Raw genomic sequence first — 71,249 nt, 5'->3', positions numbered from 1 at the left:
GGAGAAAAGGTGAGAGGAAATAACAGAAAGCAGCAGGAACTGCAGGGAGAGAGAGGAGGAGGAGCCTCTTATGTACCTCTCGAGCACCCCCAGGAGCCTGGACTGATTCACACCAGCTTCTCAGGGAGCTTCCTGTTTCCTGCTGCTTCCCAAACCCACTTGAGGAGAACAGGCAGTCAGCTGAAGCAGTAGGAGTCAGCTAGGCCCTTAAGACGCTGATATCTTCCCTCACTCAGGCCCTGCTACCAGCCTGCTTATTTGTCCCCTTCAATTGAGTGTTGAGAGCCACTATAGCTGGCATGAAACAGCAGCCATGAGTGAAAGAAGAAAATGCCCCTCTGGGGAAGCATTCAGAAAAAGAAAGAAAGCAAAGGAAGCTTTTCTATCTAAGCAGGAAGGAGCTCTCCTGAGATACATAGACACAAATGTTCACGGTGAACCTTCCGGCCCCAGTGAGGATGTGAGTGGTGAGGAGATGCCTGATCTTCCAGTTAGTCAGAGTGCAGGTGACCTGGCAGCTACTGCAACATCCATATCTCCATCTCAAATGGATGTAACCATGCACATTCCTGAAGAAAAGTGTAGATCAGAGAAGACTGTGGTGGAGGGACAAGAAACAGCTGCTGTTGAGTTTAGTTCCTTAAGTCGAGATGATCCAGGACTGTGGACCCACTTGAGCAGTAGCCTGAGGGACGTCTTTGAACTGCATGAGCCACAGCAAGTGAAAAACATCATGTTCCCCAAAGACAATGAAAATAGAAGTTTCCATCCAACACATTACTGGCGTGAAATCTCCAATGGTGGCAAAGTGGAGAGGCTATGACTTACGTACTCAAAAACCCAGAATGCTGCATACCGTTTTTGTTGCAAACTCTTCCAGTCTAATGTTCCAGCCACATTGGGTTCTACAGGAACAAAGGACTGGAAAAATCTGGCTAGAAATCTGGCATGCCATGAGAAGGCAGCAAATCACCAGAGAGCATTCCATAGGTGGAAAGAGCTTGAGATGAGACTAAGATTAAAGGCCACCATAGATGATCAGCATCAAGAGAAGATTGCATCAGAGTCTCTTTACTGGCAAAATGTTCTGAAAAGGCTCATTGCCATTGTGAGAATGCTTGCTACCCAAAACCTAGCACTGTGTGGCACTTCAGATCAGCTGTATGTGCCAAACAATGGAACGTCCTTAAAATTGTGGAGCTGATGGCTGAGTTTGAGTCACCACTCAAGAAATGGACACACACCACTACATTGGAAAAACAATTCAAAATGAGATCATGCAGTTACTGGCAACAAAAGTCAAACAGAAGTTTGTGGAAATCAGAAGTCAGCAAGATATTACTCTGTTATTCTGGACTGCACACCTGACACCAGCCATTCGGAACAAATGTCTTTAATGGTGTGTTTTGTAACAACAACAGAACCTAGTGAAACTGTCCCTGCAATGGTGACTGTCCGAGAGCATTTTCTAGAATTTATTGACATTGATGATACTACAGGAGCTGGTATGACAAATGTGCTTCTTAAAAAGCTGGAAGATACGGGAATTGCGATAGCTGACATGAGAGGTCAGGGCTACGATAATGGTGCCAACATGAGAGGAAAGAACAGAGGAGTGCAGACACAGATCCGAGAGTTAAACCCTCGAGCTTTTTTTGTCCCATGCAGTTCTCATTGATTGAACTTGGTGGTCAGTGATGCAGCATCAGCTTCTAGCGAGGCTGCTGAATTTTTTAATGTAATTCAAAGCATCTATGTATTTTTCTCTGCATCAACTCATCAATGGCAAATTTTGAAGCAACATCTGGGAACATCCTCTCTGACACTGAAACCACTGAATGCCACACGAAGGGAAAGTCGAGTGGAGGCGATAAAGCCTATCAAACACTAAATTAGGAAGATAGATGATGCCATAGTTGCCATTATGGAGGATAATGCTATGACAAGAACTGTTCGTGGCAGAGGTAAATGGAATCACCAGAAACATACATAACTTCAAATTTCTGTGTGGCTTAGTGTTGTGGCATGACATACTGTTTGAAATAAATGTTGTAAGCAAGAGACTCCAAGGTGTTGACCTTGACATATCTGGAGCAATGGAACAACTGGACAAAGCAAAGTCACACCTACAGTCTTACCGGTCAGATGAGGGATTTCAAAATGTTCTGAAGAGTGCACAGAAATTGGCAGAGGAACTTCACACTTGTTATATCCTTGCGGGTAGCCGGTTTAGGAAGAAATCACTTGAGGCCTGTAGCGGGCCGGTGTGGCTCCCCTCCTCCCCGGAGAGGGTTGAGCCCCGGACACAGGAAGAGGCGGGGTTACAGAGTGGTAAGCCCACCCCTCAAAGGGTCAGGCGGCGACCCGGAAGGATAAAAGCCAGCCCATCCAGCTCAGTCAGGCCCCAGCCACCACGGGGAGCAGACCTGCCTGAGGGAGCTTCTGATGGGGAAGCCGCTGGAGCTCAGAGCCCTTGCCCGGACTGGCCGGAGATACCCCTGACCCGCTACTGGGAAGACCTACCAGAGCTTCCCCGCGCCACCTATGACGAGGAGCCGCTAGGAACCTCCCCACCACCGTGCTGCTACCCTGAGGAACCCCCGGAGCAGAGTTGGCCGGACTTCCCCGAGGACCTACCAGATCTACCCCCCAGTCCGGGGGTGGAGGAACCCAGGCAGTGGGACTTCCCGGGACCAGACGCCGTGGACCAGGTAGGACCAGAGGGGGATATTGGAAGTGGCCCGGGGGCAGCCGACCTCAGTCAGGCTGCTGACCAGATAGAGCCCATGTCAGTGTGTTGCGGTCAGGATCCCCACTGACCGTCAGCGGCAACGACCGCTGCCTAGGGCCCCGGGCCGGGACACAGTGGAGTGGGTGGGCCTGTGTCCCCCCTGCCACCCCACTCACGGGTGGCAGTTATCCCCCTCACCAGCCTGCTCAGCCTGCTACAAGAGGCCTGAGCTCCCTTATTGTTTGCTGCTCAGCCTGCTACAAGAGGCCTGAGCTCCTGTACTGTTTACTGCTCAGCCTGCTACTTGAGGCCTGAGCTCTCCTTGTACTGCTTGCTGCCCCGCCCCTGCACCAGAGGGCCTGGGCCTTTCCTAGACTGTTGGCAGCCCAGCCCCTGCACCAGAGGGCCTGGGCCTTTCCTAGACTGTTGGCAGCCCAGCCCCTGCACCAGAGGGCCTGGGCCTTTCCTAGACTGTTGGCAGCCCAGCCCCTGCACCAGAGGGCCTGGGCCTTCCCTAGACTGTTTGCCGCCCAGCCCCCGCACCAGAGGGCCTGGGCCTTTCCTAGACTGTTTGCTGCCCAGCCCCCGCACCAGAGGGCCTGGGCCTTTCCTAGACTGTTTGTACTATTTGCCGCTCAGCCTTGCAGCAAAAGGCCTGAGCCCCAACTGACTCTGTCTTTGTTGCCTAGCCTTAAAGGGACAGGACATAGGCCCCTGTGAGACTAGCGGGCCGGTGTGGCTCCCCTCCTCCCCTCAGAGGGTTGAGCCCCGGACCCACCTGTTACAAGGCCAGACAGCAGACAGCTAACAAAACTACCATTTTATTTACAGACACAGAGCTCACCCAACTGGCCGAAACTGGCTGGGCTATCCCCTAATAATCTAACTCAGTTGCCATAGGAACAAAAACCATGACAACCAAATACACAACAACACTGAAGCTATTTTCCCACCCATTCAAGAATACAAGAGTCACTGAAGAAGAAGACATTTTGATTAGGAGGCACAGGATAATCCCATAAGAAACCCCAAACAACAATTCAAAGTTGAATTCTTTAACCAGGTGCTAGATTGTGCAATACAGTCAGTTGATAGAACATTTCATGCAGCTCAAGGAACACAGCAGTATATTTGGGATGTTGTATGATATTCCAAAACTCCTCACTATACCTGAAGAAGACCTACACCAGCAATGCAGAGCACTAGAGACAGTGTTGACAGGCACGATATTGAGGCAAGTGATTTAGGTGATGAACTGAAAGCCCTTTCAAGATACATTTCAGCAGGATATATACCTATCCTCATCGAGCTGGAAGGGACCCCAAAGGGCATCAAGTCCAGCCCCTGCCTTCACTAGTAGGACCACATACTAATTTTACCTCAGATCTCTAAATGGCCCCCTCAAGGATTGAAGTCATAACCCTGGGTTTAGCAAATCAATACGCAAACCACTGAACTATCCCTCAACTCCAAAGGCTGCTTTGGAATATATGTGCACAGATAAGATGACCACCCTCTTTCCAAATGCTTTTGTTGCTCTACACATACTTCTAACACTTTCTGTAACCATTGCCAGTGGAGAACGCCGCGTCTCCAAGCTGAAGTTAATAAAAACACATCTACGCTCCACAGTGATGCAAGAGAGGCTGGTTGGCCTTGCAACCATCTCACTAGATCATGAGCTGGCCCAGACTGTGGACCTTCAGCAGGAAGCAGTTCAAATCTTTGCAACCAAGAAGGCACGGAAAGCACCACTTTGATTATTCAAACAGATAAAAATGCCAGTGTTACTATGCAGACAAGAAAAGTTACATTTGCTGTTCAGGCGTTTGAAAGTTACGTGTTACTTAAAATTTTTGAACAAGGCATTTTAAGTTTTTAGTTCTCCTTTACTGGGGTAGGTAGCAGAGCAGTGCCATGAGAGGAGTAGAATAGGAAGAAGGCAGAATTGAGACCTTTCAAAGTTTCGGCCCAAGCGAGGGGGCATGGGGGCATTATTTGGTGCCAATATGTTGTGGGCCGGCCCTGGAGCTGTGCTGGAAAAGGAGCCAAAGCACCGCGGGACAGAAGGGGCGGAGAGCGCTCCAGAGCGCCCTCTGCTGGAGGCAGGGAGAGGCCCTGGCAGAATGAAATGCCCTGCTGGCGAAATGGAGTCAGTGTTGTCAACTCTCATGATTTTCTTGCGAGTCTCAAGATATTTAGTGTTTCTCTTATTGCTCTAGTTCCCGTAAGCAAGTGATGATACAAGAATCTCAGCTCTCATTTTAAAAAATTAAATAAAAGTAAGTTTCCAGTCCTTGTGGTTGCAGAGCAAAGCCTGCAAATGTGGCCCAACAGTAACACTAATGGCTCAGAAACCAGAAGGCACTTCTTATTATTTAGAAATCTCATGATTTTTAAGTGAATATCGTTGTAGCAGGGTGGTCACCCTGCTCCTGCCCTACAGGGCTTAAAACAGTCCTGGGAGAGGGCTGTGCCAGGGGATAGGCTGGGCTGATTGGGGAAGGCAGCCACAGCTGGGGCCATACCCCAATCAGGCCACTGCTGGCTCTATAAAAGCCAGGGAAGCCAGGAGCAGAGACACTCTCCCTCTGCCTTTAGAGGAGAAGGGCCTGGCTGCTGGGGAGTGTACCTGGGTAGCTAAGGTGGAGCAGGGCTGGGGGAAGGCTAGAGGAGCTGGGGAGCTCTGGCTTGGAAACTCCCCAGGCTGTGGCCTACTGGAAGGCCAACTGGGTACAGGGGTTGCAGGGGGCAGCCCACGGGAAGGCAGAGGCAGCAGGTCCAAACCCCCCTTGCCTGTGATGAGTGGCTGACACTGCAGTCTGCCCCAGGGAGTGGGGCCTAGTTGGTGACTGGCAATAGCCTATGACTGAGGTGGGGATAAGGGATGGGGGTTCCCCAGGGAGGGGACCCTGAGAGTGAGGGGTTACTGCTGGGGGCAGCACCCCGGATAATGGGGCACTGTTGTCCAGGGAGGGATGCGGGGGCCCAGCAGCAGTGGGACACCGGCCTGCAGGGGGTGCTCTGGAGGCTGGATGAGCTAATTCCTGAGACGACCAGTGGGAGGCACTGCAGCAGTGAGTCTGACATCTGTTACAATTGTGATTTGGGGGGAATCTTGGGGTGAATACTACAAACTGGCTGGTGAGGGAAGGATCCTGGGATTCGCACTTACATTTAGGGCTAAGGAGGGAGGGCAGGAGAGCTGTCTCCTGTGTGCGCTGCAGTGGTGGAGGAAGGCCACACAGAACAATTTTAAAATCAAACTGGGAGGTTTGTTTAAAAGCTTTGTGCTAGGAATTGCATTGGGGCAGGTCTCTGGCCTGTGCTCTACAGGAGGGCAGACTAGAGGATCACAGGGCTTTCTTCTGGCCCTGAAATCTATGGCTTTATAAAGCGGGAGGCTGCATACTGCTCAGAAGAAGTGCAGCAGTAGTGCCTGAGCCAAAAAGATCCAGGGGCATGGAGAGGGCAATGGATCTGGGTTGTACACATGCTCCCCCTGGGCTCTAGGAGCCTGCACAGATTGTGGAGAGTCACCAGAAAGATGCTTCTCTTTTGCCTTCTTGTTTCTTCCCTTTTTTCCTTTCCTTTAGGACCTCCCGTCTTCTCTTCCTGTCCCAGCATGGCATGTGGAGAGGGAAGACAGGCTGGGAGCACAGGGCTGAGAGGAGTCCCTGCTTTCAGGAGAAAGAGGCAAGGACACTGTACTGCAGGGTGTGACATGGCAGCCAGCACCCTAGTGAGTCACCGCAGCTTTGTTTCTTTGCCTCCTGGCAAGTGCTGCTGTCTGGGCTGGTTGTGCTGGGATGGGAGAAGAGGAGGAGGAGGTTAGTCGTTATCCTAAACTAACCTCTTTCGTGTTACTTCTGCACTCGGAGAGTGTGTCGGTGTGTAGAGTGGGGCTACAGGACTAGAGTTTGGGGTTTAATGCCTTAAAGAAACAAGAGTGTAATCTAAAGAGGGGATAGTTGGAACAGGAAATAGCAGAATTAGGGAAACAATGCGCGGTAGTCAGGGAGTTGCTGATTAAGCCAGCTCTACACAGTAAGTAGTCTGAGCTGGGGGTTATAATACCCTGAGGTGGAGAAATTATTAGGCAGAGCTCAAGTAAAATGATCTGAAGACACTGATAAGGTGGGTAAGATGCTGGTCTGCTTAATCCACAAAGAAGAGAAAAAGAAAAGAATTTCCACTCTGAGCTGGTTCAGTTTCCAGTGACAACCAAAGAGTTAAAGTGATATGAAGGGAGTTATGAGTGTTTATCTAAAAGCAAAGGGGCAGGTGAAAGGGATAAAATAACACAGATCCTAAAGCAATGCAATATGTTAGAATTATCCAAGGATCAGAAATGGAATTTGGAAGGTAATATTGGAAAGCAAGAAAGGTTAGATGCAAGACAGAAAGACACCAGCTTTAGATGACTTTCCTACTGAGTGTCATAAAAATGGTTGGAATTAGGAACTTTACTGAGTTTGTTCAATGAAGGGGATTTGTGCCACTGCTTTAAGGGAGGGCTTTTTATTGTACTTTTAAAACTGACCCAAGACCTTGTGGTATGTCAGGCGTACAGTACAGGCCTGTATCCCTCAGCCACATTTGGATGCAAAAATGTTGGCACAGATTGTTGCCTCTTCTAATAATATCTCTGAAACAGGCTTTGTGCTCGGCCAGCCTATAAAATATAACAGGGCCCGATCCTGCTAGGTGCTGAGCTTCTTTGACTACCCTTTAGCTCAGTGAGAGCCAAGGGTGCTCAGCACCTTGCAAAATTTGCCTTTTAGACTTCAGAGAGTGGTTCCAGCTCATATTTACGCTAAGCTTTCAGACAGTGACAAAGTGGGTGTCTCTTTAGATAACAGGCAGGAACCATCTATCCCTATTGTGCGAAGTTTTCTTTATTTTCAGTTTGACTTATCTTGATGTTGGGGACAAACATGCAGGTGGGATTGTAGGGATAGCCTCTGAGCAGAGTCTTGAGTTGCTGACACACTGATGCTAGGAACCTGGGTTACAACGAGAGGAACTGGAACTGCTCATTCATGAGCATAAATTCAGTCTAGTTGGTCCTACTGAAACCTGGTTGGATGATTCACATGACTGGAAAGTTACAATCACTGGTTGGTTATAACCTATGTAGGAAGGATTGAGCGGGCAAAAGAGGAGGAGGAGGGGCACTCCACATCAAAAATGGCATCACCTGTTTCCAAGTCACTGATAACTTGGAAGAAAATGATCTTGAATGCTTATGGCTCAATGTCCTGACAGATAAAGCAGAATATGGGGTATTAGTTGGTGTCTGGTACGGACCATCAAAACACACTAGGGAACAGGATGACCAGCTGCTTATGCCGCTATCTATACATGTAGGAAAAAGAGCTGTATGATTACAGGGGACTTCAATCTGAGTGACATATACTGGAGGTCTCATGCTGCAAGTACCCAAACATCCATGGAATCTCTAACCATTATAGGTGACAATTTCCTAACTAAAAAACTGTTGCAGCCAACATGAGGGAATTCTTTATTAGACCTTGTCCTAACAGGTAAAAGGAACTGATCACAGAACTAAAAATTAATGGTAGCTTAGCTACAAGTGATCATGACTTGATTACATTTATAATGTACAAGCAGAATAAAGTCCATACCAGTAATATACATACTCGGTGCTTGGGCCAATTCCACAAAGCTGAAAACAATTAGAAGCCAAATCAACTGAGAGGAAGAACTTAATCAGAAAAATGATTCACAATTATCATTTATATTTAAGAACACCTTACTAGATGCCCCAAAAGTCACAATCCCACAATCAAGGAGGAAGGGTATGTTGGTTAAAAAACTGACCTGGTTTAGAAGGGAAGTGAAGGCAGCTGTAAAAAATAATGTTATATATAAAACAAATGGAAAAGGGGGAGTTGACAGTAATGAATATAAACCAGAAGTTAGGAATTGTAGAAAATTGATAAGGGAAGCAAAGGGACACAAGGAGAACTCTATGGCCAGAAGAGTTAAGGACAATAAGGAGTTTTATAAGTATAATAGGAACAAAAGAATCCTGTCAATGGTATTAGTCCATTACTAGATGGAAATTGTAGAATTATCAATAATACAGAAAAGGGAGAAGTGTTCAATAAATATTTGTTCTGTAGCTGAGGAAAAAACAGGTATAGTCCCATCACATGGTGGTGGTGATGATACTCTTTCCATTCCGCTAATAGCTCTGGAGGATGTTAAACAGAAGCTAGTAAAGTTAAATATTTTAAAATTGGCAGGTCCAGATAACTTGGATCCAAGAGTTTTAAAATTGCTGACTGAAGAGCTTGCTGGAGTGTTAATGTTGATTTTTCGATAAGTCTTGGCACACTGGGGAAGTTCCTGAGGCTGGAAGAAAGCTAATGTTGGGCCAATTTTTTAAAAAGGGTAAACAGGATGACCCAGGTAATTATAGGCCTGTCAGTCTGACATCAATCCCAGGCAAGATAATGGATCAGCTGACATGGGACTTGATTGATTAAGAATTAAAGAAGGGTGATGTAATTAATGCAAATCAACATGGGTCTATGGAAAATAGATCCTGTGAAATTAACTTGTAATCTTTTTTTGATGAGATTACAAGTTTGACTGATAAAGGTAATAGTGTTGACTTAGACTTCTGCAAGGCATTTGACTTGGTACTGCATGACATTTTGTTTAAAAAACTAGAATGATACAAAATTAACATGGCCCACATTACATACTGGCTAACAGATGTAATTATAAATGGGGAATCGTTGTTGAGTGAGTGTTTCCAGTGGGGTCCCTCAGGAATCGGTTCTTGGCCCTGCCCTATTTAACATTTTAATCAGTATCCTGGAAGAAAACATAAAATCATCACTGATAAAGTTTGCAGATGACACAATAACCAGGGGAGTGGTAAATAATGAAGAGGACAGGTCACTGATTCAGAGCAATCCGGATCGCTTGGTAAACTGGGTGCAAGCAAACAATATTCATTTTACTACAGCTAAATGTAAATGTCTACATCTAGGAACAAAGAACGTAGGTCAGACTCACAGGATGGGGAACTGTGTCCTGGGAGGCAGTGACTCTGAAAAAGATTTGGGGGTCGTGGTGGGTAATCAGCTCCCAATGGTGCTGTGGCCAAAAGCGCTGATGAGATCCTGCAATGTGTAAATGTGAATCTCTACTAGGAGCAGAGAGGTTATTTTACCTCTGGATTTGTCACTTGTGCAACCGCTGCTGGAATCCTGTGTCCAGTTCTTGTGCCACAAATCAAGAAGGATGTTGATAAATTGGAGCGGGCTCAGAGAAGAGCCAAAAGAATGATTAAAGGATTGGAAAACCTGCCTGACAGTGACAGACTCAAAGAATTCCATCTATTTAACTTAGCAAAGAGAAGGTTATGGGGTGACTTGATTACAGTCTACAAGTATCTACAAAGGGAACAAATTTCATAATGGGCTCTTCAGTCTAGCCGACAAAGCTATAACATGATCCAATGGCTGGAAGTTGAAGCTAGGCAAATTCAGACTGGAAATAAGGCACACATTTTTAACAGTGAGAGTAATTAACCACTGGAACAATTTACCAAGGATTGTGGTAGATTCTCCAGCACTGACAATACTTAAATCAAGATTGAATGTTTATCTCAAAGATATGCTCTAGCAATAACTTTGTTATACCGGAGTTCAGACTACATGATCACAATGTTCCCGTCTGGCCTTGGAATCGATGAATCTATGAACTCCAAACCACAGTGAACAAGAGAGGACTCAAAGAGGACAAAAATATTTTGTTGATATCTCTCCTACCCACCCCCGCACCATGAAGAGGGAATGTGCAAGTGAATTCCTCCCATCAGGTGAGCTGGCGGCTCAGAGAAGAGGGAACTGGAATAAAAATCCCTTACAGGAGAAACTGTGTCTGTCTGCTGCTTAGATTCTTGAGGGCAAGATTTCTAGGCATAAGCAAGGGATTCCCAGCTGCTTAACCTGGGTTAGCCCTAAGGGACATATAGCGCTTGCTTATTATACAAGCTTCTATTATCTCTTGAAACTTAAGACTGTAACTTGTGTGTCTGTGTGTGTGTTTACCTGCTTTAACCTTGTAAATAACTTCCTTATTTCCTTTTCCTAGTTAATAAATCTTTAGCTTATTATAGGATTGGCTACAAGCATTGTCTCTGGTGTGAGATCTAAGGTGCAATTGACTTGGGATAAGTGACAGGTCCTTTGGGACTGGGAGTAACCTGAATATGGTCATGATTATTGGTGTTAGGAACCATCTGTCACAACAGCAAGGTTGCCTAGGTGACCAGCTAGATCCAAGTACCCAAGGGGACTGTCTGTGACTCCATGTTTAGGTTGTTGTGCCTGAGGCATTTACACTTGATCGGTAAAATCTAAGTATAGAACTCACCGCCAATTTGGGTTGTGTGCCCTGCTTCTTAACCGTCTGCCCTGAGGTTGCTACTCACCCTCTTGAGCCCCTGCAAAACAGCTTCACAGGCACCCCAGACATAAACTGGCTGGCTGTAAAGGCAAAGCGCAGTCTGTGCTCCATGCAAGACAATTTTTATAGAGCTGGCAGACATTGCCCTCAACCCCACTGTCCTCACTCTCTTAGACTCATAGACTCATAGACTTTAAGGTCAGAAGGGACCATTATGATCATCTATTCTGACCTCCTGCACAATGCAGGCCACACAATCTCACCCATCCACTTCTATAACAAACCCCTAACCTATGTCTGAGTTATTGAAGTCCTCAAATTGTGGTTTGAAGACCTCAAGCTGCAGAGAATCCTCCAGCAAGTGACCCGTGCCCCATGCTGCAGAGGAAGGCGAAAAACCTCCAGGGCCTCTGCCAATCTGCCTTGGAGGAAAATTCCTTCCCGACCCCAAATATGGCGATCAGTTAAACCCTGAGCATGTGGGCAAGACTCACCAGCCAGCACCCAGGAAAGAATTCTTTGTAGTAACTCAGATCCCATCCCATCTAACATCCCATCACAGACCACTGGGCATACTTACCTGCTGATAATCAAAGATCAATTGCCAAATTAATTGCCAAAATTAGGCTATCCCAATCATACCATCCCCTCCATAAACTTATCAAGCTTAGTCTTAAAGCCAGATATGTCTTTTGCCCCCACTACTCCCCTTGGAAGGCTGTTCCAGAACTTCACTCCTCTAATGGTTAGAAACCTTCGTCTAATTTCAAGTCTAAACTTCCTAGTATCAAGTTTATATCCATTTGTTCTTCTTCGAGTGATTGCTCCTATGCATTCCATGTAGGTGTGTGCGCGCCGCTCGTGCATGGCTCTTCGGAACATTTTTACCCTAGCAACTCCGGCGGGCCGGCTGGGCGCCCCCTGGAGTGGTGCCGCTATGGCGCTGGATATATACCCCAGCCGGCCCGTCCGCTCCTCAGTTCCTTCTTACCGCCCGTGACGGCCAGTTGGAACAGTGGAGTGCTCCTTTACCTCCACAGCCCTAGCGTTTCTCTGTTTGCTGCGTGTATATAGTTGGTTAAGTTAGTTAAGTAGTTAAGTTAGTTGAATAGTTTAGTTAGATATAGTATAGTAAGGGAATTAGGGGGGTTTACCCCTCTTCTTCCACAACCGGTGCAGGCTCATGCCCAAGGCACCGGGGTTTAAGCCCTGTGCGGCTTGCCAGTGGCACATGCCGGTCGGGGACCCGCACGACTCCTGCCTGCGCTGCCTCGGGGAGACCCATCGGCCAGATAAGTGTCCGATCTGCACGGCGTTTAAGCCGCGAACTAGGAAGGAGCGGGACTCTCGCCTAAAGCAGCTCCTTATGGAGGCGACACTTCAACCTCCCGCGCCGACCCCAGCGGCACCGAAGTCGTCATCGGTGCGCAGCGCACCAGCGGCCCCGAGCCGCTCCGGTACCGAGACTGCTCGAGCTCCGCAGCCGGCACCGGCGTCCCGGCACTGTTCCCTCTCTCCCGCGAGGAAACGGAAGACGGCGCAGACGGCCTCTAAGCTCCGGGACTGCTTGCCCAGCCATCACCAGCACCTCCGGCACCGGCTGCGGCAGTGCACAAGCCGTGCACGGTACCGTCGACTCTGGCGCCGCAAGAGCCGTTGAGTCCGGTACCGCCCTGCTCCCCGGTGCCAACGGCGGTCGAGCTACATCTCCCGTCCACGCCCGAGACCTCATCGAGCTCACAGAGGCACCGAGCCTCCGGCCCCCGGCACCGCCGGTGCGGGCTGTTCAGTCAGCGGGCAAGCCGGCGATGATGCGGCCACCTTCCCCTGACGGACGGGTTAGACAACGGTCCCGCTCCCGGTCCCGCTCCCGGTCCCGCAGACAGTCACCGCCACGCCGATCCAGGTCCCGGCACCGTTCACCATCGCGGTACCGCTCCCCGTCTCGGCACTGGTCGCAGTCCCGGTACCGTTCAACATCGCGGTCCCGGTCGCACTCCCGGAGACGTTCCCGGTCCCGGTCACCCGACCGCCGGTACCGAAGGAGGTCCGGATCCCGGTACCGTTCCCGGCACCGCGACTCCCGCAGCCGCTCCCGACACCGTCGGTCGAGTTCGCGGTCGAGCTCCCGGCACCGAAGCAGTCGATGGTCCCGCTCTCCATCCCGGCACCGCGACGACCGGCACCGATCCTCGGCACCGTCCAGGGACATACTGCCGGCATCCACGGCGCAATCTATTAGCGCCTCTGCCCCGCCATGGCCTTCTCGTCAGCCCTCAGTCGCCTCTCAGGCGGGCAGCGGGAGAGATCTCCGTGTCGACCCCCAAGGCCAGGACCGCGGACCGCAGCAGTGGGGTTTTTGGGTCCCCTGGGCCTACCACGAGCCTCAAGGGCTCCCCTTCCCCCTGCGGCACGCAGGCGCCGAACATAGGGTGCCGGAAGCCACGGTGAGCAGGCCTCCCCCGTCACCACTGGGTGAGGCCCCGTCGCCACCTGGTCCCACAGAGCATCCGGGGTCCGAGGCGGCTTCACACCCCCTGGAAGAACCACCTCCAGAAGCGGTGGTCCAGGGTCCGTCCTCATCATCCTCGCCGGATGAGGCGGTGGCGGGGGCTTCTACGGCAGACCCCCCTCCTATTGACTTGCGGGCCCACCAAGACCTTCTTCGCTGGGTGGCAAAGGCTATCGACCTCCCCGTGGCGGAGGTCCCGGAGGATGACGACCCGGTGACCAACGTGATTGGAACTGAGACCCCGCTGCGGGTGGCCCTTCCATTCATCCGCACTATTCAAAAGAATGCCACTACCATCTGGCAGTCACCGGCGTCCGTCCCTCCCACCACACGTGGAGTCAAACGAAAGTACTCGGTTCCTCCCACCGGCTACGAGTACTTATACACCCACCCCACTCCGGACTCCCTCGTGGTGCAGTCCGTCAATGACCGAGAAAGACATGGACAGCCAGCCCCGGCGCCAAAGTCTAAAGACGCTAGGCGCATGGATCTGTTGGGCCGGAAGGTCTACTCGGCAGGGGGTCTCCAGCTCCGGATTGCCAACCAGATGGCTCTCCTCGCTCGCTACACCTTTGACATCTTGGTGTCCCTATCAAAATTTTCGGAGCTAATCCCAGCAGCCTCACGTCAGGAGTTCTCGGCCCTTCTCGAGGAGGGCAGAAAAGCCTCCCGGTCCTCCATCCAGGCCGCTCTGGACTCGGCGGACTCAGGAGCCAGAACCCTGGCCTCAGGTGTGACCATGAGGCGCATCTCCTGGCTGCAGTCCTCCACCTTGCCGCCTGAGGTACAGTACACCCTACAAGACCTCCCATTCGACACTCAGGGTCTCTTCTCGGAGAAGACGGACTCCAGGATTCAGACCCTCAAAGATGGTCGAATCGCCATTCGCACCTTGGGTATGCACACACCGGCTACCCAGCGGAGGTCATTCCGGCAGCAGCCCTACCGGCCCTTCACTCAGGCCAGGTCGTGGCCGTATAATAGTCGGCGAGGTAGCCTGAACCGCCGTAGACCATCGGGCAACAGGCGCAACCAGGCCCAGGCGCCTTCCAAGGCCCCTCAAGGGCCCAAACAGGCCTTTTGATGGGACGCCCGAGGACAGCCCATCAGACTCTTTCCCGGATCCTACCCCATTATTTTGCAACCGCCTTTCCCACTTCCTCCCGGCGTGGTCCCAAATAACATCGGACAACTGGGTACTTTGTACTATCCAGTGTGGTTACCGCCTTCAGTTTGTTTCGCCCCCTCCCTCCCACCCACCTTCCCCGTCCCTCTTCAGGGACCCCTCTCACGAGCAATTCCTCCTACAAGAGGTCGAGACTCTGTTGAGCTTGGGTGCCATAGAGGAGGTGCCACACGACATGCGGGGCAGGGGATTTTATTCCTGATATTTTCTCATCCCCAAGGCGAAAGGAGGTCTCCGACCTATACTAGACCTCCGGGAGCTCAACAGGTACCTGCTCAAGCTCAAGTTTCGCATGGTCACCCTGGGGACCATCATTCCCTCCCTGGATCCGGGAGACTGGTTTGCCGCCCTCGATATGAAGGACGCGTACTTCCATATCGCGATTTACCCTCCCCATCGACGCTACCTGTGCTTCGTGGTCAACAACGCGCACTACCAGTTTGCGGTGCTACCCTTCGGCCTGTCCACCGCGCCAAGGGTCTTTACCAAGTGCATGGCAGTTGTTGCCGCAGCCCTCCGCCGTCGTCGCATACACGTCTACCCGTATCTCGACGACTGGCTGGTTTGCGGGACATCCCGACAGCTGGTAGTGGATCAAATGACCGAAATACTATCCCTATTTCGGTTCCTGGGCCTTCTCATCAATGCCGAGAAGTCCACTTTAACTCCATCACAACGAGTGGAGTTCATCGGAGCGGTCCTCGACTCCAGTTTGGCCAGGGCCTGCCTCCCTCGACCTCGGCACCAGACAATGGTCTCCATCATCCGGGACCTACACACCTTTCCCACGACAACGGTTCGGTCCTGCCTACGCCTCCTGGGCCACATGGCGTCCTGCACATTCGTGATCACGCACGCCAGGCTGCGCCTTCGCCCATTTCAATCTTGGCTAGCGTCGGTGTACCGCCCGCATCGCGACCCCATAGATATGGTGGTCACGGTCACGAAACCAACCCTCGATTCGCTCAGCTGGTGGCTGGACCCAGAGGTCGTGTGTGCAGGAGTCCTGTTTCGCCCTCCTCGCCCATCCGTCACCCTGACCACGGATGCCTCGGCGTTGGGATGGGGGGCTCACCTGGGCGACCTTCACACCCAGGGTCTCTGGTCGCCCCAAGAGCTCTCCCTCCACATCAACGTCCGGGAGCTGCGAGCGATCCGCTTGGTGTGTCTCGCCTTCCGCGCCCGTCTGCAAGGCCGCTGCATGGCGGTGTTCACGGACAACACGACGGCGATGTTCTATGTGAACAAGCAGGGCGGAGCCCGCTCCTCCCTGCTCTGCAAGGAAGCGATGCTCCTGTGGGACTTCTGCGTGACCCACTCGATTCGCCTGGAAGCGTCCTTTCTTCCAGGAGTGCAGAACACGCTGGCCGACCATCTCAGCAGGTCGTTCCTCTCCCACGAGTGGTCTCTTCGTCCAGATGTGGTGCACACAATTTTCCGGAGGTGGGGGTTTCCCCAGATAGACCTGTTTGCCTCCAAGGAGAACAGGAAGTGCCACCTGTTTTGTTTGTACCAGGGTTGCTCTCCAGGCTCCCTGTTGGACGCATTCCTCTGCTCCTGGACGGATCACCTCCTCTACGCCTTCCCTCCGTTCCCGCTCATACACCGGGTGGTACTCAAGCTTTGGAGGGACAGGGCCCACCTAATACTCGTCGCTCCGGCCTGGCCGAGGCAGCACCGGTACACCCTGCTGCTCGAGCTCTCCATTCGGGATCCCATTCCCCTTCGTTATGGCCGGACCTCATCACGCAGGACTTCGGCAGACTCCGCCACCCGAACCTACAGTCCCTCCATCTTACAGCTTGGTACCTGCGTGGTTGACCCACGCAGAGAGGGACTGTTTGGCGACAGTACAGCAAGTCCTACTTGAAAGCAGGAAGCCTTCCACTCGCTCCACCTACTTCGCGAAATGGAAGCGTTTCGCGCTCTGGTGCGATCAGCGCGGCCTTAATCCCTTCCTAGTCCCTATCCCTACAATCCTGGACTACCTCTGGTACCTTAAAGAACAAGGACTCGCGGTCTCCTCCTTGAAGGTGCACCTGGCAGCCGTGTCCGCCTTTCGTCCATCCATGGGAGGTCGGTCCATCTTCTCCAACCAGATCGTTTCCCGCTTCCTTAAGGGCCTGGACCGCTTGTACCCGCCGATACGACGTCCTACCCCGACCTGGGATTTAAACCTCGTTCTGGCCAAGCTTATGGGAGCGCCCTTCGAGCCCCTGGCCACGTGCTCCCTACTCTATCTCTCCTGGAAGACGGCCTTCCTCGTCGCAATTACGTCGGCAAGACGAGTTTCCGAGCTCCGTGCCCTAACGGTTAGTCCACCATACACCGTCTTCCACGGAGACAAGGTGCAGCTTTGACCACACCCAGCCTTCCTCCCTAAGGTGGTGTCGGCCTTTCACCTCAATCAGGAGATCTTCCTTCCGGTCTTCTTCCCGAAGCCGCACGCCTCACCTCGTGAGCAACAGCTTCACACCCTGGACGTCTGCAGGGCCCTCGCTTTTTATATCGAGCGGACGAAGCCCTTCCGGCGTTCGCCACAGCTGTTTGTAGCGCTTGCTGATCGCATGAAAGGCGAGCCGGTCTCCTCCCAGCGGATTTCCTCCTGGGTGACGGCATGTATCCGGACATGCTACGAGCTTGCTCATGTGCCACCATGCCGCCTCACCGCTCACTCGACGAGAGCGCAAGCCTCGTCGGCCGCCTTCCTGGCCCATGTTCCCATCCAGGACATCTGTAGAGCAGCCACCTGGTCTTCTGTCCACACCTTCGCTTCCCACTACGCGTTGGTGCAGCAATCCAGAGACGATGCAGCCTTCGGCTCCGCAGTCTTACACTCTGCCACGTCTCACTCCGACCTCACCGCCTAGGTAAGGCTTGGGAATCACCTACATGGAATGCATAGGAGCAATCACTCGAAGAAGAAAAGACGGTTACTCACCGTTGTAACTGTTGTTCTTCGAGATGTGTTGCTCCTATCCATTCCAGACCCGCCCTCCTTCCCCACTGTCGGAGTAGCCGGAAAGAAGGAACTGAGGAGCGGACGGGCCGGCTGTGGTATATATCCAGTGCCATAGCGGCGCCACTCCAGGGGGCGCCCAGCCGGCCCGCTGGAGTTGCTAGGGTAAAAATGTTCCGAAGAGCCGTGCACGCATGGCGCGCACACACCTACATGGAATGGATAGGAGCAACACATCTCGAAGAACAACAGTTACAACGGTGAGTAACCGTCTTTTCTTGTGTCCACATTGGTACTAAGCTTAAATAATTCCTCTCCCTCCCTAATATTAATTCCTCTGATATATTTATAAAGAGCAATCATATCCCCCCTCAACCTTCTTTTGGTTAGGCTAAACAAGCTCTTTGAGTCTCCTTTCATGAGTCTCCTTTCATAAGACAGGTTTTCCATTCCTCGGATCATCCTAGTAGCACGTCTCTGAACCTGTTCCAGTTTGAATTGATCCTTCTTAAACATGGGAGACCAGAACTGCACACAGTATTCCAGATGAGGTCTCACCAGTGCCTTGTATAACGGTACTAATACCTCCTTATCTTTGCTGGAAATACCTCGCCTGATGCATCAAAAAAGCTAATGCAGTTTTAGAACGGCCATATCACATTGGCGGCTCATAGTCATCCTGTGATCAACCAATACTCCGAGGTCCTTCTCCTCCTCTGTTACTTCCAACTGATGTGTCCCCAGTTTATAACTAAAATTCTTGTTATTAATCCCTAAATGCATGACCTTGCACTTTTCATTATTAAATTTCATCCTATTACTATTACTCTAGTTTACAAGGTCATCCAGATCTTCCTGCATGATATCCCGGTCCTTTTCTGTGTTAGCAATACCTCCCAGCTTTGTGTCATCCGCAAACTTTATTAGCACATTCCCGCTTTTTGTGCCAAGGTCAGTAATAAAAAGGTTAAATAAGATTGGCCCCAAAACCAATCCCTGAGGAACTCCACTAGTAACCTCCTTCCAGCCTGACAGTTCACCTTTCAGTACAGCTCGTTGTAGTCTCCCCTTTAACCAGTTCCTTATCCATCTTTCAATTTTCATATTGATCCCCATCTTTTCCAATTTAACTAATAATTCCCCATGTGGAACAGTGTCAAATGCCTTACTGAAATCGAGGTAAATTAGATCCACTGCATTTCCTTTGTCTAAAAAATCCGTTACCTTCTCAAAGAAGGAGATCAGGTTGGTTTGGCACAATCTACCTTTTGTAAAACCATGTTGTATTTTGTCCCAGTTACCATTGACCTCAATGTCCTTAACTACTTTCTCATTCAAAATTTTTTCCAAGACCTTACATACTACAGATGTCAAACTAACAAGCCTATAGTTACTCGGATCACTTTTTTTCCCTTTCTTAAAAATAGGAACTATGTTAGCAATTCTCCAGTCGTACGACAATCCCTGAGTTTATTGATTCATTAAAAATTCTTGCTAATGGGCTTGCAACTTCATGTGCCAGTTCCTTTAATATTCTCACTCTCTTTATGAGCTATCTGTTATGAACCAAGATTCATCTGCTTTCTGGCCCGTAGTCCTTGCTACTCTAGTTCAGAATCACATTACAGGGTCAGAGAACGCTAGCACTTAATTCTCTTGGGGTCTTCCCTTGTCTGTCTGTGGGCTTTGCCTTGATTTCAGTCACTGGCAACAAGCAGCTGGAGTAGCTGTCCTGGTGCTAACCCCTAATGCAGACAAGGACAGCCTTACTTTGCAGTGGTGAAACTCCCCCATGCTTGAAAGCTTAATGGCCACTGATTACTGAAATTGGGACTAATTCTCACAATAGGTGAGACTCCTGACTTCCTCACCAATCCTCCTGTAATAAAGTTCTGTAAAACTATCCTGGCAGATGCCCTCTAGACATTGCAAAAGCTGTCAAGCCCATGCACAACAGATTTCTACCTTCCGTTATCCTGAGCTCCACCCGCCCACTTCCTGGTTGCCAATAGGATCACCCTGGCCCATTGCAGCCAAGTGCAGCAGAATTCAAGACATAGTGAATTGTGCAATCTGATCCAGATTCAAGTGAACCTTGGAGAGGACCTGGGCAGGGATCCTCCTCCTCTGTCCTACAGTCTCCTTCACAAACATGCCTTTGGATCTCCCCTCTACCCAGTAGTACTTCCTTCCTCCCCAAAAGCTTATAAGAACGGCCAGACTGGGTCAGCCCAAATGTCCATCTAGCCCAGTATCTTGTCTTCTGAGAGCTGTCAATGCCAGATGCTTCAAAGGGAATGAACAGAACAGGGCAATTTTTGAGTGATCCATCCCCTCTTGTCCCCCTCATCATTTTTGTTGCCCTTCTCTGTACCTTTTCCACTTCAAATATATCTTTTTTTGAGGTGGGGCAACCAGAACTGCATGCAGAATTCAGTGTGTGGGTGTACCATGGATTAACATCATATGACATTTTCTGTTTTATTATCTATCACTTTCCTAATGGTTCCTAACATTCAGTTCACTTTTTTGACCGCGGCTGAACAATGAGTGGATGTTTTCAGAGACCTATCCACAATGACTCCAAGATCTTTTTCTTGAGTGGTAACAGCTAATTTAGACCCCATCATTTTGTATGTCTATGTAAGTAGAGTCTGAATGAGCTCTCCCCTGACATCTAGTGATGTGTTGGGGGAGAAGTCTATGCAAACAAGGTCAGTTCCTGAAGTCATGCCCACTCTGCCTAGGTGTGCAGCATGATGGAGCTGCTTTGCCCAATTGATCACTTTTGGCTGGTGTTGGATCACAAGTCACTTTGTTATTGGGAGGCAGGGGTAATAAAGTGTTACCCTTGTTGTGTGACTAAAGGGCAGAATTGTTCTTGGCAAACCTTGTTGAGGGACTCACCCTCAACTTAACAGCACTTGCTAGGCAGAGGGCAGGGGTGCCAAAGCCCAGAGAAGATGAGAGAGGGTTGGGGTAGATGTGTGTGTATATCTAGTGGTGTGGGCTATACCTAAGGTTTCTAGATCTCTTCTTTTCCACTCTCTATTGATAGAGCTGATTAAGACTAAACTGAGAGTCTTGTTGCAGATCAATAGAGCTGAAGTCACTGATAACCAGGTCTAAGCATTAAATCTGCTTTGGGGCAGTGTCTCTGATGCAAGAGACTGCCTAGTCTGCATTAGCAGTGAGGGTCCCCTGCTAACAGCTGAAATCACAGAGAGCTGTGTTAAGTGGTGGGACTTCAAGATATCCCAGATATTGTAGTGGAGTGAGCAGCTCGTGGTGCTAATGACTGGCTGGTGGAGTGAGCAAGGTGCCTTCCCCCCATGAGTGGGAGGTGAACTCATGAGAATGCATCTCTGAACTCTGAATCTTTGCTGCCAAGGACAACTACTGTGAGTGGGGTATGGTGGAGGCAGAGGGGCATGTTAAAAGAACATTTGTTTGTTGGACTTTCTCACTGCAAAGTGAGAACCTGAGGCAGAAGGACACTGTCCAACCTACTCCGGGGTGGGTGTCTTGCTCGTGGTCTTGTGCTTATGAATTTTGCTTGTGGTTTCACAAGTGAATTCTGGGTTACTTTCCCCTTTTCATTAAAAGTTTCTGGTCTATACACAGACCAGTGCTTGCAAGAGGGGAAGTATTATTAGAGGTACCCAGGGGTTACTGGGCAGGGGATCAAGACAGTTCTGTGTTGTGTTATAAAGGAACCTCATGATATTGCACCCACCCCTTGTTGCTGCCAACTTTACCAGGCGGAAGGGTTACATATAATTGGGATTATGTTTTCCAATGTGCATTACTTTGCATTTATCAGCATTGAATTTCATCTACAATTTTGTCACCCAGTTTAGCAAGATCCCTTTAACTTTTCCACTGTCACCTTTGAACTTAATTATCTTGAGTAATTTAGAATCATCTGCAAACTTTGTCACTTCACTCTTTATTCCCTGGTTCAGGGAAATATGAATATATTGAACAGTGCAGGTCCAAGTAGAGATCCCTGTGGGACCTCACTATTTACCTTTTTCCTTTGTGAAAACTGATCATTTATTCCTACCCCTTGTTTTGAGTCTTTTAACCAGTTACTGATCCATGAGAGGAACTTCCCTCTTATCCCATGATGGCTTTCTTTGCTTGAGAGCCTTTGGTGTGGGAACTTGTCAAAGGCAAGTACACTATATCAACTGTATCACCCTTGTCCACATGGTTTATTGACACCCTCAGAGAATTCTCATAGACTGGCGAGGCATGATTTCCCTTCACAAAAACCATGTTGACTCTTCCCCAACATATCGTGTTCATCTATGTGTCTGATAAGTCTGTTCTTTACAACAGTTTCAACCAAATTGCCTTGTACTGAAGTTAGGCTTACTGGCTTGTAATTGCCAAGATCGCTACTGCAGCCTTTTTAAAAAACCAGTGTTACCCAGCTATTCTCCAGTCATCTGGTGCAGATGGTGATTTAAGTGATAAGTTGCATATCACAGTTCTGCAATTTCACATTTTGAATTCCTTCAGAACTCTTGGGTGAATACCATCTGGGCCTGGTGACTTATTACTGTTTAGTTTATCAATTTGTTCTAAATCTCTTCTAATGACATCTCAATCTGGGACAGTTCCTCAGATCTGTCACCTAAAAAGAATGGCTCAGGTGTGGGAATCTCCCTCACATCCTCTGCTGTGAAGACCAATGCAAATAACTCATTTAGCTTCTCCACAATGGCCTTGTCTTCCTTGAGTGCTCCTGTAGTACCTGGATTGTCCAGGGGCCCCACTGAATGTTTGTCAGGCTTCCTGCTTCTGATGTACTTTATATATATATATATATTTTTTTTTTGCTGTTAGTTGTTGTGACTTTTGCTAGTTGCTTTTCAAATTTTTTTGGGGCTGCCTAATTATACTCTTACACTTGACTTGCCAGAGTTTATGCTCCTTTCTATTTTCCTCAGTAGGATTTGACTTCCAGTTTTTAAAGGATGCCTTTTTGTCCCAACTGCTCTTTTCCCTCTGCTGTTTAGCCATGACATTTTTTGGTCCTCTTAGTGTATTTTTTTTATTTGGGGTACACATTTACTTTGTGCCTCTAGTATGGCGTTTTAAAATAGTTTTTGCAGCTTCCAGGCATTTCACGCTTCTGAATCTTCCATTTTCTTCTACCATTCCCCCCATTTAACATTTAGATATCTCTGGTAGGCATGATGGCAGCCAACCTTTCTTTCCCTTTTGAAGTCTTTAGTAGTTCCCAGCTCCTCCCCATCTCCCAGGACTCTGGATGGTTCCTCTGCCAGTGCAGGATTGCTCCATCTTGTCAAGGACCAATATATTCTGGGATTCTATGACTGCAGCACTGGCCAGGCAATCCACTCCTTGCCACAGGATTGTGTTTCAAAATCCAAGTGTTATTGCTTTAAAAAATGTTTCCATCCTTTTTGGCTACTAAGAAAACTTCAGAAACAAGACATGAGTGTAATTGATGCTAGGCAGGCCTGAGTCTGCAGGCAGCCTGAAACAGGAGTTATCTCAGTGTGACTGTTTTACTATTTCACTGCTGATCTTTCTAGTAGACACATCCAGCTAAGGTGTTTATCCCACAATCCCAAACTTCCAAACCCTGCAGCTTCTCTCCTTTGACAAATTCTACCAGGCAGTTCTGCCCTATCAGTGCAAAAATCTACAGCACGTTCAAAATTGGAATTGTGGGATAGTGTGAAACTGAATTGAACATAAAAAATAACACAAGGTGGTGCTGGCTGATTGTAGTTTTCATTTTCATGTTTGGTTCAGACCCCGAAGACCTGTCACCTCCCATTGTTAATGGAAATCAAACTGTTGCAGAATTTCCAGCCTATCACAAAGCTTGAGGGCTTCCCTACAGAACTGAGTTCCATCGTATTGTGGAGTCTTGGCTCCTGCACATTGTACAGAACTAGCCAGGCTAGTATTAGATGTCTAGGCAATGTAGTTTCCACCACTTCCACTGTTCTACAGCCAAACACTTTGCACTGTCAGGAAACTCTTCCTGATATTCAACCTAAATCTCACCTTTCATAATTGCATCCTATGCTTCCTATTATTATGCCAAATAACAATCCCTCTTGGGGTTTGCAACCCCAATATTCAGAGGTGGTGCTCATGTTTCTTCCAGCACTTAGACAGTCATTTGGCCAAGCTAGACACACGTTTTGTAGGTCAAGCCCTTCCAGCCATTTATGTGCTCTTTTTTTTTTTTAAATCCTCCGTTTGTCAGGATCTTTCTGGTACAAAGTTGCCCAGAAAGGAGCACAGTATTCTAGGCATGGTGGCCCTATAGTCATAGATTCCAGCAGGAAGGGACTATCGTATAGAGCTTCTCCCAAATAATTCCTAGAGCAGATCTTTTAGAAACACATTCAATCCTGGTTTGAAAATGGTCAGTGGTGGAGAAGCCACCACGAGCACCCACCCTATCCCTTGACATACTGTGTATGTAAAGCGAATGCCTCTGTACAGGCCTTGCTCTTAATCTTCATGGTGGTGGATTGTCTCCCTTCATCAGACACAAGTTCCAATAGACCACATCCAGGTCTCTCACGCTCTCTGCATTCCCTGAGCCCTCTAGATTTTGGGTCCTTTCCTTCCATCTGCTCTACTCTTCTGCTGGAGTTGAAAAACCTCAGCAGCAATGCAGAACTTTCCTTGTGCACAGAACACAGCCCCGTTGCTGTGCATGCCCATTCTTTCCTATTTATTCCCCACTTGTCTACGTTACTGTAGAGCTATTCAGACGTGAAAACACAATGTTACTACTTGGAACAGAACTACATGTTCAGCAGCAAGATAAAGTAAGCCAGTCAGCTAGCATGTAAGCCTGGCTCATTGTTAATGAAGCAATGTTCCTAGTACATGAGATCACCTGTTTGTGACCTTCCATCAAAAGCATTGTGCTCTGAAAGGAAAATATAAGTAGACCCTTCTGTCAAACCTTTTATACACAGGCTGTTTGACCAGGAAGAGTGACTTCCATTGAAATGACAACTACGTCATTCTTCCTTATCTGAACCAGTGATCTCTCCCCAGTCTGGGGGCGTGAGAGAAGCAGCTCCCCCAAGAGCAGCACACAATCAGACACTGGAATGAAATGGTGGCTGCCTGTGGAGACCAGACCAGGTGTCTGACTGACAAGCAGGTCACCCATTGCAGGTCCCAGAAACTGCCTGCATATGGTGGGGGACACCCGCCTCAGACACTCGGTTTGGGAGGAGGCGTTACTGGGCCAGAACCTGATTGACATGCCTGGGTGACCCACTGCAAGGGCTGCATAGCCTACATCTGGTTGGGACCTTCCCAGGATTCATGCTGAGCCTGGCTGTGCTTGTGGAGAGAGCCGGCACCAGGGCTCTGGGTTCCAGCAGCCGGAGGGGAGGCAGCCCTGGAGATGGTCCCTGCAGCAGATGAGGAGGTGCCATTTTGTCTCTCTCAGACTGACCCGGTGCTCCCAGCTCCACAACAAAGAGCCTGAGCCCAAGGGCTCCACTGCACCTGTGAGGACTGACGGCCTGCTGGGCCCAGTAGGACCCCCTGCACTGAAAGCCAGGGGCCGGCCAGGACTTGTGGAGTCCATGGACCCATTCCCTCGCAAAGGGAGAAGTGTCGGCTTCCCAGCAAGGGACTCAGCCCGTTTCATTGAGCTCCACCTCCACCAGCCAGCTACACCTGTGGGGACCCTCGGGTGATGGGGCATTCCCATTCCTTTTACTTGCGGGGCCTTTGACGGTGGTTGAGTTTAATTGTTGCCGTGCAGTTGGTTAGCCACTCATTTACATGTTACCCTGACTCCCTGGCTTTTTCCTCTGGTCCCTGCTTCCTGCCCTTCCCCTCTATTTACCCCTAGCTTTCCTCTTTGTCTGCAGACCCTTGCCTTCCCGTATTTATAAACTGCAATGGCCATAGGGACTGCTAGCTCACACACCCAGCCATTAGCTGGAGGAACTCAGTACAAAGAAGAGTCTTCTGGCCCAAATGTGCGTCACCAAGCCCCCGAGGCTGGAGGAATTAGGGGCTATGCCACACTTTGGGAGATGGGGTGCCCTAGACAGTATGTGATAAGCAGGGATTATCTCTTTACATTCTTATTAACAAAATCAATGTACAAGCTGAGGAGACAGGACTGCACTGCCTGTCGTTCTGTGCCACAGAGTTCTGCAGTCCCTCCGTGCAATGAGTGAGCGAGATGCCCATAGCTCAGGCTGGAGCCCAAGGTATCCAAGAACCTTGGTAACAGGGAAAGGTTTCCCATCTCTGTCGCCACCTGGGATGTCTCAAGTCCTACGGCTTTTGGGAGAGGTAATAGCAGAGCAGGTGGAGCTCTTTCTGGTCCTGTTGAATGGTCGAACAAGAAAGCAGACACTCCCCTGAAGAGCTAGAGTGAATCGGGGCAGCCAGTGTGCTCCAAGATGGGAGAAGCAGGTCAGCTGGCCTCTCTGAAGGTGCTGGAAGGGGCTTAGGACTTTGTCAGGAGATATCTGAAGGAAAATGTTGGGGTCCAGAGCCCATTGGGTAAAAGGAGAGTGTGACAGTCTGTCCCCTTATGGTCACTCTTTTTGCAAGACTATGGTCAATATTGTACAGTGTGCCTTGTGAGGTATCATTTGAAAACTCATAATTTGCTGGTCATTACTGTCCTGGTAAAATGTGTGGCAACATCGCAAGTAAAGTTATACAATTCTACTGTGTGACTTTATTGAGACATGCTCCAAGTGTAGAAAAGCAGCACAAACCAGTTCCTCAGAGATAAAAGGCAAACTGATGTCTCAGCCAGGTGTCAGCAAAATCAAATGGGCCATCACCTGGTTAAGCAGCCATTCTTTAGCAGGAAGAAGCATTTGAGTGAGAAATTTACATCTTGGCAATGGAACAACTGGAGGTTCCCATGTAAACAGACGCCTCTGCTCTCATCTCTACTCATGGCATCGACAATGTTTGAAAGACAAAGAACGCATCACTGAACTGGAGGAGGAGTCCTGGCAGACAGGCACCCACCCAGCCAGTAAGACTGCAAAAGAGCATGTGGAGAGAGAGACACACACACACTCTTCTGAGTTGAATTCACTTAGCTTGATAAGTTAGGTATTAGTTTGTTTTACCTTTTATTTCTTTGTAACCAATTCTGACTTATATGTCCTGTTACTTGTAATCACTTTAAAAATCTATCTGTAGTTAATAAAACTATAAAACATGTTTATCTAAACCAGCGCATGTTTTGGATTGAAGTGTTTGGAAACTTCATTTGAGATAACAAGATGTGTGCCTATCATTTTCTATTAATGACATGACAGACTTTACATGAGCTTGTGTCACCCAGGAGGCATGGGCAGTACAAGATGCACATTTCTGGGGGAAAGTCTGGGACTGGGAATTTGCTGGTGTCAATGTAATTCAAGGGTGGCTGGCTGAATCACTCTTGCAGTATGGCTGGGAGTAATTTAATCACACAGGGCTGAAAACTCCCCAGAGTCTTACTAATCTCACCTCACGTGGAAGCTGTTCCATACCTCTAATCATTTTTGTTGCCCTTTTCTGAACCTTTCCCAAATCTAATATATCTTTTTTGAGATGGGGCGATCACAATAGTTGCCTCAATAGTTTTCAACAAGACAATGGGATAGTGGCTCCTGGGGGAAGACCAGCCAGTGGACACAGCTGCATGCTGACCTGGTTACTAAGGAGACCCCACAGCACAATTGAAATTTTTGAGGGTGTTTTTAAAAATATATTTAAGTTTCATAAAATAAAAGCCCACTGCCTCAGCTGATGCAGTTCCCTGCTCTCCAATGGGTTTCCTGTGTGGCCAGGGGCAAGTCACTTCGTGTCAGGTTCACAAAAGTACTTAGGTGCCTAAGTCCCAGTTTTAAGCTCCACTGAGATGCACAGAACTCCCACTGTGCCCTGTAGGCCCTAAACTCACTTGGCACCTACATTTTTTTCAGTAAAATTTCCCTTGGCACGTATGTTTCTGCCTGCGGTCACGCACACGGCTGCCTCCCTCTAGGCATCTAGACGCCTGCCTAAGCCCCAGAGCAATTCGCGAACCAGGGAAAATAGGTGTTCAGCTGCCTCAGTCACATGCAGGGCCAGAGCCAGGAGATGCCCTCTGAGCACACCTACCTGTTCAGGCCCCTCAGGCGAGTTCACACAAAGCAGCCAGCAGGGGAGGGGCCCTCCCACATAATTTTTAGCCCAGTACTCACCTGGGATGTGGGTGAGCCCCAGTTCAACGCCCCTCTCTGCCCTAACCACTGAGCTATGGGATATTCTGAGGGCAACATTCCTCAGTCTTTCCTATTGATTGCACACTGCATAAATAATTAAAGACTCATTGGAGCAGGAGGCCGGACCCTGGGCTCCCTTATCTTGGATGAGCGCGCTAACCACCAGGCTATAGCATTACTATCCCATGTGTGCTCTTTCTCGGGCCCAAATGACTATCATTATTCATCCAGTGTAACCGTTTGAACAGGAGAGACTGAGGGAGGCCCACAGCGACAATCCCAGAGCCCAGTGGTCAGAGCACATTCCAAAACGGTAGGATACACCTGTTCAAAGCCCATCTCCCCCTCAGGTGGAGGGGGACTTTGAACTGGGGCGGGGTCGCCTAGAGCGTAGGTGAGCACCCTGACCGCTAGGCTACAAGAGCCTCTGCCTTCCCAGCAAAACCTGCACAGGCCCCTAGCAGCAGAGTTCCCAGCTGTGACTCACTAGCAGAGACAGGTGCATAGCCCTCTAGGAGGGGCGGGGCTTAGCACACTCCCCTCTCATCAGCCTCTCTGATTGGCTAACTTCGATGGCTCCCTCCCCAGCGTGCTGCATGGTGGGTCACAATCCACAGCGCCTCTCTCCCCACTAGTGGGCTAGGGAGCCTGGGCCCCACACTCTGGCTGTGTGAATTGCAGGGATTTCCCAGGTGTCTGACTCCGTTTGTGCAGCCCGGCCTTTGCCTCTCTGGACCTTAGTTCTCCTTCTGTGCAAAAGGGAGAGTAGGATTTCCCGGGGGTAGGAGAAATGCACTAATCAGCTGCTCTGGTAACAGGGGCGGGCTTGGTGAACCAGCTCACCAGAGTGTTATTAGTACTATCCAAATGCCAGATCTTACCACAGGCTGCTGACCATTCTCCAAGTACATTCCCAGCTCTTGCACCTCTTCCCCTCACCATGGACCGACGGTGTCAGAATCCAGCCTCCGCTAATGCGGGGGGCACGGTTTATTTTTCTACACTTAAAGCAGGGGTTTGGCGGAGGCCTTTCTGAGGAGCTCAGGCTGAGCTCCCTGTTGCTGTCATGAGACCTCATTACTCTCAAAGGCTCTGCGCCGACCAATAGCCCTGCTCATGGCATTTCTGCTGCCCTCCTGCGTGCTGCTGTTGGGCCTGCTGGAGAAACTCTGGTGATGAGAAAAGTGCAAGGTGGGATCTTCAGGAACCAATACATTTAACATTGAGTCAAATTCAGCTCTGGTGTAGGTCCATTGACTTCAGCAGAGTTACAGCAGGGATGAATCTGGTCCATTAATGCCAAATCAGATAACATGGAAGGGCCAGAGAACAAGCTTTTACCAACCATCTTCTGTGTAAGGCCCTGAAGATGTAGGTCAGAGCCAATAAAACCAACACGATCCCTCTGGAACAGGCTCCTGGCCTGCAATGACACTGCACGAATCCGCCCTTCATCACACGCCTTCCTAGGGTCCCCACTGCCTGCTGGATTCCAACTCCTGAGTCCTCTACTACTGAGTGATAAATAAGTACGTAGATGCCCCATTAAATTCCAGGTGGCTGAATGCCAATTTGGAGAACATTAATTACATAGGGGAGCAGAGTTCAGGCATTACTCTGTCAAAATGCTGGAGCACAGCCCTTATTACCATTACTCATCCTCTGCCGATAGCACCATGGGTGTACGTGGGACTGGACACAGCAAGTAAGGACACAGTCTGAGCCCCCAAAGGCCCTACGTCATTTTGTGCTATTGTGGATCCCGCAATACTAGGCTTCTACCGCAATTTTGATTTTAATTAGCTCACTTTGCACAGGCCACGATTTTGCATATATTTTGAAGTTTGCAACACACTTTTTTCCCCTTTAGTACAGTAGAACCCCATTTATCTGAGCTGACAGCAGCTGGGGCTTGGGCTATGCTGTCAGCCCTATGCATTAATAACTGTAATATTGTTGCAGCAAAATTCCTGGTTATCAAAAAAAATTAGCAGACATAATACTTGAGTGTTTATATTGGGCCAGCAATTTTTTCTTAAACAAATAGGCCTTCTCTGGCTTTTCCCAATTACCGCACTTAATAAAGGTCTATTAGTACTTTTTCATGATTTTCCATGTCTTGTCTGCAACTCAGCTGCAATTATTTGACAATCATCCTGCGATTCACATAGGGCCTTACTTATAATCAAATTGGTAACAACAAGGGAGCAGGGAACATGCACAAGTTATGGAGCTGCGTGTTTGCCACAATCAGAGCTTGCTCTTTCCGAGTAACTAAGAGCATTTGCTTTATTTTATTGTTTAAAGGGAAGACAGGGTTGGAGTAGTAATTAAATCGCTAATCAAAACTACCATTTATTTATTTGGCCTGGTCTACACTAGGGGGGGGGTGTCGAACTAAGGTACGCGACTTCAGCTACGCGAATAGAGTAGCTGAAGTCGAACTACCTTAGTTCGAACTGCCTATCTGTCCAGACGCCGTGGGATCGAAGTCTGCGGCTCCCCCGTCGACTCCGCCACCGCCGTTTGCGGTGGTGGAGTTCCGGAGTCGACGGGAGCGCGTTCGGAGTTCGAACTATCGCGTCTAGATTAGATGCGATAGTTCGAACTCCGAGAAGTCAAACTCTCTGCGTCGACCCGGCGGGTAAGTATAGACCTACCCTTAGAAGCGTATTTAATTCCTCCAAAAAAGGAGCATGGTAGCCAGCCGCTGAGGAGAGCTGTGCCTGGCCTTCACAAGGAGGATCCTCCACTGGAAAGTCATGTAGAAGGGATATGGCCAGAAAGAATGAGGCTTGCCCATGACAAGAGCAGCCTCAGCGGGCAGTCGCTGGCCTGCAAAGCAAGAGGAAGGAGGAGGAAGATGGAATGTGGTGGTGGTTGTCTGGATCTCAAGGGACCTGCTCTGCCATGGACTCCCTGGGGGACCTTGGGCAAGGCACTAAGGCCAGATTTTTAAAGGTATTTTAAAGTGCCTCGGTGCCTAAGTGCTTTTGACAATCCCTCTGGGTTCCTATCAGCTTCTTCAGGTGCCTCAACACTGTTAAAGATCCAGTCTCTCCATGCCTCAGTTCTGTACAATGGGGATAAAATCCTCTCTCATGGGGGTGCTGTGAGGGCAAATAAAATAAAGATGCTCAGGCATTACGGTGACAGGGGGCATATAAGTGGCACAGCTAGATAGGAGTCAAGGGAAAATTTCGGGCAGTTGGCAGTAGCGTGTTTGAAGGCTGATAGAAAGGAAGCAGATGAGGAAGAGAAAGTAGGAATGAGGAGAATCAGGGAAGGCGCACAGGAAGTGGGCAAGGACGGAGTCCAGTGGGACAGACTGAGGGGTTCCAGGAGGAGAGAGAAGTCAGCCAGTCTCCAGGAGGAGAAATAACGCTGCTTGGAAAGACGTGAAGGAGGAGGGGACTCGGGCCATTTCCTGCAGAATCTGCATTTGTTGGATGTTCTATTTCTGCAACAATGGTCACGCTTAAAAAAACCAAACCACACACAGATGCCAGAATGCAAGAAGTAATCATTTTTATAGTGAATGCCACCAAAATGTGAGTCAAACTATGTGATGGAAACATTACAGCCAATTACATAGTATAAAAATAGGACACTAAAATTCAAAAATAATAGTCAGAGTACCACACAGTTTGGGATAGCAGCATCCAATATCCTACAGCAACCCAGCTTCCGTGCCAGACAGCCAGGGCACGGGAGAACACACATGGGAAGTGGTTTCTAGCTACATTTCCGTGACACACAGAGACCTTGGCCTGGGGCAGCACAGGTTGACATCTTTCCAGGGTTATGTACGTATTTGACAGTGTCGAACAGAGATGCTGATCATGGGGACATCCAGAATCTGAGCCCTGACAGACCGCTCCGCCTGTGTATGGAGATAACAGAGCCTGTTCCCAGATGCCTGAGGCTCAAGAAATGCCATGGTTTTGGGAGGATTCATCTGTGCTGTTGCCCAGGTGTTCATATGAAGAGAGGTAGAACAAGAACACTGCTCTGGGGCTAGTTCTTTATGTGTAAGGATCCCATGTAATGACAGCTTCCGATTGCCTAGGGCTCGGCCTCAGTAAACAGCCAAGGATTTTGTGCCAAATGTCTCCTGAAAAGAGGCCCAAAGACACTCATGCAAGGGAAGGAGCTGGGTGGCCTCGTGCCTGCAGGGAGCAATAACTCCTTGGGCCGGTTCTCTGGTTTATGGGAACAGGCCTCCTCACGTCCCTCTGAGGACAGGAATTACCACATCTCAGGATTTGAGGGAGCTTGGCAGATCGTTACCGTGGACACCAGGGACCCACAGAAGGAAGCCATTTTCAAGCCCTCAGCACCCAATGTGCCTTTAAAAATCTGGACCCGATTGCAGATACTGAGCCCTTTTGAAAATTCTGGCCTTAGTGCTCACTTCAAATCCGGTGGGGTTCCCAACTCATGGCCCACAGGACAACTGGGCTAAAGAGCTAATATGTGTTTGATTCTGAGCTGACGGCAAAGCCCTGAGCCGCACGGGAATCAGCCCTGTTGATGCAGGAAGAAACTGTGGGCACCACCTCCAAAACGACCTCCCCTGCATCTCAGGAGTGCACGGGACAGCTGCTGCCCCTTTCCTGCTACAACCTGCTCAGCACTGCCTCCCCGACCCCCATCTGCATCGCAGCTTGACTGGCTCCCGTGAGCGTAGGGAAGCCCCTCGCACAGGATGGGATCCCTCCCCAACAGCCATCCAGGTCACCCCAGGGGAAGAGAAAAGCAGAAGTCGAGAACTAGCACCTAGCTCTGGCCCCTGGATCTCTGCCCCCACACAAACGAGAGCAGCAAGAGACTGAATTAGCTGGAGATGGGTAGAGGGCCGTGCACTCCAGCCACCCCCACCCTACCTCTAGAGCCAATGGCGCCTACACCAAGGGCTGGAGATGTCAGAGCTAAATGCACTGGCTCTATGCTCCCAGATGGGGACTTTTCCACACCCAGGGACTCCCTAACAGGAGGCAGGGGTGGGGTTTCTGGCTCCCTTGCCAGCCTGTGTAGCACAAAGGGTGGGGAGTAGGGCAGAGACTCTGCAAAGCATCAGCTGGGACCCTGCCTGTGGGCTGAAAAGGTTGGATTGTTTTAAACTGATTGTTAGCCCCATGCTCTTGACAAGATGACATTGCAGAGTAACCGAGATTTAAGCTACGTGCTGCTCTTGAGCAGGCAGCCTGTCTAGTGGTTAAGGCAGGAGATTAACAGTCAGGATAACTGGGTTCTGTTCCCAGGTGCAGCAAGTCACTGCTGCCCTGTGCCTCAGTTTCTCCCCCTGTAAAGCAGGGATAAGACCCACCTGCCTTTGTAAAGCAAGGGGGGGCGCTCTGGTAACAGGAAGGATGTGAGTGCACTTGTGATCGCAGACACTGAATTCGCACTGATGAGAGGCCCAGACTGAACATCCATGATGGGAGTATCTAGAGGAGACAGCCACTAGCCTGAAGATCAGGATCCTCCCCGACCTCCAGAATATCCATGTAGTGAGACACAGGCAGTTCCTCCCCTGGGATGCTCATCAAGTGACAGCTGAAGGCCCCTCCTCCCAGGCATTTCAATGAGATGGACCTCACCCACACAGGGGTTCTTCCCCTTCTAAATGCAGGAATCCCAGCACATCAGAACAGCCAGGAAGGGCTGTTTGCAGAGAGCACTAGTTTTACATAGTACGGTGCAGCTCCATTACTCGTGGGGGCAGGGAGGGGACGCCCTAAGCTAATTTAGCACAAAATCATCATTTAAAAGACAAAGTAAATCAGAAAAAGGCAACGGTGCTGTGCTGGTGCCGAAATGTACAATTGTGAGACGCGCCAGAGAGCTGCAGAGCCAAGGGACCTCGGGGGTGACATTTCCAGGGATCAGCTTTCATCGCAGTTTGAAAAAACCCTGTGCAGAGAGATTATCTCCACACTGATCTGGATTGTCTTGTTCAGCTTTGGCCCTCGGCCTAGCTGGACAATGAGCAGAAAAGTTGGCCAACGTCCTGAGGTCAGCGGCCCCGACTGCATTAGCTGGGAAATAGTAGAAAGAATCTTCAAGGCACTTGAGAACTCACAGTCTTAACACACTGGAGCCCAGAGAATTGAGGCAGCAGCTTGACATGGGAGTTAAAGCCCAGATACCTGCAAAAGGTGATTCAATATCATAGCATATGTAAACCAAAGCGGTGCAGAACAGAAATCACTCCCGCAGTGCAGGACAGAGCTGGTGTTGCTCAAGTTAATGGCTCCTGTTTAGATCAGAGTGAATGATCTGGTGCAAGAGGTGCTGAGTTCCAGGTTGGAAGGGGCTTGAGTCCACCAGGTGAAGTTTCTTCTTTGCCTTTAGGAGGCCTGCACTTACTGGGGGATGGCAATGGAGCTGCAGGCTGCTGCTTAGCCCCTCCGCAGGGCACTGAAGCAATCTGCTGTTACAAGACAAACCAAGAGGTTACAGTGGAGTTGGCTGAAGGGAGAAGTGATCTTCTGCCCCACTGGGTGGCTTCACTTCATGGGGTCCTTTCTTGTCCCACACTGCGCAGAAAGCGGAAGTGTAGCATGCAGAGTGAGCAGGGGCCCATTCTGGGCACACAGTTCAGCCTCTGGAGGAGCATCTGCTGCTGCGCCGAGTCAGTTGTCAGAAAAGTTCCAGCCGGACGGTGTCTGGAGTCCTTCCAACGACCACAGCCGCTCCCCCGTCCCATCACTGCCATAGCACAGACAGGATTTCATGTATGTCTGCCTTTCCCTCTAACCTTTCCCCTCTCTTCTTTAAGGGGAAGAAGAGGGAAAAAATATAGGCCTAAGGTCTGCATGGATTCAGCTCTTAAACCTCTGTCTCTCTCTTAAAGAGAATGGATCAAGGGCAAGCAGAAGAGTCCGGGCTTTTCTGGATTGGGAACGACAGTCTGTCTGGCCACACTCCATCGAGATGGGGGGTTGGCACCATCAGCACAGAGTTTTCCATTCAGCTAGCAGGGGAGGAGCTGTTAGCAAGTGACAGGGTCCTGCCTTGGTCTCTACCAACAGCAGATTTCTCGCTCACCTGGAGGCATGATTTTGGGGATTAATCTGCCTTTTCCACCTTTTCCTTCTGCACATCACTAGGTGAGAGGGAGATTGTTTCACGTGCCACCTCCCCTCAGTGCCCCATGGCTTATTAATTCTCCAAATATTTCACTCTCTAGAGCGGCAGCAAGGGCTCTGTACTACCCTAACCCTGGGAGGAAGGAGAGAGAGCGTAGCCAGCCCGGCTGCAAGGTGAAGGCTAGGGGGAGGAGGAGCATTCAGGCCTCTGCCTTAAGACAAACTGAGGCGCCTGGTGTGTTCATTTCATTATGCTGTTTGTAAAGCAAATGGTTGCCAGTAAGGACAGCCCAGTGCCCCTTGTCCCCTCTGCAGTGCCTGCGTTTAGGGCTGGACAGCAGCAGCAGGCAAAGGCCAACATGCATGTACTACTCCAGCAACATTTCCCCCTCCTTGGAAATCACTCCACCCTCCTACGACCCAAAGGCTGAGCATGGATGTAGTTCTGGCCACATCGAACACATCCAGATTCCTCTTTCCAGAGTCCTCATCGGAGAGGCCAGGGAGAATGGGCCCCTCGGGGAGCAGAGACAGTGTGTGAAGGGGGAGGCCAGGTCTCCGAGACCCTGCAGACGGGGACCAGGGATGCAGATGCAGCAATTGGAAAAACTGAAGAAATCTCAAGTGACTTCCTGCTAAAAGGCTTGGGCAGATTCTGACCCCTATAAGGCCCCATTATGCTGCTCTGGTGTTGGAAAGGGATAGAAACAGCCCCCAGGGAATAGCTCCAGCATAGCTGGGCCGTATCCTTCCCCCAGCACAGCCCTCAGTGCACAGTGCTGGGGAAATGGCCACAGGAGGATGTTTACTGAGGGTATGAGAGTGTAGCAGCAGCAGCCTGCCTCTAGCTAGGCTGGCAGCAAAGCAGCCCTGGGAGCTGCTCCAACCTAGCTGGGTCCTGGCTGCTTCTGCAGCACCCAGAACCTGGGTCCCTTTGCAGACAATTGGTCCAGGCTGCAGCTTCTGTGCTGCAGCACCTAGTGACCTCAGCAGATACACATGGGCTTCAGGATAAGATGTCTGGGGGCATCTCAGGGGTGTGGGGGAAGGAGCAGCAGAGGGGAGGCCAACACTGCTGGGGTCAGGCCAGGGCCCCGTGGCAAAAGTTGCGGGGAGGGTCCGGACCTGCTGGGGTCAGGCCTGATCTATGGGGTAATGGATGGGGGTGGGGCTAGGAGCCCTCTGTGGTTTCCAGGCTGTGGAGGAGGAGCAGAGCCCTGTATGAAGCAGAGGGCGGGGGGAGGGGTGGACATGGCTGGGCTCAGGACCGAGCTTTACTGGGAAGAGGTGTGGAGAGAGGAGACCAGGGTGGTTAATCGGCTGGGCAGGAGCCCACAATGAGGCAAAGGCTGTAAGAGGAAAGGGACCATTACTCTAAGCAGCCCCAGGTACATGTGGGGTGGAGGCTGTGGGTTGGCCTGGCAGCCAGAGGAGCTCAGACATCTGAGGTCAGGAGCCCAGGAGGCACCACGGTTGCAGTGGACTAGGCAGGGGTTCGGGGGCAGGAAGTGTGCAAGGCGTGGGGTGAAGCTTGCAACAGTGTTGGTGAGGCTGGGCTAAGGGCTGTGTTGTGGGTGAAAGCTATGGAGGGGGTGGGGGGGCCTGGGAAGCGCTCATGGACTTACTCATCAGCACAATTATTTTTTCTTTATTTCTAAGTAAGAGGCTGCTACCACAACAGGCATTAGCTGGGAATGGGAAGAGATGACAGGCCGCCAGCCTCACAGGGTGGTTGGAGCTGAACAGCAAGAGTAGATATGGGCTCATGGCACATGGGGGGCTGTTGGGGAAGCAGATTCCACCTTGGATGAAGTAGCTTCTGTGCAGTTGGGTCTCTGTTCTCCTGACACCTGCTTCTGTGGTGGACAGCGTCCCTCACCGCTTCCAGTGGCTTAGACCCAAAGGGAGAACCCTACCACATAACAACAGGAAGAAAAAGCCAGGGGCTTGGAACCAGACCACGAGTTTTGTCCTTCCCCACATTTTAACTTCTGCACAAAGATCTCTGGTCTGTGGAATCAGCTGGTCCCAGCAGCTCAGCAGCAGAGTTTCTGGTAATAGCACAATCCCCGGGGCAGCTTGGGATGCTCTGCCCGCTCTCTTCTCCTGACATGTGGTACAGAACCAGCCAATACGAGAACAAAAACTCCGGGAGCCTCGGGCCAGGCCTGCGGTTTGTTTTTAGTCTGAAGTAGCTGTAATATAAAAGACCAATATAAAAGTGCCTAACGCTAGGTTTTGTTTCAGTTTAAAATCTACGCGGACTGAAATGCTCCATTGGTCAGTCAGTGGGAGTTCGTCTGACGGAGGCAGGTTCTTGGGGGCAGGCGCCACAAAGGTCCCTTGCCTGGCCCCAGCCCAGCAGCAGCATCGAGTGCATGTGCGACTCTTCCAGCACATGCAGTTCAGGAGGGCTCTGGCTTCAGCAATAAATAAAGGCAAAAATACAACAATCACTTTTGGAACTTTAAATATCTTTCTCTTGCACTCGGTGTCTCTTTACACAACCCTCTCCTTGAGGCGTCTGGATCACCTCCTCCAGTCCTGGGCAACAGGCAGGGGAGAGGAAGGGTCAGTTATAGAGGGGAGCTACCATCCCGGCATCACCGGCACGTATGCATTTCTACCACTCGGTGGCACTGTTTACATTTGACAAAGCAGCACCAGTGGAACTTGCAACTGCACCTTTCCACCACCTCCACTTCGTCTGTGTGAAAGCCCCTCCCACAGCACATAAGCTCACAGCCATCAATAGCTTTGGAAGTCTTGTTGCATTGCCGGCCACTGGTCCCCAGGACCCCATTCTTTAGGTCATGATCACAGAAGTCAGGGCTGGAGTCCAGGTAGACCAGGTCCTCATCCGTGTGTGGTTTGAACTGGGAGTTTTTTGGCACCAGGACTTTGGTGGAGCCGATCTTTCTCTGCTCAACTTCTGTGGCCCCATCAAATTTCTCCTTTAACATATTGCCCACTTTGCGGAAGGGAGGCATTGCTTTCCAGCAGGTCTTCACCTCGCATGAGCCTGACACACCATGGCATTTGCACTCCACCCGCATGTTGTTCAGGATAGCCTGAAAGAGCACACAAAGAAGAGAGCTGTCAGCTGCTGCAGGAGGCACCCACACTCAGACCCATTAGTATACACCATGCAGCACGGCAGGAAGACCAGGAAGTGTGATGCAAGTGGGACCTAGCGCAACAGTGAGTGGAGGTGCCTGCTGGAGGTGAACAGACATGACAGTGAGCAATGAAGTGCAGGAGCCGTTAGTATTATCCGATGAAGGGAAATGGAGCTTGGGCGGTGGCTACCGGCCCAAGTCTGCCAGCTGCCCTGGTGTTCTGAGGAGCTATTACCTTCCTTCCAGCCTCATTATTATGGAGGTTCATGAGCGCCCTGCTGGAGGAGGCACCTTTGCTTCTCTCCCGGACATCAACGAAAGACTGTGAGAAGGCCACTCCGTAGGCGATGTTATCAGAACAGCCAGACCACTGGAAGCCTAAAGCACAGCAAGGATTGGAAAGAGTGATTTGCAGCAGAAATGGGGGCGAGGCAGAGCTGAAGGACAGAACAATCAGTCGGCTCCTTGGCCTGTCCTCTCCCTCTCCAATCCCCATAGTCTAGCTACAGAGGAGCTGGCCACCTCCTGTCTCCTTTGAGTTCACACTGGACACTGGGTTACCTAGGGAGGTGATGGAATCTCCTTCCTTAGAGGTTTTTAAGGCCCGGCTTGACAAAGCCCTGGCTGGGATGATTTAGTTGGGGTTGGTCCTGCTTTGAGCAGGGGGTTGGACTAGACGACCTCCTGAAGTCCCTTCCAACCCTGATATTCTATGGTTCTGTGACAGCTGCTGTCACCTCCTGCCTCCAGTGTCTAGTGAAAGGGCTTCATGAGCCAGAGCTGCTACCGTAAAGAGCACCTCCAGAACTAGGACTCTGCCATCTAGGACCTTCTAGGGAAGGAAAATAAGCAACACCCCCCAGAATTGCTGGGGCTCTTTGGAAACAAAGGAAAAACATTGCTCAGAGGCAAATTGCAAAGCTGTAACCTGCGACAAGAAGCTAATATTTGATTTTTATCTCCTATGTGGCTGGTCTGCCATGCTTCCTGCTAGGCTGCAGCCTTCCCCAAAGCTCCACTGGTCCCTGGATTCTGACAGCTGTGTGATGAGCCTCTGACGGCCCTGCAGGGCGGAGGAGTCCCTCAGCCGAAAGGCGCCTGCAGGGCTTGGCAGTGTGTTCAGCAGGACGTAGGGATTCTCCCAGGGTGCACCGTGCTGTGCCCAGTCAGAGCTAACAACTGGCAGTGTGGCAGGCACACCTGGAAAGATCGGCAATGCAGCAGGAGTGCTTTACCCAGGCACACCTGGGGCACTGGGCTGTGGAGGCGGCACTCTCAAGAGAAAACCATCCAATGTTATTTGAAAATGTGGAAGCTGCCTAGGAGCCCCTTTGTGTGACACCCAGACAAATGGGTGACCTGCCCACCACCCCGTCTGAAAGGGACATGCAGGGAGTGACTGGGGAAGGGATCCGTTTTGTTCCTTTGTCCTTATTCTTCCTCTCTCGCCTCTAGTTGGCAGGCACAAGCCCAGTGGATCTTGTGCAATCCTGTGCTTAGCCTAGAGAAGACCTCTAGCAACCGCCTGGCACCTCAACTCTTGCTCTCCTGTATCGTACTCCTGTAAGGACTTACCCTGAGGACTGACACCATGCACAGTCCGATCACAGCCACACTTCTCCAGCTCTCCACTGCTGCAGGCTCGAGTCACTGCAAAGGCCACCCCCGCTGAGGAGATGGCATACACAAACGCTGCTTCCCGTGTCCCTGGAATGACAAAAGTTGCAGTCAGGGATTGTTTCAAATTCACACGCACAGCCGAGGGCAGCTGCCCTTCCAGTCAGAGGTGCCCATGCCCACACACTCATGCATGTGTGTGTCAGACTGATCCAGACCCCCCCCACATGCAGTTGTGTGGCACAGAGGAGCCCTGCATGCTACCTACCTGACACGGAGATCCTGGCAATCAGCTCCTCCCAATCAAAAGACTGGCACTCAGAAACTCCTATCATCACATGCCCCATCCTGAATACATGTACCTAGAACTTACCTACAGATCCCCTGTCACACAAGGCCATATAAGTTGCATGCCTGTACCCTGATCCTACGGGCAGAAATTTCTGCCCATACCCAATACACACAGTATGCAGAACCCAGCTCTGAGAGCCATGGATCCCGAGTCCCCCCATCCTCATGCAGAACATGGCAGAGGGAGTCTCACACCTCACCCCCTCCCAAGCACAACACCCCACAGCCTGAGACCCCTTCCAAAGAACGCTGTCTAGAAACTCGCAGAGAGACTTTCCTGGACAAAACCACAAATGCAGATGTTGTATGCAGACCCCTTCCCTCTCAGCCCAAGTCTGGGGCAGAGAACCCCCCCAGAGCCCCTCACGCAGCAAAGCAGCATAGAACATTTCTGCAGCCCAAACCCTGCACAGAAACCCTATAGCTGGAGACCCTGATGCAGTCCCAAGAAATTCGACTTCATACTACAACGAATTTTTATGATTAATAATTTGGAACCTGCTGTTTGGGGCCTAGGCAGTTGAAGCAAACAATTAAGCCAGCTTAAGTTGACTGTGAGAATCAAAGCGAAGGGGCCTGTCATTAAAATGGTGAGAGCTCTCCCCAGCCCTTTGTACCCAGCCTCCCAGAGATCAACCACAATCACCCCACCCCTCCAACCCTTCCCCAACAGCCCTTTGAGAGCAGCCCCACGCAGACTCACACCCTGAACAGTCCCGCAGAACCTCCAGGGCCCCGTTCTCCACTGAACTCAGGAGCAGTGCAAAAGGGGCTGTAGTACAGAGCCTAGCGCAAGGAGTCTTGGTCCATGATGGAGACACTTAGGTGCTATGACAGTGCAAATCAATAATAATCAGGCAGCGGCTCTCCTCCCCTACAGAATGAAAAAGTGCATAGCGGGGCTCCTCGCCTGAATGGCTCTGGTCAAAACCCCTTCCAGCCCATGCTGTAAAGGAAGTTCTGGGATCTGAGTTGAATCACAGAATATCAGGGTTGGAAGAGACCTCAGGAGGTCATATAGCCCAACCCCCTGCTCAAAGCAGGACCAACCCCGTCCCCAACTAAATCATCCCAGCCAGGGCTTTTTGAAGCACTGCTATGGTCCAGCTAACATGACACAGGGAGCCCATAGGGAAGTTAGATCAACCCTGAGGGTGCTCTAGCTTTGCAAGGTCTAGCCAAGCCCCCAGACAGGCCTAGGACATCAAGCCCACTGCTGCCTACCCTCCACCCACTGAGTGCATCTCAGCCACAATCCAACCTCCATCCTCAGCTAGAGTCCTCACACTCAAACCATTTCCTCCCAGATTGAATCCCACACCCAGGAAACCCCACATGGAGCTGCCCCTGGAGCCTAAGAAGCTTCCCTCTGCCTGAACAGCTCTAAGCAGAATCCTGTATTAGCCTGCACACACACCCCATCCCCAAAACCCACCTGCAAAATCCTTCTCACGTTGCTCTGCTCCACTCTCAGAACCCTACCCCGCCATCAGCTGGGGAAAGAGCCCCTTTCACGCTGCTTTTGATGGTTACCAGAGTGTTAACTGCCCATTGAGGAAGCAGTTGTTGGGAACTTCAAACCTCTCCGAGGGAGAGAGCAAACATGCAGGACACATGGCCAGGTTTCAGCTGTCGGCTGCTGTGCCAGCAGAGATTGGCCTGTGTGAAAGCAGAGCTACAGCAAAGTTGCAAAAGAAGAGGGAGCTTTGGAAAGGTGCATATAAGGGGTGTGCCCATGTCTGTGTGTGTTTCTCTCTCTCACCGATAGTGTCTCTCTGCATGTGTGTGATGATTGTGGGTTTAGTGGTCATCAATTAAATCTTGCAACACCCAATTCCCTGGCTCCTGCCACGCTCTGAAGCCAAGGTGGCTAGGACACAACAGGCCCTTCTGTCTCAGAACATGTGCTGTAGACTGAAGGGATCAGCATTTAAAGTCCAGGCTGTGCTACTTGGAAGCTCAGGGCAAGAGGCCCCAGGGTCACTTCAATGGCAGCTGGAGAGTACTATTGTGAACAGAGATCTGCCCTTCATCTCTCGGGCCCTTGCTCACAACTGACTGGTCAGACAAAGGGGAGCAACTTTGGTGGTCGCAGCTCAGACTCTGGTGACCAAGGCTGTAATCTGGCCTGGGCGGCAGTGGCTGGTTAGGACCCAGCCAGTGTGGAATCACCTCCAAGTTAATCGAGGTTAATAGTAGGATCATGTTGGTCGGTTTGTGCTGTGGCTGCCTAAAAAGAGACGACTTCAGTTTCTGGTATTTCTGGTATTTCCAGTCCTGAACCTTCACAAGCACAAATGTTCACCCCCATGCTGTGGGAAGGAAAGTTAAATAAGGAGCTGAGGCTGGACTGGGGGCAGCTGGGGCCTGCAGGTCGTGGTGTGTCAGAGCAGAGAGTGCCCAGAGCTTCAGAGAAGAGGGAACAGCAGGAGTCACACCAGAATAGGGGACACCCAGGAGCTAATCTAACCCACAGAACAATTAGATGGAGGAAAGGGTGTCAGAGTGGAGATGCCTCTGGTCACTAGTTTGCAAGGAGAGAGGGAGATCTGAGCAAGGGGAAGTCACTGCAGCTCCCTCTGCCATAGAAACTAGTGCTGCCTTCAGGAAAGAACAACGGGGCTCCAGAAACAGGCCTCATGCCGCCAGCCACGGAGAAAACTCATCACTCCTCCCAAGCTCTTCCAAAGTGCATCTGCTCTGCCCTGTACTCTCCTGCTGTTCTAGTCCTGGTCATAGGTGCCGTCTCTGTGGGTGCTCTGGGGCTTGAGCACCCATGGAAAAAAACGAATGGGTGCTCAGCACCCATCAGTCACAGCTAATTGGGAGCACCACCAAACAGCTGTTTGCGGAGGGGTTTGGGGGAGGGCGGAGAGCAGCGAGCAGGCAGGGGCCTCAGGGAGGGGACAGGAAGAGGTGGAGCGAAGGTGGAGTCTTGGAGGAGGGGGTGGATAAAGGGCAGGGCCTTGGGTGAGGAAATGGAGTAAGGATGGGAAAGAGTCAGAGGGAAGGCGGGACCTGGGGGGGAAGGAGCAGAGTGAGGGCAGAGCACCCCCGGGGGAAATAAAAGTCAGCGCTTATGGTCCTGGGCACCCCCAGCTCTGCCACTGCATCTCAATACTGATGCGCCTCCATGCTATTCTAGTCCCCCTCAGCTCTACAAATCCATCTGAGTCCTGACACGGCGCTCTGCCCTACTCGCCCCCAGCTCTTATATCCTGCGCCTTCCCTGCTCTACAACCCGCATGGGGCGCGTTCCGCTTGGTCCCAGCGCTGTCGGGAGGTTAGCACGGTGCTCGCAGACGGTCCACGCCACAGATCATTTCATTACGATGGATGGCTCTGGAGTCTGTAGTTGGAAGGATGAGAACCAGAGCCAGCATAGCAGCATGCAGAGAGCGATGAGTGTTTTACTGCTTTTGGGCAGCAGAGGGCATCATCCCAAGGTCTCACTCCGGAGTCACAAAGGGTCCAGCCGTGCTCGCCGACAGGCCTAGCTCATGGCTTGTTCACTGACCAGAGAAGAGACCAAATAAATAAAGCATCCTGCTGCCGCTGCTGCTGCTGCTGGGCCCTTGCCAGGGGGAGCTTCTTGGTGAGGCAGATGAAGCTGCAGAACTACCTGAGTAGCTTTACGGGGCCAGTTCCACCTCAAACACGCTGCAAGGCAGAGTTCAGGCTGAGAGCCTGTGGCCAGCCCGCGCCACTGTGCCCAGCCCAGGTACATGGAGAGCCCTGCTATGCTGGCAGAGGGCCGGCTCTGCAGCACGGGCAAGGAAATTGGGGTTCACAACAGAAACGCAGACAGCAGCTAAGGAACTGGGCAAGCTTAAAAACAGCCCCAACGAACCTTCCTGTACAGCACGTATGGGAGTCCCAGGACCAAGAGGTACCACATGCATTACTACCACTCTGTCTACATCCTCAACAGCTTCCCGTGGCCCTCCACAGCCAACTGAGCCAGTTCAGGAGCCGCAAACAGAATCCCATGGCTGCACTCCTTGGTAGTCCCCAGTGATGGCTACTTGCCATCTCCAACCCCCAACTGCTCGCCACCAACACCCAGCAAAACAAAGCTGTTCCCACTCATGTGCCTGTCTTTTGAGAGAGTAGCACATTACCGTTCTGTAAAACGGGTGCGTGGCAGGGAGAGGTGGCATTTCTGGCAGAAGTGAAAGGAAAGCATCGAGCCATCTCCTGCCCTTCACCACATGGTAGCTCTGATGCTGCCAAATAAATCAGACCCCACACTGGAGTACTAGTGTGCACACGCTGCATGGGTAGTTCTCAAACTTTGAACAGTGGTTCTCAAACTTTTCTCCTGGTGACCCCTTTCACACAGCAAGCCTCTGAGTGCGACCCCCCCCTATAAATTAAAAACACCTTTTATATATTTAACACCATTATAAATGCTGGAGGCAAAGCAGGGTTTGGGGTGGAGGCTGACAGCTCGCGACCCTCCATGTAATAACCTTGCAAACCCCTGAGGGGTCCCGATCCCCAGTTTGAGAACCCCTAGTCTTCAAGATGCAGCCGTTTCCCACAAGATCTGCCTCTGTCTGCGTCACTGCTATGGCCCCAGCTGGATGCTCGTTACCTCTCACCTGGAAGCTCATGCCTCAGTTAAGTTCACTTCCTTTCCCAGATGAGCACATGCCTCTGGACAGTTCACTCACCTTGTGTCACTACCTTGCCAAAGACCGGCAGGGTGTCCAGCGTGGAGCAGTTCCAGCGACGGTTACGGAATTGGTACTGGCACTCCTCAATGGCCAGCTGGGCTCCCCGACGCACCGAGTCCATCACCTCCAAGTTCCTCTTGCACATCTGCACTTGGCGCTGGATTAACCCTTTCAGTTTCTCACAGGTCTCTTCCTCGGAAATACTCCCCACTGAGGACAGCTTTGCCAGGTACCTGTCAGCACACCCAGCAAAATCTGTTAGAAAGGTTTGTTGCGCAGGAGAAAGAACTGTCCCAGCCTCTCCCTGGGAAATGCTGCCCCTTCATTTCCCTTCCCAGGAGCTGTTTGGATATCAGGGGCAGCCTTGGGCACAGACACCTGCGGTCCTGAGGCTGGGAAGACCCCTTGCCATTGCACTGACAACCTCCAGAGCTGGTGAGATCTCCACCCACGTGGCCCTTCCAGTAGCCTGGATAAAGCACAGGATGCTCTCTTCTCCTTCCTTCCTCACTAGAGCTGGAGGCTAGTGTCTGACTGGGTCCCTCTGCATCGCCAGGCTGGCTGTGGGAGTTCTGCAGAATGGCCCTTCTGCCTTGGAGCAGAGCAAGGGTCCCAAGAGCAACACTGGGGGAGAGTATGGCCCTCCTGCCCAGCTACAGCATGGAGTGCATTCACTGCATCTCTCCGCAGGGAGACTGTTCGACAGCTCCGCTCTGTCTGCCTAGCACGGAGGGGGATATTCTCGGCATGTTCTGAATATGCCCTGTCAAGTCTCCCGAGTACCAGCATATCCAAGTGCTACTAGGAAAAGCCAGAGGTCTCTCAAGTCAGCCAAAGCAAGCAGTGCAGCGGCTCGACTGCCAGCTGCAGCTGCCACACTGCTCCCTCAGCGCTGGCTGTGTTCTCCTCATGACAAACATCTCCCTCAAACCACTTCCCTTTAGTCCTGCTTTTAGCTTCCCCAGCCACCTTCGCGTGGGGAGCCAGCCCTGGTGGGTGGTGGAGGCTGCCAGGCCCACCTTCGTGTGGGGTGCCAGCCCTGGTGGGTGGTGGAGGCTGCCGGGCCCACCTTCGTGTGGGGAGCCAGCCCTGGTGGGTGGTGGAGGCTGCCGGCCCACCTTCGCGTGGGGAGCCAGCCCTGGCGGGTGGTTGGGGGAGGACACTGCTGGGTCTTTCACCACTCGGAATTCTAGTGGGGCTTGAAGTGGGGAAGCTGGAGTCAGGAGCCCATCGTGGGCAGAACCGCTTGTGGCACCTTCCAGGTCCCCACTCACAAACATGGGCTCCAGGGCTCACCAACCTGAAAAACGCTGCCTTTGCTTCCCTGCGCACCCAGGGCACCCCAGGCTGTACTCTCCTGCTGCCTTGCACACTGCTCTCCAGGACTGAGGACATGCTGAGGCTGCTGCACCAGCCTGGGGCTGAGGGTACTTAGTGACAGTGTTCTGGGGAAGAGGTGCACGTGGCGGTGTAACCCCCCCACTACCTGGACTTCCAGCAATTTATCCCCTTGCCACTCTCCACTTCCTGGCAGTTACTGGAACCACTCCCCCACAAGACTGCATGGGCTTCCAGAGGGTTACCCCACTGCTTGGGCTACCCCGCGCTCAGGAGAGAAGTGTGAGCGCCTGCTCACAGACTCTGGAAGGGAGGGGCTGGCGATCCCACCCCAGCTCAGTCCAGTGAGGGGAGGTTCATTAGGTTTCTTGGAGAGCCATTATTTGATCTTCTTCCCAAGGCCCAACCTCTTGCCCTGGCATTTTGATCCCCTCGGTCACTATTTCTGAGTAGCTCAGGACATTGGTACGTTATTCCTACAGGTCCCTGGATAATCCCACACCCTCTGCTCCCGTGTGCCTGCCAGAGCAGACTCAGCCAGGGACCCCCTGGCCAACTCTGCCCTCACACAGCCCAAGGCTGTCTGTAGCCGCTGGCCCCTGCTGACATGCTGGAGAGAGCACTGCCAGTAAAGTGCTGTGCTGCCTTTAGGGGTAGGGAGCTCCTACAGCTTAAGGCAGAGTTCCAGACAAGTTACTCTCTGAAACTGGCATCAGGACTAAATATGTATCAATGAACCTGGGGGGAATCCTTACCACCATTCAGTGCTTGGACAGACAGTTTAAAATCACCCCCAAAATAGCTGACAGTCAGAAAAATTCTAAGTTACATTTAGCTACCCTGGCACAGCAAGATGAAGCAGCAAGGGCAGAGTTAAGATTGTTTGAAGCACCTCAGGTCAATTTGTTTTTGAAAGTAGAATCTTGTCTTTGAATTTCCTGATTTTCAGGAGTTTGTGTCTTACAACGTTCTGTTAAGGATCCTGCCCTTACAAAGTGAAGCTCTGTTCTGAGATGGGACTACACAAGAGTGACTCCTTATTGCACAGTTTGCTCCCCTTGGGTCTCAAGTGTCAAATCTGCTGACTTCAGCAGTACGTAAGTTTTCATTGTTAGCTCTGTGGAGCCAGCTCAGGAGGAGGGAGCTGGATTCTGTTCCCTCCTGCGCATCAAGAGAATTGTTCACTAAATTCCAATCGGTTATACTTGTACAAAATCACCTCTGGTGTCTGGGCTGCACAGGTGTCACTGAAGGAAGAATCTGGCCTGTGGAATACCTATTACTAATGATGTGCAAGACAGAGAACGCAGCTTCACTCTCAGGTCCCAGGGGAGTGCTGGCAGTCAGAAAAAGCATGCAATTTTCACTTGTAAATTGAGCACATTTGATAGGGAGCTAATGAGACACAGACAAACATGGAGTGTCTTGCTGCCATACTTTTAAAGTGAAACTCTTTTACAACCTTAACTCCAGTTAAATCTACTTGTCCAAGAATTTACGTTCTTTTAAGACAATTACTTGCTTATGTAAAAGCAGTTCAGTGACTCCTTAATGTACATTATTGGCTTGGAAATTCTACTGTGGCCAAACCTAGGTTTGACATCTTTCTGTCAGAGCTTCACCTCCTCCCACCAAGCCAGGGTCCTGAGGTATCTGTGGCAGGCTAGGACACTGGGAGGGATGTCTGCTGTTCCCATGCAAAGCTCCTCTCTGCTCCTCCAAGATGACAGGGGCAGATAATACATTAACTTACCTTGAAATCCACCCCCCCTCCTGAGTTCAGTAACTATCATTCCTGTTTTACAGATACAGAAATAGAGGCACAGAAGAGTTAAGAGACTTGAACAATGACCTTGCAGATTGGTGGATTAGTCATAGGAGTAGGAGTTAGGAAAATTGGGTTCTAACTGCAGCACCAACTCCATGCAGTATGTCTGTGCTGTGGCTTTCTCCTCTGTGAAAGGGTATTTGCTATCTCCTTGGGGAGAGTGCCATAAAAAATACAGACCAGGGCCACAGAGTGGGGTACGGAACTCCTGGCTCCTAACCCACTTCAGGAGAATGTTCTCCTTTTCCCCGTTCTTGGACCATGCCCACAAATGCAGTATTTGGGGCACCTCCTAGGGCTCAGAGAACCCCCTGGATTAAGACTTCCCACAGCTGTGCAGCCAGCACCACTGACGATTCTGCAACTGGTCTGAACACAAACAAGCTGGCAGGAGGAAATGATGCCACAGGTGAAGAAGCTGCTGGAGGCAGCCATGTTAGTGTCAGCTCTGTTTGGCACATGGGGAAACTCTATTTAGCAAATGGGAGAGGAGAAAATTGCTTCAGAGACCCAATGTTCTTTCTAGCTCGGCAGAATTCTCCAGGCAATGTGGACTCAGAAATTCAAAGCAGCGTAGGAAGAGAAGCGTGACAGGGCCCTTTCAAACCTTTCCAAGCAGATGCTCCAGATAAGAGGCTTCCCAAACAAATACTTATTACTGTACTGTTTAAGAAGATAAAACAAAGACAAAAGATGTTTCAGAGAACTGCATCTGTCACCGAGAGAGGAGCAGTTAACTGGATGCACAAGACACACAGGCTGGGTGAAGGTATCCAGAATGCTCATAACTACTCCCTCCCCCATGGAAGCTAGCCACATGCCTCCATCTCCACTCACCACGTCTATGCACCCACTCCTCAATGCTGTTCAGCACTGCTTCATGCACAGCACACAAACACAAGCACGCACCCCCGCTGCTGGCGACAGCACAGTCAGACTGCCAATGTAACATGGGCCTGCTCTATTCAAGGATGGCCTCACCTACAGTTACACAGAACCTGCTTTCCAAACGCATCTCCTCCTGTAGCTCTTTCAGGAGACCTCGCTGTAGCACCAGATCTGTTGCTGAAGGAATCCAGCCAGGTCATTGATGCAACAAAAAATCCTTGCCAAAGCGCAAGACGGTCCCCAAGAAGCCAGCCAGAGAAACTGAAGAGATGAACATGAAAAACATCTTGCTCTCTTTGGAAGGAGGGGAGTCGTGAAGTGTGGTGCTTTGAGTTACTGCCACAGGCAGTCCGCTAGGGGGCCTCTTGGAAGCCAAGGAAAAGGTCTGCCGGCAGGAGCAACAGAGCACTTCTTTCTATAACTTCCAACCGGTGTCCTGAATCACACCACACAACCCTGCCAGCCACAAGTCATGTGGGCCTATGGCACGTAACCATGGCCTCAGTTGTGGATGTGTACAGCCCAGTCACTTTTCCAGATACCCTAGGGGCCTCTTCCCAGGGGAAACAGCCTCCCCTCTTGAGAGCAAAACCAAACACACACGCACATTTCAATAAGAAGTTTCTAGAAACACTTGGTTCCTGTCAGGGCTGGGCTCTGGGGGGTCATGGCACAGCAATGTTCCAGGGTGCCAGGAAAGTCACCATCGCATCACAGCTATGAGAGGGGGTGGGTTATGCGAGCTAAGTTGGTTGAACTGGGGATGCCTTTGCCTGCTCAGCTCATGTCCCTGCCTCTGCAGGCTGTTCTGATCTTTCTAGTCTCCCCTGCTTTGACTCCAACCTGACAAGCTCTCCAGCCTCCCTCTCCAACGTAAATCCAGTTATACCCTCCAGCTCTCACTCCCCTTCTCCCTCTGTGCTCAGGTACCGGAGAGCAGCCCTACTCTGCCTTTTAGCACATGGGGGTGGTCTCCTTGTATTCCATCCCACTCCACCTCTGTCCTGTCTTCTGCATAGAAAGCATTCTGGGTATTGCCATTACAGAGAAAGCCAGGCTCCAGCAGCCACTTGGGAGCAGGCCGAGTGCTGCTTTCTGGAGCCTGGAAGTGAGGCCAAGGGGCCATTTTGCGTCACCCTACTGGAGAGGAACTGCAGAGACCTGTGACTGCTGATGGGCGATTACCGCAGTTAGTGGGAGGAGAAGTTACATGGCCAGCGAAGCATGGCATGTGTCAAGCATAGGTGCTGTCAGCAAGCCAGCACTCCAAAGCATCGGGAAACTTCTAGGTCTCCACATAGACAAAGCTGAATGAGAGATGTTGGCCCTGGTGGGGGCTCCTCTCTCCCCCAAGGTGGGGCAGGGTAGAAGAAAAACAGGTGCATCTCACATTGCTCTTCTCCTGATCCTTGGCAGACACAGGTTAGGAAGGGAAGCAGGTAAATATCCACTCTTCCTCCTTGTCTCTAGGAGAAGAGGGCAGTCCCCATCTGCCATCTCTGGGGCTGTTCCCACCGCACATTCCCATGATCACAGGGCCCCAGGTTTCATGCCTACATTTTGTGGTGCATCAGCCCTCTTGTCCCAGTGGAGGCTACGGAGCATTTTGAGGTGGGGACCAAGCTGCCTTAGGCCCCGGGCTGAGGCATAATCATCTTGCCAGCTTCCCCTCACTGTGACCATGGAAACTTCAGGCTCCACCATTCCATCTTGCCCTTAAAAGGAACACTGTTGTAGCATTTTTTTCTCTGGAATTAGACAGTCATTTCCCCTTTGCACACACACAAGCTAAGGCCGCAGGAGCAAATCACTCCAATGCCTACATTCTGCAGGACCACTTTCCACCCCTCATTCCCACCAGTACCATATCTAACACGCTCTACTGCAGTGCTCATGTCCAGACAGCCTGCCTTGCAGTCTGTTCTACTGCACAATTGCTTTTGCTGCCAATAGCTGTCTTCGAGACACCCCAGAATTTCCCTTCCTTTGCTGTAGGCCATTGCTCCTTCTCCGGCTGTCTTCCAGCTCAACTCCAGTTGCACTAGCCTGCCAGTTCTCAAGTCTATAGGGATAGTTTCAAGACCCTGGGCTCCTAAATCTGGCATGCAATTGTACTGGAAACTGCTGGGCCTGGAATGAGAAGCATATCTTCAGAGGGCAAGAGCCAGCACACTGACCAATGGCTGCCTCATCCCTTCGACATGTGACAAATTGAGGCAAACTACTGAAGTCTTCAGAGAACCCCTCTATGTACAAGGCCAGTCCCACTGGGCAACACCAGACAGCAAACCCACAACTAAGAAACACAGTCGAGATGGAAGGACCTGGGTAGTTATAGGCCTGTCGGCCTGACATTAGTCCCAGACAAGATAGAGGAGTGGCTGATATTGGACTTGAGTTATAAAGAATTAAAGGAGGGTAATGGATTTATGTGAAATAGAACCTGCCAAAAATCTCTTTTTTTTGATGAGATTACAAGTTTGATTGATAAAGGTAATAGTGTTGATGTAATATACTTAGATTTCACGACATTTTGATTAAAAAACTAGAACAATATGAAATTAAGATGGCACACATTAAATGGATTAAAAACTGGCTAACTGACAGGTCTCGGTATGTAATTGTATATGTGGAATTGTCACTGAGTGGGTGCGTTTCCAGTGGGGTCCCACAGGGATCAGTTCTTGGCTCTATGCTATTTCATATTTGTATCAATGTCATGCAAGAAAACATAAAACTGTCAATGATAAAGTTTGCAGACGACACGAAAACTGGGGAACTGGTAAATAATGAAGATGCCAGGTCACTGATTCAGAGCAATCTGGGTTGTTTGGTAAACTAGGTGCAAGCAAACAATATGCATTTTAATACAGCAAAATGTAAATGTCTACATCTAGGAATAAAGAATGCAGGCCATACTTACAGGATGGCGGACTCTATCCTGAGAGGCAATGACTCTGATAAAGATTTGTGGGTCATGGCAGAAAGTTAGCTGAACCTGAGCTCCCAGTGTGACGCTGCAGCCAGTGGGATTCAGAGACGCATAAACAGGGGAATCTTGAGTAGGTAGAGATTATTTTACCTCTGGATTTGGTACTGGTGAGACTGCTGCTGGAATACTGTGTCCAATTCTTGTGCCCCCAATTCAAGACGGATGTTTATAAATGAGAGGATTCAGAGAAGACCCATGAGAATAATTAAATGATTAGAAAATCTGCATTACTGTGATAGACTCAAAGAACTCCATCTACTGAGTTTAACAAAGAGAAGGTTAAGGCATGATTTTATTACAGTCTAAGTACCCAATATGAGGAACAAATATTTCATAATTGTTCTTCAGTCTAAAGACAAAGATGTAATACAATCCAATGGTTGAAGCTAGACAAATTCAGACTGGAAATAAGGTGTACATTTTTAACTGTGAGAATAATTAACCATTGTAACAATTTATTAAGGTTTGTCGTGGATTCTCCATTACCGACAATTTTGAAATCAAGATTGGATCACATTCTAAAAGATCTGCTCTAGGAATTATTTTGGGGCAGTTCTCTGGCTTGTGTTATATAGAGGGCCAAGCTAGATGACCATAATTGTCCCTTCTGGCCTTGGAATCTATGAATTTCCTTTCCAGTAAGATGTGTCTAGGGATCCAATTAGCAAACGGATCCTATGATCCTATGAAGATCAGGAAGTCAGATTCTCACAGGTAAATTGACCCACCAGAGTACAGGCGCTGGGCCTTTGTGGACCATGAAGAAGAATACGCATAACCCAAGCATCATTTGGTTCCCAAAGTAAGGGACTCTCTAAGTCACTTCTGCTTCAAACTGTTTCCCCAAGCTGGAAGCTCTTCAAGGGCTAGAAGATTGCACAGAATCAGAACCAGAGTCTCTCAAACTTTCCTTGAAGTTCTCCACACCTACATATTGACTGTTTCCATTGGAACTATTCCTCTACCAAGTTCCTCAGCACAATAAGCAAACAGCAAGGCACCACAGAGAAGGCATTAGATCCTACTTTAGATAGGTATTTTCCTTCCTTTCTCATATTGGGCCTAGAACATAGCAAAGGAGCCAATTAGTCATTTGTAGTGGGCTGGCTTTCTTTTAGTGACACTGTCGCTCGCAGTGTAGTGCCTGTTACTCTTCTTTCTTTTAGCCTTTACGTCTCAGGAATTTGTCCACAACTCTAGTTCCCTGTTTAAAAACCAAAAAGGTCTCTTCTACACAAAAGTTGCACTGGTTTAACTAAGGCAGTATAAAGACACACCTTAGTTATATCAGTACAACTTTGTGTTTAGACTAGGCCAAACCTCACAATTTAAAAACGTCTGCAACTCATTCCCTCTGCAATTGTTTTGTCTGCAACACTGCAAGTTCCCTCCTAACCCCAGGGCTCTTTTAAAAATTAATCTTGTTTTTGTTTAAAATATACCCAAGGATAATAGCAACTTCAGGGGAGAAAGCTTCCTGGAGCAAGAACAAGACAGCCCATGCAGGTTGGCAGATAAAACAGAAATTAGGGGAGATAAACTTCTGCATTTCCCACTACAGAGAATCTGAGTCATTGAGATGTTCAATAAAGACAGAGATCAGGGAAGACATAGCAAGTGTCTTGCAGAGAAGAAGCCATTTGGATTTTTAAACAAATCTGCTCTAGGTGTATTAGTACCTCTGATGTTCTTGTTTTGTGACTATTGTAGTGAGCACGGGGCCATCTCTGTGTCTCTAGTGCCACCAGACCTTATTGCCAGAAACATACCAACAAACTGGAGGGAGCTCCAAAGACCATGAAAATTAGCAGAAGGGTGGATGGCTCAAGGAACGATTAAGAATAATTTGGCTTAAAATTAAACAGAAAACTCAGTCTGAAAGACACCCCGACAGTGAGCTAAGTTAGGCTGTGGAACAGTTCGCCTAGGGCAGGGGAAGCAGACCAGGCTGCCAGAACTTTTTAAAAGACTGGGCAAAACACTAGAAAGTGTACAATGGAAAGCATTGGCTGGGATTAGATGGGGCCTAGGATTGTTTTTGGTTTAATTGTTCTGCCTTCCTTGACTCAGACACCTTCTCTAGTCACTGCCCTATCTCCATCCTCCCCACTCTGCAAAATGCTGGAGAAAGTTGCCTTTTCTAATCTCCCATGTGACCTCGCACACAACAACCTGCTCCAGTGCCAGGTTGGTTTTCACTCTCGCCATAGCACAAAAGCTGCCCTCTGTTTAGCCAATGGCCTGTGTTTCACTGGCTATGGCTCCTTCTGCCTGATATAGCCTCATCCACACAACCACTCTCTCATCCTCCTGGACTACGGCACATGAGGTCACAGTCGCACTGCTATAAAAGGCTGAGGCCCTCTAAAAGTGACCATTTCAAGCAGTCTGTCTTACATGTATTTGTGTGAGTTTAAAAAGGGCAAGTCACAGCTTTTAAGGCATAAGGGGCCATTATGATAATCTAGTCTGGCCTCCTGCATAGCGCAGGCCAGAGAATTTCTCACTTAGCAGTTCCTGCATCAAGCCTAGAACTTCTGCTCTAGCTCAATTAGATATTTGTCCAATCTTGACTTAAAGCGATGGAGGCTCCACCACATTGCTGGCTAAGCTGTTCCAATAGTTAATTACCTTCCAAGTTAAAGATCTGCCCCTATCGCCGGTCTGAACACATCTAGCTTCTGCTTCCAGCCACTGGTTCTTGTTCTGCCTTTGTTTGCTAGATTCAAGAGACTTTTGCCATCAGAAATCTTCTCCCCATGTACCTACAGCCTGCTCAGGTCACCTCTGACCCTTCTCTTGGCTAAACTCAAATCGATGGAGCTTCTTTAGGCTCTTGCTGTAACTGAGACGTGTGGGACGGATGCTGAAGCCTGAGGGCTCCATAACAGACGATCGCTATGGGGAGAAGCGGCAGCAGCAGCACCGGGGAGCAGGGAGGTGTTTGTGCCTCAGGGACGATGCCCCATGGAATGCAGGGGAGAGACCGAGACTTTGGCCTCTGGAATCAAAGGAGCGTGACTGGAGCAGCCCTAGAGGCTGCCAGAGCTGGCGAGGGGGGGAGTTAATCATAGCCCCCGCCCCAGCATCTGCACAGAGCAATAGGAGCTCCCTCCTCAACAGAGAGAGACATCACCCCACATTGGCCTCTGGGTCTTCTAGGACACAGGGGTTTACCTGCCTTCCCCAGGGCCTGGCACAAGCAGAGCGGTTTCCCCGGAGAAAGGGGAGGCTCCCCAGGAAGGGGAAAGGAACTCAGAGCATTGCTGTCAGAGGGAGAGAAAGATCCCAACTGGATACACCTGGAAGGAGGAGGGGCAATTTGAGGATTCTCTCATTCCCACCCAGGGAGAAGGGGATGGAGAAATTCCACCCCCCTTACCCCCCCCCCCCATGACTCTTTCAGGAGTGAATTATGGGACAGGGAGAAGGGAATCCACTTCCTGTGGTTTCCTGATAGGCCTCTATCTGACAGTGGAGAGAGGGCAGAGGAGAGTGTCCTTGTGAACAGCTGGAGAGCCCCCCATTTGTATTCTGCACACTCCTTAGGTACACTAATGTGCTCTGCACTGCCACACACTGCACCACTGTCACTGCCCCAGCCAGTCCTGCCGCACACCTCCAGCATGTCAGCCCACACACGAACTCTGCAGTGGTGTAGCAGTAAGTAAATTGCACAATATGGGACATGTTGCAATATCTCTGTGCTACTACACAGACATACCATGTCATGCACTAACACAATTCAGCAATCCTTGATTAGCACAATCAGCTGTGTGTGCTGCCAGAGAACGGAGTACAAAACCCAGGGATCTGTCAGAGGTGGATACAATACATCAAGCATCTGCCTAAGGCTGGGGAGGTAACTCTGGGAGCTTTCACCCATGGCCATTTGTCATTCATGGCTCTGTGGCAACATCTCACTATGCAGCATCCTACCGAGACAGGCCCTTCGCCATCTCCCGCTAGTCAGACACTGTTTTCCGTAACTGTTTTTTAATGAAAAGCGTCATCCCTGAATTGATTCTGTTTCGGGCCCTGGACTAGGATGTGTCTCTCTCTCAATCTTCCTGTCACATCGGCCACACATTTGTTCTTCTCTTGGCTTGGCTTTGCACCTCCCAATTTCCACCTCTAGTTAAAGTGATCAAGTCAGTCTCTCAGTGTGTCACTTCCACACAATTACAAGCTTCTGCCACGCTAGGCTTCGCACTCACCACTTGCCCCCCCCCATGTCAGTCTCAGCACCACTCCTCAGAACTGGCCTAGCTGACCGTCCCACTCCCCATCACAATGGGGGATCAGCCAGACCAAACCTAGAACCTTGCCCAGACCCACAGGGGGAGGCACAAGGCTGGGAAACACTGCTCTGTACTATGGCACACAAGCACTGCCGCATGCTGCACACCTTGCAAACCCATTGCTGCATGCTGGCACACACTGACGTGCTCTGCCACACATTACTGCTCTGTGCCAAGGTTTCTTTGCCACAACAGTCACAGAGTCTGAGAAATGCTGTCACTGCTGACTCTCTATGTACTGCTGACACTGTCACAAGCCTGTCATGCAGTGCTGAATACGGTCCAATTGCTATTATTCTAAAGGAGAAAAGTGCCATTGGCACTGACTCGATCTTGTTGCTCAACCTTCAAATCAGGAAACATATTGCAGCAGAGTCCAACTTTACAACGCCATTACCCCAATGTGCACACTGGCAGGCTGACAGGACCCCAGGGGCAGCACTAACTTGCACAGAACTTACAGGAGTTCATGAACTGGTTTAACTGAATATAAACGCACAAACTCACAATATTAACTCTTCACTGTATCTTCCTCAATACGTGAAGAGAAACTGCTCCTCTGCTGGCTGCAGCATCCAAGTGCTGGCAGTGCTGAAATCTGCAGCAACAATAAGAAGTTGCTGTGTCTGCTAAAAGTTGCAGTTGCCACCACAAAACTGCTGCCCACAGTTTTCTTACAGCCTTAAATATTGCCAACCCGAGTGTCTAAAAATCCTGAGTCAGGGCCCCCCAGGTCATTGGATTTTTATAAAAACTAGCACATTTGGGGGTTTTATTTGCCTTCTGGCTTGAGCCTTTAGGGAACACTTGGGTCATGTTTTCAAGCTTCCCTCTGCAACCAAGAGGACTAGAAACTTTTTAAGTGAAAGCTGAGATTCCCTTGTATTCACGTGACTCCAGGATCCAAGGCTTAAAAATATCCACAAAATACCATGAAAGTTAGTGAACCTGCCTTGGTAAAGACATATGAAAACATGTCAGAAACAGATTCTTGAGTTTGTTTGGCACTTTTATCACTTTTAAGAAAGTCAATAGACTGCTTCCACGTACGCCAGCCAAGACGACAAGTTCGTGAAGGGGATGACAATGAACCAGAGATGCTGGAATTAGAAGGGGGGGTGGCAGTGGGGAGGGGTGCTGCAGCACCCCCTGGCTTGAAGTGGTTTCCTTCATATACAGGGTTTACAGTTTGGTTCAATGGCTCTCAGCACCTTCACTATAAAAATTGTTCCAGCCCCATGTGACAATCTTATAGCTGAGTGACACAAACAGCAGCAACTGTAACAGTCATCGCAGGCTCAGATAACTGCAGGGTCCATTATAGGCTCAGAAACTAGCATCACAGGCAGTACCAGGAACGAGGCAGACAAAAGTCCATTTTCCTTGCCATTGTTTTGGACTTGGAGCTCACAGGAATCTTCCCCTTCTCAGCCTGGGAGGCAGCACTTTTTATTTCAGTTTCACTTCTCAGATACCCTCCTTCACACCCAGATTCAGAGTGGTTCCTGCCTGCCATGAACCACCAAGTTATCGATTTACCACCTGCTCAAGAAGCCCCAAATAAGGATGTTCCCCATCACTGGCTATCTGAATATTGCTGATCAAGTTACCTCCTGTGTCCTGACAAACAGTCCTGGAGATTCCCCGCTAGCTAGGACCTGATTATCAATGGCATTACTAGCTTCTAAAAGGAGCCTGAGATCAGGGCCTTGCCCATCCCAGCTAATCCCAAGGTCTGGGAGATTTCAAAATGTTTTTTCTGCCACCAAGATACAAACCTTTAAGCCACTTGCTGGGTTTTTTTTTTTGGAAAACGAAAGCTGGCTGGGCTTGTCGTAAACTGTTGCAAGATTTTTTAATCTATTTGGAAATACAAATGTCCTACAGAATAATTTGAAGCTTTTAGCTCTTCCTCCTCTTGCCCTCCATGGAAGGGTGTCCCCTGCTGCATGAGACTCTGGAGAGAGCTTGCTGCATGGACAACCCAATGCCTCCCTCAGGATTAGAGAGCAAAATATGAAGTGACAAAACATTGATGGTGGGTCTCCAAAGGAACCCTGGGGCAGCATAAGGGAGCTCCCCACCCTGCTCACAGAATTTGTTCCCAAATCTGGGTCCTCAAATCTCTCCTCTCCCGGAATACTCCTAGTCAGCCTCCAGGACCGCGCTCACAAGATGTTCAGTATGCAAAGAGACTGTGGTTCTAGCTTGCAGTGTTGGTCTGTCTGTGTTGTGCTGCCACAGGCTGGCTACCTGGGAGTGTCCACTATGTAAGGTCTGGAACAGGGAGAGTGACCAGGGGAAAGGGGACATGGCAGGAGTGCCTCTATGTTCCAGCCATTCCCACCTGCGCCAGACCAGCACCTTGGGGCTCTCGGCAGCCAGACATCAGCTTTGGGCTGGACCAGGCCACAGCTGGGCTGAAAATCTAGAGCCACAAGGATGATGTAAAGGTAAAATCGACAATGAGTGGATTTTAGCCAGACCTGAGAATCAGGACCTCTTGCTGCTATGGTGAAAGCTGGGAACCTGCAGCTGAAGAGAACTCTGTCATCCACATCAAGGTAGTTGTAAGAGCAGAGCCAACCAGACAGTCACGTGAGGGAGAATGATCAGCCCAGGGCCCAGTTCCCCATCGCCCTGCACCATGGATAGCCATTTGCACCAGCACCAGCAGAGTAAGCACTACCAAATTAGAATTCTGCACTCAGAACACCAACTTTCAAAGGTGTCCATGAGACTAGGTGCCAGGCAGAGGAGAATCAGGCCCTGTGTTTGCAAAGCACTGGGAGATCTCCGGATGAAAGGGGCTGTAGAAATGCAAAGCATTATTCCTTCCTCTCTGGCCCTCTAACGCAAACAGAATGAGACCACAGACACCAACTTTCCAGCCAGCCTTGCTTTGTAAGTCACAGATTTTTAGGTATTCATAGAACAGTCAAATCACTTTCTTAAAATTTAAACACCTTCCCACTTCCTCCCCCCTCAAAACAAACAAAAAACCCAACAACTGTGCTCCTGGCCCTTTAAGCCAAATCTCAGCCCAGAGGGAAATGTTACTGCCACATCTCTACTCCCTATTTACAGGGGTTAAAGAGATGTTGGCAGCACACCCTGCTATACAGCAGCATAACCACATCTCAGAATATTTACAGCACATGGAGAGCCTCCTGCAAAGCTCCCAGAGACCAACACAGTTTTAGCCGGATAACAGCATGAAAATGAAGGCAGTCGCTAATGGTTTCTGGATGAGCGGGTGCCCAGGGTTCTCCACACACAAGGGATCTTTTTTCTAGAGCTTCAAGAAAGTCATCCTAATAATCCAAACAACCGGTCACATTTTAAAAGCCAATAGTGTCAAATACAGAGTCAGGAGAAACCAGGCTTCGTAGTGCCTGTTAGTTTACTGGCTACAGTTATCCAGTTATATTGGAACTTGCCAACAAAGTTGTTCGGTGATGATTTCATTTGCCCACCTAGAGTCAGAACTCTGACCATCCTCTTCCACTTCGGTGAGGTACTCAGCTAGTACACTGCAGTGCCCCTTTGGAAAAATGCCACATGCATCCCATTTGCACCACCTAGAAAACGCCCTGGCACATACAAGCCATGTTTTTGAGTGCAGGGTTTGGAATATTTTAGCGCAATAGCAGCAATGAATCAAGAATTTAATTCAGTCCTATACACCAGTCACAGTAACACCTGCAATCCAATGTGTTGGAAAGTAATACAAGCCATGGACTATCCAGGAGTGAAACTCCTATGCGTACAGCAAGCTTCTGTGCTCCTCTGGAGATCAGTGCTTAATTTGTAATGAAAGAGGTGTCAGGGCTCATGCAATTTTTTTACTTTCATAACTGATGCAGCAAGTCCAGAGGTGCTGGGCCTATGAACTGCCAAGCCTACAGTGTTTGGTATGAAGCTTCCACTGATCCTGGAAATGTAGGAGGAAAAGCAAGGCTACAGGTGTCACCAAAAAGTTTCTAGTTCCAAATCTGGAAATGGCTTAAGGGCAGAGATTTCCTGGACATGCAGCAAACCCAGCAGCAACTCCCAACATCTAGAGACTGACAAAATATGCCTCAGGTTTACTTTCTAGCCAGATATAAAGTATCTTGGTTTGTTTAATGATCAGATTTTGGAAACTTGCTTCCAACTCTGAAAGTCTCTGTAGCACAGTGATCCCTCTGAGGGACTGCAGGTCAGCCATTCCAGAAGATCCCAAGATGCTTCTCCTTTACAGATTATAAAACGCATAAACACTGGCATACGGACCAATCTAAACAGCCTTTCCCCAGCTACCTCCTTACAGCTCTTCCATGCAAAGCAAGGAGTTTGTGAAAATGTCCAATTCAACTGTTACAAGCTGTCTGTCTCTGAAGCGTTTGGGGAATGCGAGTTCCAACAGGTTAAAAGAAGCTTTAGAAAAACTCTTGTCTTGTGAAACGCTCACTGAGCTTAATCACTAATCCAGCAGGTTTCTGGAAAAGCAAACTCTCTACAGAGCTGTGCCACTGAACATACACACCTACACACAGGCCTAACGAAACATGCACACAAATACCACATATCTGGGCATAAGGTAACATATCAAAAAGAGCCACACACTGCCTGCCCAGGCTGAATGCAATGGTCACGGGCCACATGTGCTGTACACACACATACATGCAGCATACATAGGCCTGAAGCAAGACACAACACTACGATAAAGCAGAGCGCTAGAGCTCTGCACAGAATACACATGGTATGTGGGAAACATGCAGGAAATACTCATTCTCTGATAGCTCTAGAGTCCTTCTTTCTGGGTTTACTGCCTGAGGGCAGCCCTTTCTTTTTGATGTCAAGAGCGGGACTTGCCTGAGTCCAATAGGCAAAGAATAAAAACACCAAGTTGTAGATTGTCTTTTTATTGGACTAGCTACATTTGTTATGCCAGACTCCATTCTTTTCTTCCAAAAGCAGTGAAATGAATCTCTGCTTTCCCTCCACACTGTTGGCAGGAATTGGTGCCTGGAAGTAAGTGCTTGGAATGAGCCCTCCACTCCCACAGAGCTTCATCCCCACATGTCCATCTTCTTAGAGACAGCCACTATAACCTAGAAAGTACAAACTGTTGCACACAAGTCCCCAGTCGCTGGCAGCTAAAGCTGCCTATGCTCTGTTTTCTCAAACAAGAACCAAGGGGGCTGCAATGCTGCAACACACTCAGCTCCAGTAACGCAGTGTATAGAGGCCTAGGTACCAGGACTACATATCATAATAAGGCATTTTTCAGCTTTGCTGTAATACAAATACACAAGTTAATGCATAATCCCACCCAGCCAGTGGAAATCCCTCTCAGTACAGCCACTCTCAGTACAGCCAACTCTTATTTAAAAAAATAAAATAAAAAATCTTACTCCCCAGGGTGGTTTTGCTGAAGGCCATTTTCATTGGTTACAACACAGCTTCTCCTGCCCGCTACTCCTGTGAGTCAAACCCTCTTTGTCCAGAGGACAGCCCTGGGGAAAGCAGCCTCCACCTGCCATCCTCTTACACACATCTACTTTTACTACACAGCGACAACCTTCCTGTTACACACAAACCGCATGCACTGGCAGATAAACAGCTACACATTCCCTGGCCCCTTCAGTTTTTGGTAACCTTGTGTGATGGGCCAAATGGCTGGGTGAGAAACCCGGCTCAGCTGTTTCTGTTGGTACTGCATCAAAACAGAGTGCAGGGAGAAGCTTGGAAGTGCTGGAGAGCTCAGAGTCCCTGTAAAAATCCCCAAATATTAAGATGATTCCACCTACAGAATTTTCCCCTTTTCCCAAAAGTCAGCCTGGCAAGCATCTGTGCCAACTCCTCTGCAAAGTTCCTGGTAGGGCCATTATCCTCAGCCAGTACTTCCCCTTTTAGTCCTGCCCACTGCAGAAACCACCACCATAGATCCATGACACAGCTTCACCAAATGTGAGGCAGCTTAAAGGACACCTTGTTGTCTGCTTTAACCCACCCAGTGTTTGCAAGAGACCCTTGCCACAAAACTCTTTCCACCTGACAAGGGAAAAAAAGGGGAGTCCAGTAACGGAGCATGGGGCAAACAGGCTCCTTATAGCACCCTTCTCTCCAGCTGGCTATTTGAAGAACGACAGTGGCCACTCCAGGCACAGATTGGTCAGCACCTTGGTCTCCTTGGGCTGAGTAGCATCCTCTAAAAACCACTGGCTTAAACAAGGGATAAAGCATTGGCACCTGTGGACTACAGAGTGGAATAGGGGGCATGGATTTGCTGTGGCTGACTGGGACAATGGAAATGTCTGCAGGGGGGCATAAGCTAGACATACAGTATTGAGTTGAGGCAGAAATGACAAGGTCCTACCTTATTCATTGTGATAGCTGAAATGTAATGTCTCTGGAGATTAATCTCCTTTAATGAAACATTCATCACTCCTGTTCATGCCCATGGGAGATTGAGGTGGAGAGGAAGAGGCAAACCGGCCCTTCATATTTATTGTTCTGTTACAAGTGGTAAATGTAGCCATGGTGGCTTGTGCTACTGCTGTGACCCAAGCCATTGACAGTGCAACAGTCACTCTGCTCCAGAGACTAGATTTGTTAAACCCTTGAAATGGGCTCTAATTAGAATTCAATCACAGCCTCGGGGGCTGATAAAAGCTGGGAGCAGCAGCAGCCTCCTCACCCACCAGAAGATATTAATTAGGGTCAAACTGATACTTAATTCAAAGTTATGGAGAAAGATGCTGCCCCTCCCCCCAGCAGAGCCCTCCCAAAGAGCCAGTGTCAGGGAGCTCTTCCCTCAGCCTTGGCAAAGCTCTGGAGAAATTTTCTAGAACATGCAGCAGTTCCCCTCAGTGTTTACCTTACAGGTTCTCTCAGTGTTTGTTCCAGGTCTTCCTAATCTAACTGGGCTCCTCCACATCATACCCTCAGAATTTGCATTTCTAGAGCTCCTCATCCCAGAGAGCCCCATGGCACCACTGATCTCCAGAGCTCTGGGACACAGCGTGCCAGCCAGGTGGAGAACGCTAGGAGGAGGGGAAGCAAACCCCTACTCTTCTCACTAAGGCCAGGAGAGATCCAGTGTCCATCAGCACAGACAGGCCCTGAGGGGTGGGGAAGAGAAAAGGCTTCTGCTAAACTGGGCTGTAGGTTTGTAACTTTGCCATTTTCTCTCTCCCTGCTTCACCCAATCCTGTCCCCCCGATCATTCACTCACTTATCATAACCGCAGCAAAACCCAGGCTGCATTTTGACCTGAGCTCTGACCTCAGGGCCTTGGTGCTACACAGATTAGTAACTTAAGAACAAATGCAGATGTAGCTTCTGCTTCCATAAAGTTATACTATAACTAGCCTAAATAATAAATAATAATTCCTCAGGGGAAGAGTCCTGCCTCACCTTTGTTGGGCGCTCGAGTTCACCCCAGTTAGTGACACCATGACCCAAAAGGAGTCTCTCAGGAAGCAGGTCATGACCTCGGAGCAACAGCAGGGTGGACAGGTAGGGCAATATCATAGGGGGCATTTGTTCTTTCCTCCCCACGTGGAGAAACCGACCAGCACCCCCTGATCTCCATGGAAACCCAGATTACACCAGTCCTGCTTTTTAACTGGTTAGGACGCCAGGAGAAAAGGGGGGTCCCAGCCCAGCCCAGGAGGGCTGCGAGCAGGGCTGCCAGAGGCGGTGCAGGAGACACGGGTCATGCTGGGACTGGGACCGATAAGCAAGCGACGGGGCTCAGCTCGGCCCTGGGACGTTTCCTGCAGCAAAGCTGAGTGCAGCGGGCGGCCAGTGTCAGCGCCTGCAGCTGCCGATCAGGTAGAGCCCCGCTGCGAGCACGGAGCAAGAGAAAGAAAGCACCGTGCACCGCCACTGGGGGTCACTTCGTGAGCCCGGCAGCCCCGCTCCCCGGCGGATTCATCGGTTGCCCCCTCGGCTTTCCTCCGTGGGGAAGACGAGGGGCGGCTGGCTTGGCGGAGGGGATCCCAGCCCTAGGGGGGGACAAAAAGGGGGGATGGGACCCCCCGCCCCCCAAGCGTGGGGCCAGGCTGGCGCATGTTCCCCCTCCGGCCCCACACCTTGAAGGCAGCGAGCTCCCAGGCGGACTCGGCTCCGCAGGGCTCGGAGCAAGTGCCGCCCGCAGTGACACTCCCCTGCCCGGCAGCGGCCGGCTCGGCTCCCGGGGTGCCTGCTCGGAGCCGCTCGGCGCCCGCCAGCCAAATGCCCCCGCGGAGCCCAGCGCGGGGGCGCCGGGCAGGGAGCCGGAGACACCTGCTCCGCGGCGGGTCCGCCCCCAGCCCGCTCCCGGCCCCGCACTTACAGCCAGTTGCTGGCGTTGGCCGAGAAGGCGGCGAGGATGACCAGCAGCAGGGAGCGCAGGGAGTACTGCGGGCTCATCCTGGAGGGCAGTCGGGCAGGGAGCCGGCGGGGCAGCTGCCCTGCCCGAGCCAGGAGCCCCGGCGGCGGCGGCGGCTGGGGGACCCCCTGCTCCGGGCTGCCGGGCGCCCCGCCGGGCAGCCGATCCTCGGCGCCCCGGAGCTGGCAGGGCAGGGCAGGTGCGGCGCAGAGCGGGGTCGCTGCCCGGCTGATGCGCCCGCGGCTACCGCTGAGCCAGACTGTCAGCTCGACCGGGCGATCCCGGGATGGAGCCGCGGGGAGAGCGAGCGGGGGGCGGGCCGGGGGCGGGGGGAAGTGCAGGGGCGGCCCCAGGATGCGGCTACCTGGGCGGGTCCGCCGGCCGGGGACACCCCCAGGGCGGGACAGGGACGGCTCCGGAGAAGCGCTGCGGGCGGCACAGCGAGCCGGACGGGACGCCCTGGGCCGGCGCATCGGCTGCACCTCCTCCCAGCCCTGCTCCTCGGCGGGTCTCTCCACCCTTTTGGGGTTCAGGCCAGAGCCCCAGTCCTCATCCCGCGGGGAGTGAGAGAGCCAGAGCCCGAGCCCTGCCAGCGGGAAGGCTGGGAGGAAGGTTAGCGCCCCATGGTTCTTGGCGGGGCTCGAGGCCCAGGTACCTTGTTCCGGGACCTCTCCTAGGCTGGCTTCTTGCTCTCGCATCTCAGCTGCATTCAAAGTCACTGGCTAGCTGCAAATGTTGAAAATGTGAGCTGAGTGCAGCTGAAGGGGAGATATCTGCCTGAGTTTGCAGAGAGCCTGAAACAGCAGCTCTGAGTTGCCCCAGTCATTTCAAGAGGGAGACTGAGTGAGACACCAGTGAGGAGCCTTCACATGCCACCCCTGCAACACTGTCACTGCTCAAAGCAGGTGAGAAAATGGACAATCGCACCATGAGGATCTTATGCAGCAGTATTTACATTCCAGTAGCACCTATTGGCACTAAGTGCAATCAGGACCGTTTTGTGCTGGGCGCTGCATGCACCCAATCAGGGACAGACCCTGCCCCAAGGAGACAACAAGCTAAGTAGACAAGACAGACAGAGGATGGGAACAAACTGGGGCACAGAGATGAAGGGATTTACCTAAGGTCACCCAGCAGGTCAGTGGCAGAGACAAAATTACAACCCAGGTCTTCTCACTCCCAGGACTGGGGGGGAATTTACCAGCATAATTATACTGCTATGGTTATACCAGTATAACCCCCTGTATGCGCACTCTTATTCTGGAATAAGTGTGCCCACAGGGGGAGTTTACACAGAAATAATGCCAGTAAATTTCCCTGTTTAGACAATCCCTCAATCCAGTTTCTTAACCACTAGACCCCATTGCTTCCAGAGCTACACGTTCTATGGTGGCAGTTCACTTTGGCACCCTGAGTGGGTGAACCTGGGAGATATGGCCCTTTATTTTTCTCTTTCTGAGCCTCTTGCCCCACCTGTCAAGAAGCTCAGCCATGGTATATTCACACTTGAATGTGGGAGAGCTAAAATCAAGGACTCCAGAGATCCCTATGATCAGTTTTGAACACTCGCACATGCTACCACGTTTCGTGTCAAGTGGGCGGAGCATATGTTGTGGGTGGACCCTGGAAAGCACCATTACCTTCTTCCCCAATTCAACCCCCAGATCATGACGGCTTTGTTCTGCTGCTCTGATGATTTCTGGTGTCAGGGGTTTAGGATCTCTGTTTAGCCCTGAAAGTGAAGAAAATGTGGGAATATTCTGGGCTTTGGTGGGCTATGAAAATCAATGGGAGACTTTCCACTGACTTGAGTGGGCTTTGGACAGACCTTGAATGTAGGGAGAATAAGTGCAGAGAATTCTTAAGGGAAGGGAGACAGAGAATAGCCATATTTCTGGATGTAAAAATAATTCTTATGTATCTGTGAAAAATTGTAATGCTTGGTTTTTAGTCTAATAATTCCCTTTTTGTTTCCAAGGACTGTTATGAAGAGGCCTTAAAGCAGTTTAACCCCACTGTTTTCAGAAATTTCCAAAACTACGTTTAGAACTCCCAACTTGTGCTTTTACCTTTGTAGGGTTTGCAAATTGCCAAGTGCCAGTAGCTAGAGATTGTTCACGATACAGTTGACAGTTGTTCAAGGATAAGACTCTCCTCTTTTTGACAGTTTTATAGCTAGATTCTAAGCTTCCAATAACAAGGGTTTATGGTGCACCCAGGGACTAAATCTTAAGTATAGCATGACAACAAGACTGCCTCTCAACTAATGTTAAAGGCACACCCTGGAAGAAAGGAGGGGGAGAATAGTGTGAGATTATGGGAACAGGAAGGTGGAACTTGTGCTTAGAATATTTGAGTATAGAAAGTTTTCATTCTCATTGAAGTAGAGGGGATAAATTAATGGCAGGCCCTAGGACATTTGCGGGCAATTCACATCTAGTTACAGCCGCCAATCAAATGTCTGGTTTTCATCTTCAGTATTTTAATAGACTTAGAAGTTCACAACCAAATGGAGTTTGGAAAAATTAGCTAACTCTCTGGTGTTTTTATCAGCAGGGAAGAACTATACAAGCTGGCTGTTTGCACAGTACCACCAATGACCCAGGTGTTTCTGTAGAATTATCACTGTGTCCAACAACCGGTTAAAATTCTTTTGTTAGAATGCTCTGTTAGGTTTGAGTTGTCCCATTTGTACAGGGAGTGCTGCTCCCAGGGAGATTAGGAAGATGATTGTCGATCAGGTATCAAGAATTAAATCTGAGTCTGAACTTGTCTGGGGAAGTGAATGGTTCAAAATCCAGCCAGGAACCCCCAACAACCTGGTTTGACTGGGTCTCATCTGCAGAAGCCCCCTGTCCATTCATAATGTCCTCCCACATCACTTACATACAGCACAGATATAAGTGGCCTGTTACTGGAGGTGGTGGTAGGGATGTTAGATCACCACAAAGCAAGGTGTCTGCTTGACATGAAATCCAAGATCCAGAGCGGCCAATATCATCTGGCACGGCAAGAGCATTCAAAGAGAACACATTACTTAGGTTCATTGCTGAAACCTCTTTTTACCACCGAGAAAACCTTGCCAAGCTGGTGTGGAGCTACTGGGGGGGGGGGAGGGAGGGGGTAAACACCCTCTTTTGTCTTTCCAACTCTATTTTCAGGAGTGCCTGCTTGCAGTATAGCAGTAGGATGCACTTATTCAAAATACAGCAACTCACATCCTTCTAGGCACATGTTTGTCAGAGCTTATTACTCCTATTTTAAAGTCTTTGAATTAATTCTCTGTCAAATCAAGTGTTTGAGTTCAAAATTGGTTGATTTTCAAAGAGGTTCAAAATTCTCCTGAGGTCTCTTCCAGCCCTAATCTTCTATGACTCTATGATTTATATTCAAGATCCTGAACAGCTGTACCTGATTCTGCCCAGCCACTTTCTGTCTTTATATTCCTGGATCTGAACTAGCAGCTTATCTGGTTTGCTCTGCTAATAAATGGGAAGTAGGACATTTTGTAACTAGGTGCCCCAGCTATATAGTTCCCTGCCTGGTGCAATCAGAGATGCTTAATCCGTCTCTTCATTCAAGACAAGATTAAAGAAATACAGGGTTACTACAGCTTGTGGCTGTTTTTCAGCGTTGAGTAGCATCATTGTGAAGGTGAGACCTATTTTAAAGGCGAAAGGGAAGGAAGAGGGAGCTACAAGAATGACTGTGGGATTCATGGGATCCACCAAACCAAACCAAAAGCACACAGTCCCTATAGTAAGAGAAACCCCAATGGCTCTACAGGAGGTGCAGGGCTGGGTACAGACCACTAGGAGCTGGCCTAGCAGTCCCAGCCATTTTCCTTCCTCCTTAGCTGCCCACTGTGCTTCATGGATGCCAGCTGGGCCCTGGGAGGTAATGGCTGATCATCCCTGACACCCTGGGGTGTTGCATAGGAAGACCAATGGGTTCCCTGAGCATGTTACACAGTGCCATCTTGTGGCTACTGCCTGCATTTGTCAGGAAGTGCAGAGGCCAGAGGAAGTAGAGGGGAGAGACTTGGAGTGCAAACCTCCAGAGTTTAGGGATTCTCAGAGTACAACTCTGAATCTGGTTTTATCCATCTAGAGTGACCAGACAGCAAATGTGAAAAATCGGGACAGGGGGTGGGGTAATAGGATCCTATGTAAGAAAAAGACCCCAAAATCAGGACATCTAGTCACCCTATATCCATCACAGTGCTGACGTGATAGACAGAGGCATTGTGCTGAGTCCTGAGACTCCTTACATCATCGCTGATACTGCAGTTTGGCAATGAGCAGTGGTTTGGTGAAGAAGTTTGAGAAAGACGGCAAGTCCCCCTGTATCACTGCTCTGCCTTCCAGCTTAAATACAACCAACCTCTAAGCAGAATAGAAGGTGCAGCTGGACTCCTCCAGGGAGGCTGCCAGTGGCTTGCCTGAAACAAGCAATGGGATGCTCTCTCCCCATCTCATTCTTCCTTACAACCACATCATCCTCCCACAGCATTTCATTCTGCCCCTACTCCTTTTACCTGAACTGGGCCCTGCTGACTTGTGTGACCCAGCCTTGCTACTGCAATCCACACTCCTCTGCCTGCTCCTAGGCCTTTGTCCAACTGGAGGTAGGTGGTAGGAGCTCCTCCTGTTTCACATGTTGAAGGACTGGGCCTGTCCACCAACATGGGGAAGGGCAGCCATTCTAATAGTGAAATCCCTGGTTGAATTTCCCATCTGTGACCATGTGGCTTAGCAGGGGCCGAATCTAGCTTCCTCTGTGCTGTGCCTGCAGCCGTGAGCGTTTACAGAGTGCAGTCTCACTGTATAGCTACCAATTGTTTCCATCCAAAAGATGTTTCAGCATATGCACAGCATATGGATTTTACTACTATAAATGATCACAGCATTTGCTGGTGTTGGGGACTGTCTGCATAGCCACAAGATAAATGTGGGGCTAGTCATGCCAACTGTCTGTTCTAGAAGAAAGCAGGGCTGCTGGGGCACTAAGCTAGAGATTGCTGAAAGAAAGTGAATAGCGAAAAGGTTGGGCACAGAAGTTCTGAATGAAAGCCGTCCCTGAAGGAAATAGGAGAGCGGGAGCTGTCTGAGGAGATAACAACACTGACTCAGAGGCAGAGGAGTTTGTTTATTTTACAAACTTGGAAGTATGAAAAACTATAACTGTTAACAGACAAAAGCTGGAAATGGTCATTGATCTGGAGAGTGAAGCTTTCATAGCTTTGTCTCTGTAAAGAACCCAGTCTGTACATTGGTACATTATTATCCAGTAAGAAACAGTGTTTTGTCTATATTTGGATACCACCAGTTCATTGTATGGAATATTTCAAAGTGCAGATCAGTTGGAAACCATATAGGTTCTGATTCAGCAAAGCATTTCAGCTTGTGCTTAATTGTATTATTATTATTTAGACCAGTGGTCCCCAACCTTTTTCGGGTGGTGGGCACCAGACGACGAGCCACCGAGGACCGTGGCCGGCGGACAAGCATCTGCCGAAGTGCCGCCGAGAAGCGGCAACGTCAAGAGGCGTCACCGCTGAAAATCAGCGGCATTTCGGTGGTGACGCTGCTTTTCGGCAGCATTTCAGCGGCGACGCCTCTTCATGACGCCGCTTTTTGGCGGATGCTTGTCCGCCGGCCAGTACGCGTGAGCACACAGATGCCCCGGTGCGCGCCATGGCGCCTGCGGGCACCGCGTTGGGGACCACTGATTTAGACTGTAAATGCTTTGAAGCACAGACTGTGCATCACAAAGCCCATTCCAGGCTGGCCTGTATAATAAATGATTATACATAGGCATTTCATAGCGCTTTGTGACCACACATCTTAAAGCACTTCCTTATTGTTATTCCCATTTTACCAATGGGGAAATTGAGGCACGGGGCCGTGACATGATTTCCCTAGAGCCAGGGCTAAAACATAGGTCTGTAGAGTGGTAGTTTACTGCTCAGGCCTCTAGACCATGCTCCTGACCTAGGTATTAATGTAATAAACATCATTAATAATAACCATACCCACACCAGTCGCTCGATTGACATAAAGCTTTGCTGAATCAGTGCATTAGTGTGAGAGATGACATGTATATTACTGAAGGGAACATCAAAGCCCTTTTAGGTCAGAAAACCAGATTTGATGTATAAATTCTCCAGCAGGGAGTGGGAGAATGAAACAGTAAATCCCAGAGAACAGTTTGATAAGCATGTCCAGGTATAGGATTTATTATTCAAAGGCTTCGTAGAAATTCAAGGACAATGACACAGGAGATGACAAAGTTGCACTAGTAGCTCAAAGATTGATGTGTTCCACACTCCAGGACAGAAGCTGTGAACCAGCAAGTGGATAACATGCTAGGTGACAGAATTATTGAAGAGCAGGAGAGGCCAAAATGAATATAAAATAGATAGCACAAAAAAAATTTAAAAATAATAATAATAAAAAAAGGTGACTAAGAGAAGTAGATAAAGCTGTAGTTAGAGAACATCACCTTCTAGCTACAAGTGATAATATTCTCCACACTTCACAATGCTCAACAGTTTTCAGTAAACTTGATGCTAAGAAAAAGTGT

At 50.1% G+C, this 71,249-nt stretch overlaps 1 protein-coding gene across 6 annotated transcripts; it reads right to left on the bottom strand.

Annotated features, from left to right (window-relative positions):
• Positions 1 to 31,605: 31,605 nt before the first annotated feature.
• Positions 31,606 to 64,914, bottom strand: WNT4 (Wnt family member 4). Of its 6 annotated transcripts, none has more exons than XM_044996103.1 (5): positions 64,629 to 64,914; positions 44,953 to 45,188; positions 39,884 to 40,015; positions 38,544 to 38,686; positions 31,606 to 38,260 (listed from the first exon to the last, which is right to left on the bottom strand). In XM_044996103.1, exons 1-5 carry the CDS (start codon positions 64,703 to 64,705, stop codon positions 37,793 to 37,795), a joined length of 1,056 nt encoding a protein of 351 aa, XP_044852038.1. In that variant the 5' UTR covers positions 64,706 to 64,914; the 3' UTR covers positions 31,606 to 37,792. The 6 variants fall into 6 exon arrangements, with proteins under 6 accessions (XP_044852038.1, XP_044852039.1, XP_044852034.1 ...); XM_044996104.1 differs by lacking the exon at positions 64,629 to 64,914 and adding an exon at positions 62,342 to 62,476; XM_044996099.1 differs by lacking the exon at positions 64,629 to 64,914 and adding an exon at positions 62,301 to 62,413.
• Positions 64,915 to 71,249: the final 6,335 nt, after the last annotated feature.

This window comes from Mauremys mutica, chromosome 21, assembly GCF_020497125.1.
Source record: "Mauremys mutica isolate MM-2020 ecotype Southern chromosome 21, ASM2049712v1, whole genome shotgun sequence".
Taxonomy (NCBI): Eukaryota; Metazoa; Chordata; order Testudines; family Geoemydidae; genus Mauremys; species Mauremys mutica.
This window is presented reverse-complemented; position numbering and strand designations above follow the sequence as displayed.

Bases quoted from the DNA above. Each gene is read 5' to 3' on its own strand.
- WNT4 (XM_044996101.1), bottom strand. From the start codon at position 47,649: ATGCTTTTTCTGACTGCCAGCACTCCCCTGGGACCTGAGAGTGAAGCT. The intron at 45,189-47,512 runs GTGATTTTGTAC...GTGTGCTGACAG, and splicing joins GTGCAGCCCAGACACCAGAG to GTACCTGGCAAAGCTGTCCT. The intron at 38,261-38,543 runs GTAATAGCTCCT...GTGCTCTTTCAG, and splicing joins ATAATGAGGCTGGAAGGAAG to GCTATCCTGAACAACATGCG.